At 39.5% G+C, this 72,089-nt stretch overlaps 2 protein-coding genes and 1 long non-coding RNA gene across 8 annotated transcripts; 1 reads left to right on the top strand and 2 right to left on the bottom strand.

Moving 5' to 3' along the window:
* Positions 1 to 9,002: 9,002 nt before the first annotated feature.
* LOC109367576 lies at positions 9,003 to 13,346 on the bottom strand. Its single transcript, XR_002114773.1, has 3 exons — positions 13,042 to 13,346; positions 12,668 to 12,808; positions 9,003 to 9,766 (listed from the first exon to the last, which is right to left on the bottom strand). It is a non-coding gene; the product is annotated as an uncharacterized LOC109367576 (long non-coding RNA).
* A 4,789-nt stretch (positions 13,347 to 18,135) lies between these two features.
* Positions 18,136 to 19,906, top strand: SOD3 (superoxide dismutase 3). 2 transcript variants are annotated; one of them, XM_010710329.3, is made up of 2 exons: positions 18,136 to 18,560; positions 19,004 to 19,906. In XM_010710329.3, the coding sequence occupies exons 1-2, from the start codon at positions 18,151 to 18,153 to the stop codon at positions 19,743 to 19,745; spliced, it is 1,152 nt and encodes a 383-aa protein (XP_010708631.2). In that variant the 5' UTR covers positions 18,136 to 18,150; the 3' UTR covers positions 19,746 to 19,906. The 2 variants fall into 2 exon arrangements, with proteins under 2 accessions (XP_010708631.2, XP_019470472.1); XM_019614927.2 differs by having other exon boundaries at positions 18,476 to 18,556.
* Positions 19,907 to 20,769: 863 nt separating this feature from the next.
* Positions 20,770 to 67,919, bottom strand: CCDC149 (coiled-coil domain containing 149). Of its 5 annotated transcripts, XM_031553167.1 has the most exons (13): positions 67,691 to 67,912; positions 63,712 to 63,873; positions 63,157 to 63,195; positions 52,283 to 52,390; positions 46,762 to 46,878; positions 45,124 to 45,296; positions 43,572 to 43,644; positions 41,884 to 41,968; positions 40,589 to 40,733; positions 34,012 to 34,088; positions 28,876 to 28,983; positions 24,221 to 24,814; positions 20,770 to 23,641 (listed from the first exon to the last, which is right to left on the bottom strand). In XM_031553167.1, the coding sequence occupies exons 2-12, from the start codon at positions 63,769 to 63,771 to the stop codon at positions 24,222 to 24,224; spliced, it is 1,578 nt and encodes a 525-aa protein (XP_031409027.1). In that variant the 5' UTR covers positions 63,772 to 63,873; positions 67,691 to 67,912; the 3' UTR covers positions 20,770 to 23,641; position 24,221. The 5 variants fall into 5 exon arrangements, with proteins under 5 accessions (XP_031409027.1, XP_019470469.1, XP_031409029.1 ...); XM_019614924.2 differs by having other exon boundaries at positions 20,770 to 24,811; positions 67,691 to 67,916; XM_031553169.1 differs by lacking the exon at positions 28,876 to 28,983 and having other exon boundaries at positions 20,770 to 24,814; positions 67,691 to 67,919.
* Between the last annotated feature and the right edge of the window lie 4,170 nt (positions 67,920 to 72,089).

The raw sequence follows: 72,089 nt of genomic DNA, 5'->3' as shown, positions 1-72,089 counted from the left end.
GAGAAACTCGGACCTTTATAGCAAAGTCAGCCATTCCATTTTAGCAACCATATTTTACTTTATACAGTGTAGGTCAGCAAAGAAAGCCTCTCTTACCCTGTTTAAATTAATAGATAAGCCTTTCTGAAGATGAGGAGTGAGTAGCATCAATGTTGTACAAAAGGATGCATTTTTTTTACACAGCCTCTGTCCTTATCTAGTTCATCTAATGTCGATGATGATTATCCACAGAAAAAGCCACAGTGCACTGTCAATTAAAGGAACTGTTTCCATGTCTGCAAACAATGCTTTTCAGTCTTGTTGCTGTCTCCTGAAACCTACCTGGCTAATGTACCCATGAGTATTTCGTGATACTGTATTACATATTCATACCCATGGGAGAGGGATCCCATTTGGGGGAATACAGAGCTGGGAGCTGTGCTTCTCTCAGAACTTACCCAGAGAATGGCCCTCTTGCCAGTTGTCTCTGCCATGCTGGGGACCTTCCCGAAGGCCACAGCTCTCCCTTCCTCCTGCAGGACATGTTGGCCCTACCTACTGCTCTGGTGGGCCTGCAGGTAGAAGTCCTGCAGAAGGAAAAGAGAGGCACAGAGGCAAGTTTTTGAGACAACAAGAACTCAAGAACATCATTAAGGCCCAAATATGGTGTCACTGGTGGAAGTACTGGAGGGACCTCACAACCCTCTTCCTGAGGGACATGGCAGATGTCCTTCTGTCCCTTCCCAAGTCTTTGGAATCAGTAGGTATCAGGTGCACCCTATGGACAAGTGGAAAATGTCTGGTACAGCTCTTCCCTCCCTCAGATGTGTGCTCTGTCTCTGTCAGTATTAACAAAATACTGAGCCTATGAGCTTCTGAACTGATTGACTGCTTCTGTTTTCCAAGGTATTTTGTCATGATATTGTATCAGGACTCTCTGTGCTGGCTTTTATAGGGCCATTCAAACAACAGCAAATTAAATCTCAGCATTTTCCTCACATTCGGGACTTCTGTTTGCAGTTTGGCAGCTGGAGACCTTCCTGCACTCATCCTGCCTCTCTCCTGGAAATCAGCAGCAATGGCAGAACAGATCTTGTGTCTGCTCTTAGGGGCTGCAGCAAATGGGCTGATGTATTCATTTCAGCCACCAATGCTTTAGTACCTGTTGTAGATCACTGCTTCATGCTGAGTGCAAGCCATGGGAGCAGATAACCTATTCTGTCTTTCTTGTGATGCGAAATGATAACTTATCTCAGGTGGTGTAGCAGTCAGTGTGGGTGATGATCTTATATCTACCTGTGCAGGACTAGAGGATCAGAACCCTTGCATGTAAGTGGGAATGAGCGATTGCCTCTTTGGTTAGTTCACCATTGAATTCCACTCTGTCTGCTTATATACCTCTAGACGGCTTTCAGACAATTGACTTAGCTAGTACCTGCAAGATTTCATGCTTTACATAGGTTTGATGGAAATGCTTTCAATTTTAGAGCTGTGGCCATTCTGGTTGAAAGCCTTTGGGACAAACCTGCTTTGCAGTGAAGGGAAAAGAGGTTTCACTTGACCTCTTCCTTAGTAGTCAGTACTCCATCTTCATCTAAGCAGTCTCCATGGGGTTTTGAGCTGCCATCTGCACTTAGAAAATCTGGGCTAGATTTCAGGTGCTGTGGATTATTGCTGTGGAGGTCAAATATCTATAAGAGAGAAGCATCTATAGCAGGAATGCTCTAAAGGTATACACGTACATCACATACAGTGCTGCCTTTGCTACATCTTGATAAAATATTTGCCACTTTTACTTTAGGCAGTATCTGATATGAACTTAACTTGTCCTAAGACAGTTCTCGAAGTTGGTTCTATATACATAGATATATAACTCATTTGTTACCATTAACACAAAAGAGCATACTTACGTGTTCAAATTCCAAACCTGGGTTTTACTTTCTACAGTTGCTGGTTATCATTCTCAAATCACCCCAGCATTACTAATAGCACTCCTCAGAAACCAGCCTACAAAATTCTGATTCTTGTTAACTCCCCATTGATGTTATAGGAGGTACAGAGGAGAGCAACAAAAAAAAGATTGATTCTGATGGCCTACCAAGTCAATGACTCTAATGGTTTCTTGGTGGAATGGCATCTAGCTTCAGATGCTGGCTCAGAGAGATATGCCTTCCTTGCAACTCCAGTTCTCTGCAGAGAGAGATGCTGAACACCTAGTTCTTAGTTTGGTCATCACAGTGGTTCATAAGAAGCAAGAAAGCAAGGCTGAAGAAGCCAGTTAAAGAACTGAGCAAGACCATGGTGTGAGGTCTATTTCTTTCTCAAGTTCCTCTTTCTTGCTTAGTCCAGTTTTACCGTGGAAAGCAACAACAGTTATGTACCTATGGTTAAAGCAAGTGTAAGTGGTTAATTCAGTATATAGACTCTAGGCCATCCAGATACTTGAATATAAACAAATATCATTTGTTTATGACAAATGAAATGACAACAAAAACTAACATCCCTGATGGATATTTAGTACCCTTCCCTTCTTGCCTCATAAGCCTGCGGAGCGTATATAAACACACTATTATCTGTGCATAGTCATTGTAAACTTGTACGTGTGTTAGAGAACAGAAGGTATATTTGGTTACATTTTTTTGTGGTGGATATGTTAAAAATTTGCACTGGTTTCATTCACTACAGTATCAAGAACTAGTGGCTGCTGCTTCTCTTCCTAAACAAGAAACACAGCTCTAAGCTAAAGGGAGTCAGTCAGTGCTCTTTAGGAAGATTAGATAAATGATTAACACTTGGCAGCTGGTTTCCTTGTTTTGTGGTGACTTTTTCTAACATTATGCCTCCTATTTAGAGCTCAAATATGAAAGAGGAGGAAAACTTTGAATAACATCTTGAAGCAGTCACAAGTCTAAGGTGCAATGGGTACATGTATTGATGGCTGATGCTAACTATTCAAGAAAGGGCACATTCAGTGGAAGTTGACTCTGGTGAAGCAGAAGATGGCAGTGTCCCTAGCTTCATGGTAGTTTGCTCCTGTTTTGCAACAGCTCTTTCCAGATGGAGAATCAGCTACAGCCATGATAAGTCAGTAATAAAATAACCAGCAGAGGAGGGGTACTTTTGAGTCTGCCAGATCCCAAAAAGCTAGTTTGTGCCAAGATGTTACATCAGGAACATCTTGGTTCAGAACAAAACACTGCAGAGCTGTTCACCTTTATATTGCCCTCTTCCAAAAGGAAAGGATATAACACAGGCTGAAATGCCATACTCCATATTTGCAGTCTGTAAGTTGGTTTGCTCTACCTATATACTGATGCAAAACATCTTATGCGTTCTTATATTTGCGTTGTTCTTCTCAGCCCTTTCTTGTTAATGATGTCAGTCTTTTCCACGACCTTCTGATTCTGGGATTTAGTGTCCAAATTCCTTTCCTTCTCTGAGGGCATATACTCTGTAATTTGTTATTGTGTTCTGGTTTAAAAACCATAAAAACAGCTCCAAAAGAAAAAGCTTTTTTTTGTTCTTACATTTACTTTCCATATTTATATGCACATCATTTTGCCACAGCATAGATGGGCTTATACTTCAAAATGATGTGTTTTATGGATACTTACTTCTTGTGTCTGAAAGAATCCACAATTCCTTATTTTTAATTTCCATGCTCACAAAATCAGGCTGTTTGGTAAATAGCCTTTTTGTTGAGCAACATTTTCTGCAGGTGACAGCTCTGCATGCATGGGTACCAAATTCCTCAGCTTCTTATTTAAAGCATTATTTTAAGCATGTCAATATTATCTTCAACAGAACCAACAGGTATTCTCCCCTTGGAAGAGAGTACCTGTTATTGTGTTCTTCTGATAAATATTTAAACACGGGACTACCAACTTACAACTCTGTATTTCTTAGAGTAAGTGCTTTCTGGCAGTGCACCTGAGATTACCCATTTTTAATTCTCTTCACAAACTAAATAGCATTAATAATCCCAAACCACTATTTATTTCCAGTGCAAAGGAAGAAACCCATGCAGCCTTACACCTTAGGCTAATCTTACAGTTCCTGGAACTGTCCCCCCAGGTTTTTCACTCAGCTATTTTTGATTGACTGATTGATTGATTTGAAGCGTCCAATGATATTTCTTTCCTGTTAAGGTCATCCCTACATAGCACAGTTCTGAACTACAGTCTAGATTTTTCCATAGGTAACCTCTAGAGCAGACACAGTATTTTGAGCTTCAAGGATTTAGGAACAACCAGTTTATTCCATTCCAACACAATTATTACAGGCATGGCGTGTATGTTGTGTAGAACAATCAGTGCTGACAGCCAGCATTACTTTTCTTACAATCATGGAATTGCAAAATGACTTGGGCTGGAGGGGACCCTAAAGACCACGCAGTTCCAAACCCTGCCATCATCAGAGACATCTTCTGCTAGATCAGGCTGTCCAGGGTCCAAACAACCTGGCTTTGAACACTTCCAGGGATGTGGCACCCACAGCTTCTCTGGACAACTTTCTTTTTGCAAGACTCATTATATTGTGGCTCCTGCAATCACCTTCTCTTAAACACTGAAAATCTCTTGACCACTTATTGTATAGGAAAGGCTGTCCTAAGCCAGGCAACAAGTCAAACTATTCCGCCTTCTGTGGACTGTAGCATATGAGTGGAATTGCAAGAACAGGGTAAATGGAGCAGCAAACATTGCTAAGAATGCTCTTAAAGCCTTCCCCAGCGTCTTGAGCCAGCCATGGAGTTTGTGTTTTCCACATTTCATTTTACCATGTATTACTGGAACCATACTCACTACATAATCTGATATAATTTCACATAGCTCCTCCCAGTTTACATTTTGCAGGCTTTTTCTTTGTAGTGCCTATTTTTGCCCAGATATTGCATGTGACTGTCTGATAGTATCTACTGTGGCAGTCACATTTCTCTTGAAAACTCACAGCCAGTCTGAGCACACATCTTGCTAGCTTTCATATGCTTTGGTTTTCAGATGGGTGGAGGCAAAGGCCTTGGAAGCAAATTTGCAAGGTGTGTTTCTGGCAAGATCCAATCTCTTTTTCTTACAGGCACAGTTTAAGACAAATGAATCTGGATCTTGATGCTGCAGTCTGGATCACATATCTTTGAGGGCTGTGCATCCTCCCTGATTGCTTTCTGCCTTTCACATCATGTACTAATAAACAAGAACGGGAAAAATATTGAGGAAGATGTATTACATCTCAGACTACTCTGTAATCTGCCATCTCCAAACATCTCTAATGCTGGTCCCTGCCAGCAGCATTAGCTAACACATCAGTATTCCTATGCAAAAATAGGAACAGCAGCTCAGTATTGTGATGCAGATGTCAGCAGATGTTTCTTTAAAAAACTGAGAGTGGATCAGGAAGAAAAAACATTGTGTAACCTTTGTGTGGCTTCAGATTCTCATTCTGCAAAATGTGAATTGCAAAACTGAGCTCCGCTTGAAAGAAAAATTATAAGCTTAAGTAATTCATGCAGTGTAATTCATCAATATCAGTATGAAGAAGGGAAATTGGGTACCAGTGCTACAAGCTCTGGATTGTTATTAAAATTAGATTTCTATTCTCGTATTAATTGTTGTGCTTATTCACAGAACTCCTTTGGTAGGAGAGCACCCCTGTCCCACTGGTCAGGCTGTAAACGCACAACAAAAGCTGCTCCAAGTTTTTCCAGAGCTGCTGCTCAGAGTTAGTTGGAGCAGAGTGGTTCTCCTGGGTCTTCTCTGCCACTAACACTACAGACTAGGATGACAGGTTTCCCATGGAATTCCTTCCTTCTTTCCCCCTCCTCTACACTAATGACAGCTCTCAATATATTTTACTGTTACTACAGTTATTCAAAAGACCCATCGTTAAGCTTCCCATGACCCAGTTCTTATGGTAAGGTGAATGTGCAAGACCACCACTGAGCAATCAATCTGAAGGATGCAAACATTTGCGTTGAATAGGACTCTACACTGATAAGGGGAAATGGTTTTAAGTTGAAGGAGGGAAGATTTACGTTGAATATTAGGGGGAAGTTCTTTACTATGAGAATGGTGAGGTGCTGGAATATGTTGCCCAGAGAGGCTGTGGATGCCCCATCCCTGGAGGTGTTCAAGGCCAGGTTGGATGGGGCCCTGAGCAGTCTAGACTAGTATGAAATGCAGAGGTTGGTGGCCCTGCATGTAGTGGGGGGTTGGTGAGTCATGATCCTTGAGGTCCCTTCCAACCCTGGCCATTCTGTGATACACTGGCACAGTTTGAAGCTGCTAAGGCAGAAGCAAACTCCCTTTATTCTTTATTCTGATATGGAAAAGTTCAGAGAGAGAGAGTGATACACAGGAGAGAGCTATGATAAATTATCTTTAAGTTTGCACTTTCACTCTGCATGCTGCATAGCCCTCAGGAGCATAAGTTAATGTTCCAGTAAGATGAAAAAGAGATAGAGTTTTGGGAGCTGGTGCCACCTATATACACACTGAATATCAATGTCATTTATTTCACCTGACATGCTTACACAAATATGTTAAACTTCAAGAAAATTAGCTTTTCATCTTACTCTAGAAAGTTGAATTTGAGCTTTGGAAAGAAACCACAGAGCAATTCTTTATTTGTTAGAAAGCTTTAGCTGCCTTCTGAAATAAGGTGCTGCTGAGAATAGATGCACTGATCAAAGCTGCTCTGATCAGAGGGGCCAAGGGCTTTGTTATTGGAGTGGGTTTTCTGTTTATGTTTGTTCTTTTGTTTGTGTCAGCTTGTTTCCCTGACTCCTTTACCCTCCCCTCTCTCCCACACAGGTTTTTCCTTTTTTCCTGATGAGAGCTCACAGATATCAGCAGTGAATGACCTGCAGCTGTGGGGGTAGTACTGTTAAACGTAGTGCTGAGGATTTGCCATGCAGTGCCTCAGTCTTGGACCACGTTTTTAAGCAGAAGGATCTGGCCCACACTTCTTTTGGGTCTGGACTATTGTCTCTGCTCTGATTTAACACGGTCCATAAGAGCCAGCAAAAGCTGGCTGCCTTCATTCCTCACAAGCCTCCATTATGTGGCTTACAAAAACCAGATGCCTTGCAGCTTCGTTCTCAGTCCCCAGCCACCCAGTCCCCATCCAGTTGGTATTTTTCAATTCAAGCATTTTTGTTCTCAGAAGCAGGTGAGATGCAAGATTAAACAATCATTTTACAACCACCTTTCAAATACCTGCCAGAGATTTCTCCAATTAAGTTAATCCTCCTCTCTCTCCTTCTCACACAAACATTTTGTATGGAAGTAAGTTCTGTAATTAGTCACCCAAATCCTCTAATCCCACCTGTCTGGCTCTGAATCCTGGCAGCTGGTTCAGTGGGCACAGGATTGGGTGAGCCCAGATCCTCAGGGCTCTGGGACTGCTGCTTTCCACAGCAAGGGGGATGCTGTAAAGATGCAGCTCATCCTGGGACTGGCCAAGTGGCCCCGCAGCCTCTAAGGGGGGAGAAACTCTGCCATTGGGAAGCATGTGCTTCGGTCCCCAGGTCTACATTCTGTCCAAAAATCCCCTTTCCCAGTAACAGAAATAAAAGCATTGAATCGTTTGAGGTGGAAAGGATCCTTAAAAGTCATTTAGTCCAACTGCCCTGCAGTGATCAGGAACACCTATAGCTTCATCAGGTGCTCGGAGACCCTGACCTTGAGTGTCTCCAGAGATGGAGCATCCACCACAGCTCTGGGCAACACGTACCAGTGCCATCAGTGATGAAAGCTGCTAGCTGGATGTGGTTTGACACAGCCCACATACAATATCAGGATGTGTAACTGTCCAGAAAATCAAAGCAGACCTTTCCTGTATATGATGGAGTGGTGTTGATCAGGTAGCTGTCTTCAGACGTGAAGCAGTTAACACAAAGTGTTCATAATTAGACTTCATATTAGCTCTCAATTAAGGTGAGCAGGGGAATGTTCACACCTCTCTCAGTGCTATTATTTCAGCCTTCCTGGCTGGCAGGCTCAACAAGACAGCAATGTATCCTTGTCATGGGGACCAGCTGTCCCTGCTTAGGTGAAACAGTCCCTTTTTTGTCATTCTGTCCCATTAAAATAATTCATCAACTCCAATGCATTTTAGTAGGGGCTAATGGTGCGACCCTTTTTTCCCTTCAAATGTCCCTACTAATTACTTCTACATATTGCTGTCTTTGTTATATGTTAAAATATTTTGCAAGTTCTCTTTTTTTCTCAAAAGAAAAAAAATGCAATAAACAACAACCTGTTTCCAATACAAACCTTTCTGGGAGGTGATAAGTCACTACTGGATTATTTTGTCCTTTCAAACACATTGCAGTTAATTGCTTTTTGGGCAAATGTCTGTCAACACCCTCTGCTGGACGGAATCCAAATGCTCCAATTGTAAATCACAGACTGTGGTGTGGGCAGCTGGCCTCCATTTTGTGGGACTGCAGGTAAAGAAGCAAATAGGAAGAGTGGAAATCAGTAACTTTAAAAACTTGTCTGTTGCATATCCGGGAATGGGGAAAGGGAAGAGAAAAGTTGAAAGGGGACTACAAAGATCAAGTCCAACCATCTGACCACTTCTGAGCTAAGCAAAAGTTAAAGCATGCTATTGAGGGCATTATCCAAAAGCCTCTTGAAGGCTGACAGGCATGGGGTATTGACTATCTCTCTAGGAAACCTATTCCAGTGTTTGGCCACACTCATGACAAATTTGTTTTAATGTCCAGCCTGCACCTCACCTGGTGCAGCTTTCTGCCATTCCCACATATTCTAAATATGTATCTTAAGCTATAGACTCGAGCCATATAGGAAAGTGATATAGGTAATTTGTGGAAGGTTAGACCATCTTCAGATCATTGAACTTGTTTTTAGAAGTCAGCAAGCTACATTTGAAAGGACAACTTCATTTCTGCACCCATCTAAGGGAGGTCCTCAGCAAAGAGAAATCTCTCCTGGTTGCTTTAAAGACCACCTATGCTGTTTTTGAGGCTCACTTATGCAGTGGCTACCACTGCAGAGCAGAAATGTTTGAGCTTGCCTCGACTTCAGAGCAAGACGTGAGCAGAATCCTACATGTCGCCAAGGCTGATGCTGAGGATGGCAGCTGCTAGGGGCTTTGCCCACAGAGGTGGCTCGGTTCTGAACACACAGTGAAGTTACTGATGTTGAGCAGAATGAAAGAAAGGTCAACAAAATCAATATTAAGATGTGTCATGGTAAGATATTTCCCTCATATCTCCTCTCCTCTCTTGAAAAATGCCTTTCTCAAACACAAGGATCTGAAAGATATGACTGGTGGGGCATTTCCACAAGGTCAGAAGTTCCAGGATGATGCACACCAAAACAAAGAAGTGGAACTGACTTCCATAGACCAGCCAGCATTAATCACTGTTGGATGAGCATCTCAGCTTTCTGTGGTATTCCCATTGATAACTGATACAAGAGGAACAAATGTCAAGAGGTAGAAGACTCAATAGGACTGAATTTGCTTTGACTGAATACCCAGGTTTCCCTCAAACCATCCTTTCTCATAAGGTACCACCTTCCTTCTTCTAGCAGAGGGGATGTTAAACGAGAGCTGTGGCTGGGTTTCCAGCTGGTTTCCTCACATCCCATATGTTTCTCAGCAAGAGGGAAGAGTGGGCTCATTATTCAGACAATTGAAAGACGCCCTGATTCATCAGTCAGTTTCTCATGGAAGGCTTCATCATCTCTGCTGTAACGGATTTCAGCTCCAGCATTCTTATACTCATTTCAAGGGGCTTCTTCTCTCATTCTTCCTTTATTTCCTTTAATTTCAAATGAGTTAGTTCAATCAGCTTGATGACAGTAAGATAACAGATTCACACCTATGAGAGTATTCAGAAATTTACCTTTCATATGACCTTGTGCCATGCCATTAAGAGAGACTAACACTGAGAAAATTTGGTGTGAAACTATGCAAATAAGTCGTGCTCAGTGAACAAGAACCTGGTTTTCACCTAGATAAAAGTTCACTAAAGCTCACATCAAGCTAAGGCTCTATCAAGTAAAATAGCTTAAATATCTGAAGTATCCTAAGTGGTACAAAATCATTGTGATTATTCAAAAGAATCTGAAGTTTGGGGAAGACTTCCTCACGTGAATCACACGTGTACAAACTGTGGTAAGAAACATTGCCCGGCATCATTACTTGCAGTTTGTCTCCCAACCATTCCTCTCAGAAACTACGTGCGGAATTAGGTGCGAATGTGCTTATCTAGTTATATGAGTATAGACACATGCAAATATGTATTACGTGGACATGTTCTTCCTTACCACAGTATGTGCTAATGATGAGAATTAAGTATTTTTCTATTCTTTATAATCTCAGGATTCCAAAAGACTTTCCAAGACCAACGTTGATCCCAGGAATGCTAACCTACTCCCACTAAAGAAAGAGAACATTCCCCATTGTTCCTATGTATAAAAACAAAACAAAACGAAGCAGGATAGCTAGTTTGCCTTTAGCTTAAATATTATATATTAATAATATATATTAAAAGAAAGATTAGAATAGCCAATGCTATATATGAGTTTGTTTGTTTGTTTTTGTTTTTTACACAGGAAAAGTATTACTACCAGAGACTGAAGATTTTCTGTTTTTAGTGAAATGCCATGGAGCCTTTACCTTCCACCTGGACAGCCACCAAACTGAAAGGACCTTGGGTTTAATGTCTCATCTCAAGGATATTATAATGTGTTGGCCTCATTATTCACAGCAGAAAAGGCCTTTGTCATGGTCAGATGGCTTTAATGTGTTTCGTATGCTACATAAATTCAAACTTGATGGCTCATTTATTTGTTGGATTGCAGCGTTATTCAACCTAAATGAAGCCTTGGTATTTACTAATAATTTGGGCTCTGGCTCTTGTTTATTTAAGCAAGTAGTGCCCACTGTCTCCTCTGTTGTCTGTATTAAGTTGGGGCTCTACTGATTCAAGGAATATTACAGGGGGGGACAAAAAATGCAGAGAAAATAGCTTTTCATTTGTGGACAATTATTTATCCAAGCCTTGAAAGATCAGTATTCCAATATTGCAATTTCTGACATCAATTTTCTCAGGGTCAGAAACAACTTCTCGGGCTTCAACTAAGCCCCAAAATACCCCCGTGAGGAAGTGAGTCATCATTATCGTCACTTTGAAGAAGGGCTAACTGGATGTGGTAGGGCGTTAGGTGGCTTATTCCACGCCAAATAAATTTAAAGAGACGCTGGCTGAAATGCATCCAGAATCCAAATCGGTCTTTTAATGTCAGGACCATTTCCTGTTGTGATGTGACAACATTCTTTGATGAAACCACATGTAGCAATTATCTAAATAAATAAACAAGCCAAAATAAAAATTTTCAGAACACAGATTCTCTTCTGTTGTCTGAAAAATAAGAATATATTGCTGTAATAAGGAATGTGTACTACGCACTTACATATGATGTACATCCTCCATTCTATCTTATATAAAGACTTCTAATGTGATGGCTTTTAAATCTGTTTGTTGGTTTTTTTTTGTTTTTTTTTTTTTTTAATTATGAAATTCTGGATGAACCCCTCAAAAGCTGATTTTAAAATCCACACCCATAAGGATACAGTGGGAGCAACCTTAAAATTAGTTATCCATTAGATCAAAACAAGAATCTATCCTTTATCTAGACAGAACTGAGTAAATATCCACGGCCACAGCAAAAGATACTCATCCTGTCTGCAGAAACATACAATGGGATTTTTAATAAACTAAATAACTGCAAGAACCCAAATTAGTGAATAGATTCAGAGTGGGACAGGGTCTAGTATGACTATCCCACCTATAAGTGAAAATACATAGACATTCATATAAATACCAAGCATTCATTTATGTCACTAATTATACCTTAAAATTTATGGATCTCATTTTTTTTTCCTTTTCCCTGTTGATACAAAAAGGGAAGAACTTGAACACTTATAAAAATCACTGTTCTGGCACTGAGCACTGGTACCTTGGGCCAGTTCTCCCAGTCCAGTTTCTGGTACCAAGCAGCTGTTGCTCGCTGTTGCTCCAGCCAGTTAATAATTTTCCACTCTACCAAATAACTCTTTGAGTGATTTATTAAGCGATTAGGGGCCTGCTCGGACAAATCAAATGGACTTTATTATCACAGCAGTGGTAATTCAGCCCTGTAGCAGAAGGGAAGGTGCACATGGAAGTACAACACAAGGTCCTTATTCAATGCTTTCCTCTTTCCTCTTGGAATTGCAAACTGCATTAGCTGCAACTTAACAATCTGTTTTCTCTTCCTTTCCAGGACAGGCCTGTGTGAGCATCCAGCTTTGCAGGTGTATGGGGCCTGGCTGGGATGGAGTTGCTTCTCTCCATAGCAGCCCATATGGTGCTGTGTTTTGGGTCTGTGTCCAGAACTGTGCTGGTAACACAGCAGTTGGGCTGTTGCTGAGCAGTACTCTCATATAGTGATAAGACTTTTGGCTTCCCTAACTTGGGCCAGCCCCTCCCTCACTCCCAAAACACACAGCACATTGACATTAGGAGTATCAGTTGCATGGTCATTATAACTTCATGCTTTATAAGAAGAACATTTTTTTGATGGCCTAGCACCACGTAGGGACACGCGAGTTAGAGCAAGCTACAAGAAGTGCTAGATATTTTCAGTATATTTAAAACCTATGTTGAAGCACATACCTTATGCACAGCCCAGCTCCACAGACCATGAGCACAAAGCACGGCTGGGGCCTGGCTAAGGGGCAGCTCTGTAGCTGTTTGGGATCAGATGCTCCTTAACCAGCACGGCAGAACTTCCTGCAGAGTTGTTCAGGCTCACCCCTGTTAACAAAGTTTGGTAATCCTCTAATAAAAAACATCTAATCTGTCTCCAGCTTCTGCAACACACTTCATAACCTTATAATCCTCAGTTTTAATAACATCTGCAGGCTCTGAGAATAAAGCCCTGCAAGTGACACAGCAGATGACAGCTCAGGGGAGGGAACCCTGGAAACTGGAGATGGAAAGTAAAACAAAGGAGAAAAAGGATAGCTTCAGAGAAAATTGATCTTTACCTTTGCTTTTCTTTCTTGTCTCTGTTAGAGAAGTTTCTAATGCAGCTGAAGGATTGCTTTTCCTACAGCAAGGCCACAGTGAAATATACACCATGTTTTCATTCATGTATTACAAGCATCCTAACACTGAGAAGAAGAACGGCACCAATCCAAGGATTTCTCCGTCTGCTCTGGAAAACAGCTGGTTACCCAATTTAATCAGGGCTGAAGGCCTCCACATTCATAAAGCAGCCCAGCAGGAGCCTCCTTTTGTACAAATGGGACCATCTTCCTGGGGGAGGGCTGCACCAGTGTTCCTCATTACAGCTAATGGAATGCTATCAAAGCTCCATGCCCCATGAGCTGAAAACCTTCCTGTAAGCAGGTGGCAATCTCAGTCTTGCTTATTAACGCATGCACTGGAGCTGGTAAATGTATTCCCATCATGTGTTTTGCCTCATGCTAGTTCTCTGTTTTTCTAGACCAAACACACAGCTTTGGAGATGCTGGGGTCCTTTGTACTGCTGGGCTGGAACAGGCAGGACTGCCCTAGGCTGAAATCAGAGCCAGCAGAATGACTTTGAATCTCTACAGAGATCCCCAAATCCCACAGCGTTTGGGAAACTCTAGGTTTGGCAGTTGGGATCCTCCGCTCAGTTCACAGAAAAGAAAAAAGATAATACAGATATAACCAACCCTGAGTGAATCTTCAGGTGGAGGTGATCATTCTGGTGTGCTCCACCCCAGGATGGCCCTGGCTTTAAATATTTGCCAGGCTGGGAAGTTATTTGTCCAAGGGAAGAATTCAGGTGCAAATATTTATTCTATTTAAGATAGAAACTTCCGAGGGGAGTTGGACTAGAGGATCTTTAAAGGTCTCTCCCAACTCTAAGGATTCTATGATTCTGTGACTCAGAATTGGAAAAGATTTATGTTAAAATCCTTCAGGTTGGACACTGAAAACTTAAAGCGGTTTTCTTTGGCTTTCCTTAAAATTAAACCCGCACTGTGCTCCAAGAAAACAATCTTAATGACTTACACTGAAATGTCAGAATGATTTTAAGCAAAGTAAGGAAACTGTTGTGTTGCTAATCCCCAACCAGCTGATCTCAACAAACATGCACCACAGGAGAACTGAGATATGTGCCCAGGCTTAGGAAAGCTGCATGGAACCGAGAGATGCTAAGGTCAGGTGGGGGACCTGGAACCTCAGAACTTTCAGAACAAAAATAGGATTTAGGACCTCATGTTTTCACCGAGACAACAAAAGTGGATGTAATTAACACACACTGTTAAACTTCGTTAGTCTCCCAGGGCCTCGGCTATGCTTACAAGATCAATCCACTAGAATAAGTTTGGCTAAAAAGGTGGGGAACCACTTGACCACAAAATCATTTACAGAAAAATGCATACTTTTGTTTCCTACTAGCGTGACAGCAACTGATACAGTGGTGTTACCACAAACTGCCCCAAAAACACTGAAGTGTTCAGGCCCTGGTCCACTCACTGTGATTCACAAAGGAGAAGGGTAACTCAGCAGCAAACCATGCCTTATTTTTGACCTTTCCTTTAACCAAAAGATACCGCTAGGTCTGTGGTGAAACACTTGGTTGAAAGAAGCCTATCCTGCACACAGCACAACCAGCCAGGGTCCATCTCCACAAGGTGCACCTGCTCTCCTTTATGTGAAGTGGAGGCTCTGGCCCCTTTGGGAGCGTGGGTTTATAAAGCTGGTGGAGGCCCGTTTGTGGTGTGGGGTTGTGCTTTGTTAGCAGTTATAATGAAGGTGGTGAGGAACATGAGCAAGCTGGGAGGCCTTTGCTCACAGGTACTGCTTATGGGAAGTAAGAAGAATAGAGATGTGACCTTTGGAATTGTGCTCAGTCCCAGTCACTGTGAGTTAACCTTGTCTTTCCTTCTGCAGCTGATGTAACCTTAAAATGCAATGTGACAGATGGACTGTTCTGGCAGAAGAGAGGCAGCAATGTGGGTTTGGGAATGCAAAAGTTTAAGTTTGGAGTGCCCAGGACTTCAAACAGCACTTGGTATGGGGAAACACGTAATGGTTCTGCAGGAGGAGAATAACAGTAGTGCAAATATGTTGTGATAGGGACAGAAAATTATCTTGGTTCCTGTGAGCTCTGAAGATTCAGGGGGGACATAGCAGGGAAGGTGCAGTCGAGGAGACACAGGTACAGGAAAAGCATTAAAAGAGACAAATTCTTGGCATTCACCTGGCAGCCGGGAAGGGAATTAAATAAGAGATAGCTGGGACTTTCAGTTTTTCCTCTATAAGAGAACAACAATCTTTGCACGCAGAGAAGACGTAGATGTAAATCTTAACTTCAAATACTGTCCCATGTGTAACCCTTGTGTGCAAGCTTGGGGGAAAGGCCTCTGCTCTGAGGTACAAGGGTGGTGGGAGCTCTGCTCCTGGGAAGCAGTGCGTTCCCAGCAGGAGGACGGCCCGCCCTGCGTGCATGAGCCTGTCTGTGGTTCAGTTGCATCCAGCCCTTCTGTTTGTAGCTTGGATGACAGAACAAGAAAGGGAACTGATTAAATTCACAGCTGATACCATGCTGGAAGGGCTGTAAATGCACTGTAGGGAAGGATTAGAATTCAAAACGTTCATGACGAGCTGGAGAAACAGTAAGGGGTGGGGAAATGAAATAAAAAGGAGGTAACTCAAGACAAAGGTAAAATCCCATACTTGGCAAGAACAGCAACTGAAGTGATAAAAATGGAAGTGATTGCACGGGCAGCAGTTCTGCGGGAAAGGAGTGGCAAAGAGCACATCACAATACAGACGGTAGCAGAGCCCACACAGCTCCAGAGCAGTGCGAGTGTCCAGAGTGCTGTGCTATGTGTGCTTTGATGGAGGATTTTGACATCTTCCCGTAAGTGCTGGTGGTTGAGCAGGAGCACAGTCTGTGCATGGGCCTTCCTCACAACAGCAAAACCTTCTCCAGGTTAATGCTGTGCAGAACCAATCAATGTCTAATAATGGAACAGGGAGTTAATGCAAACACTAATAATAACCTAAATGATCTAATAGTTGGGCTTCACCTCTGCTTTTTAAATTATATATTTATATTTTACATCCACATGTGGAGATGAAATTCTGTTAAATTAGGCTGACAGAACCAGGAGTTACTGAGCACAGCTTTTTCAGGATGCTTCCTCACAGCCCCTCTCTCATAACACGGCTTCTTCTCAAACTATTAAAGAGGAAGCACTTCCATGATTTTTCAAACTGGTAGTTGCAGGCTTGTTTGACAGTTGCATGATTCTTCTCTTTTTTGTGAGAAACTAGTCCCCACAGTAAATAGTTTTGTTTCCCTTTTGTGTATTTATTTAACTTGATTTTTTATGAGTAATGCCCTGAAAAGCACATAGCTCTTTCACAAGGAGATTATAAGTGGATGCTTATCTCAGGCACCAAACATCCCTTTAAAAAGAACCACCAGCTCAAGAAATGGAAATAAACAGGAAGAGAGCCTCGGCCAGCGCCAGGCTCACCGTGCCAGAACAAAGTTTTTCCCCGCTACCTCCTCTGGAAGATAGAAGGCTGCCTCGGCTGGCTGTCACTTTCACGGAGCATCGCCCTGCCATAAACTCACTGAGAGCAGAGCTGGTGCTGGGGAAACAAGCAGGGCTGCTGCTTCCTATGAAGGGATGCTCCTCCACAAACAGCGCTCCTTCATCACGTTTAACTCCGTGTGACACAAATCAAACCGAGTGAAGCTGAGCAGTGCTGTGCTGCAGCAGTGCCACCCCCAGAGCAGCCAGCCCAGAAGGGCACAGCAGGGATGGAAATCCCGGTACACACTGGCAGTTGGTGTTTCTCCGGCCAGAAGCTGTTGGTTGGTTGGGACTACGAGGCCATTATTTGTCACCTCTTCTCAAGCAGGAAACTAAAACATGAGGGTGGGCACCAGTAGGCCTTAAGGACACACCTGCTTAGTGCTCAGCTACTGCCATCCTCCAGACCCAGAGTGAACATCAAACCACCCTGGCACTTGCATTTTTTGTAGAGAGCACATCTTTCTGGCAGCAGCCCACAGCCTCTCTTTCCTCTTGGTTCTGTGCATTTCTGCCCAGCCCCTCCTGTGCAGAGCATTAGAAAAGCCCTGCAGAGTGCAGCCAGGGCCCCCCAGGCTTTAGGGAACAGAATCCCAGCTGGTGTACAACAGCACAAACACTGCTGAACTCAACATTAGTGCACGTAAGCAGCTACAATTCTGACCCCAGTTCCTATTTTAAAATGCCTTCTGTATGGACCTCTCCAGTGCAGAGGCTGCCAGGAATGGACTCAGGGCTGGGTGTGTGCTGTGAAGTCTGAGCACTGGTATCCTGAGGGAAAGACATCAGCTGTCCTGTTACACAGATCAGGATCTGCAGCCCAGGGCTGAGCAGCACATTCAGTACCACAGCGTCCTAAGCAGAACTGAACCTGGTGTTTCCCTGCTGATGATCCCATCCGGAGATGCTCCTTTAGTGATACCCTCCCTCACACAGGAAGACATCAGCTCACAAACAGCTAGGTATCCTGGATCTGAACTAGTGCACAGCACCCATAGGATCAAAGCACATTTTTACCATTCCAGAAGCAGACAGCCACACTCCTCTCCCAGATGGCAGAAGACGTGAACTGGCAAAAGATTTTTCTTCACCTTTTTCTTTACCCTTTTCTTATGCTGAGAACCATTCTGCAGTTTTCCCAGCAGCTCCTCTCTCTCTGTCTCTCTTTAGCTGATCTCCTGATGGCTGAGGCCTCGTTTTGGGCACAGCTCCGTGAGGCACAGTGCAGAGCTATGCGCTGGAGCCCAGCTAATTTCTCAGCTCGGGGATGGTGAAATGCAGCACGATGTGCGCCAGCTGGCTTCTGGGAAACAGCCCTGCTGGGCCCCCACTGACATCTGCTGCATCACCACTGGTTGGAAAACAGGGAGAAAACAGCTTCAGTGGGGCAGGGAACTGGGCAGACTGCAGCCCGTTGGCTTCAGAGACGTGCCTCAACATCTGACAGGCTGAGTCCTGCCTTCCTGGCTTTAAACCCACTGAAACTTTGCTGTACATCCACGTGCTGGGCACTTTATGTTGCTAGAGGACCTGACTCAGTTTTGCCTAATGAAGAAATGGAAATACAAACCACTCTGTGACGTGACGACCAGTACCAGAGCTCCCAGCCCTGCCCTGATGCTGCTCGCTGTGCAGAAGGGCACTCAGTGCCACACTCACATGGACATCGAAGGGAAAGCTGCTTTAACACTCGGTAACTTTTTTTCCTTGTGTTTTGGCCAGTTTCCTCCCCAGGCTCACAGAGCAAGGATAAGCAGCTTAGCCTGCCCAAGACAAACTCTTGGTTCCCTCTGTCCCTCCCACAGCACAGCCGGTGACCCCTCCCCTGTACGCCGTTACCCAACTCACAAACAACGCTCCCGCTCACATCAGCCCCACGCAGCTCCGGTTGTGTCCGATCCCACCTCGCCGCGAGGGAGTGGAGTCGCAGGGCTGCTGCCGAGCAGTGCTGCAGGCAGGTAACCGCTCCTTGGTTGTTACTTTTTGTTTGTCGTGCTGAACTCTTAGCCAGCATGGCAGTAGGTGGACCAAAATGAGCCTCCTGGCAAGCGGTCTTGCTGGACTTTGTAATAGGAGAAAAGCCTCTGTACAAACTCAAAAACAGATTAAGCAATGCTTCGTATTACTTGGTTTCTGCTGGGAAAGAGAGGCAGTTTTTAAGGTTAATATCTAGCATAAAATACAGAATAACTGCTATTTTTTTTTAAGGCATGGCTGTCAACTGTAAACAGTTGACATACAGTTGAATAAGTGTGCGTGTGTTTTGATTTGGTCTCCATTCAATGTGTTGGCTAGATGTAGAAAGTAGCAGCCCACAGGGATTTGCTCAGCTGCTCTACTGTGTCCCAGCATGCTGCCCCCAGGCTGCAAAAAGCCCCTGACTCTTTCTGGCTCCTTGCAGGTTTTGCAGGCTCTCAGTTACCAGGATGCTTCTGCTTCTTTCTCTGGTCACTGGACTGGCCCTGTCTGCCGCTGGTGTCGTGACAGAAACAGGAGCCGATCCAAGCTGTGCATCACTTCATGATGTACAGAGAAAAGTGAATGACCTCTGGCAGAGCTTGCTCTATCCAGTGATGGCTGATAATGAGACTGATGGGCTGACCTACGCCACCTGTGAAATGAAGCCCAGCTCCAAAATAGGTGCTGACAAGCCACAAGTGACTGGACAAGTCTTATTCAGACAGCATTACTCACAAGGAAGATTAGAAGCCATTTTTCACTTGGATGGGTTTCCACTGGATAACAACCAGTCTGGCAGAGCTATACACATCCACGAGCTCGGAGATCTCAGCAACGGCTGTGACTCCACGGGAGGACACTACAACCCCTTCAGAGTGAACCACCCCCGCCACCCGGGGGACTTTGGCAACTTTTCTCCTAAAGATGGCAAAATCAGAAAATACAAATCCAATCTCTTCGCCACAATGTTTGGTCCGTACTCCATCCTGGGCAGAGCCATTGTGATCCACGAGCAGGAAGATGACATGGGCAAGGGCAATAACAAGGCCAGTCTGGAAAATGGAAATGCTGGCAAACGTCTGGCGTGCTGCGTGATTGGGATCTGCAACAAGAACTTGTGGGAGGAGAAACAGTTTGAGGCTACGGACAAGAAGAAGAGATGGCTCCGAACCAGGCTCAGCTGAGGACCTGCAGTCGAGCTGCCACCTGGGCAGCATCAAGTACCTTAGGGTGCACTGTTGGCAAAGGGGTTCCCATTTCCATTCTCTTGCTTCTCTGAGAAATGCATATCACTTTGTAGAGCCACCTTTCTGTAATCTGATCAATAAAAACAGCATCAACTGAACACTGTGATATATTTTCTTGAAGATAGAAGGTTCCCTTTTATGCAGTTTGGGAGTTGAATGCACGTAAGTAAGAGTGCTAAGATGAATGGCCAAGAAAGAGGCTGCGCATCGCAAGGGGCTCTTAAGGGACCATAAGTTAGATACAAAAGACAAAAATAAATATGAATAAGGGGAAAAATTGTCTCTGATTAGATGCTGTCCCTTATTTAGCTGCAAACCTGAGGGTAAAGACATTTCTGCTTTCAACAGCTTTGGATATTATGCTGTAAGACTTTGGTAATGGACTTCCTTGGGGAAAGTACGGACATTTCTATGTTAAGCTTTGGGTCCACGATGTTATCCTACTTGGATTTCCAAGTTTTACTCTCAAACATATCTAAGCTTCTTAAATGGTTTGGACTGTTTACACACAACCATAGTTGAGTCACAGTATTTACATCAGAAAGCAGACTGAAATATTCCAACTTTCCATTACAGCAAAAAGTCCTGAAAGCCTCCAGTTTGTGACTAGAGGCAATGCAACCCAATAATGGGTTACATTCAAGTTTTAAAACTACTTAGATGATGACAATAAAAATGATGATAAAATAAGAACAGCAGAAATTAGTACTATTTCTTTCAAAACCAAAAAATACCGAGTGCATATCTTCATACAAAAAATTGGGAAGTTAATCAGCCAAGTGAGACTGGGAGACTTCACAGTGAAAACATGCAAGTCAGATAATGTTCAACAAACTTAGCAGTCTCACTCAATAAAGCTTTACTTTTCTCATTTTAAGCAGCTGAAAATACTACGATACTAATTCATGACTATTGTTCATCTGATACTGAGAGAAGGAAATAAGTAGGTAGAACAAACATATCAGGAAATGTATGCTTTTATTCAAGATGACAAAATATATTAATAGAGTTGAACTATGTTGCGCAGTTAATCAGGCAGCGACAAAAGAGAGGTTTGCAAACAAATTATACCATGTCATTTAAGAACTACAAAACAGAGGCTGGTAAACAAAACCCTATCTTTTGGAAACGTAGCAGACTTTCAACTTCATCTCAGTTAAGATTCCAAAATACATTCCTGAGCTCATATGGATTAAACAAATTCTGCTGTCTTTATTATACAAATTATGCTTAAAAATAGTCTCACTTAGAAAAGAGGCAACATTCCAAATGATGCCTCTTAACCTGCCGTTTTCACACAATTATTTTACAAATTCACTGAGCGCTCTTTTTCAAATAACCACAACAGTTCTTTCAAATGAAATCCTTCTCATAGATAATACATGAATTTGCTCACAGGTGAGGCAATGTGCTTCAAATCAATTTATGGAATGCATCCTCTTCATTTCCTTGCCACAACGCTCCCCTTTGCAGTTTACTTCCCCAGAGCTCAACAGCAAAAGGTTTTACACCTGAATGCGATTTCTCCATTTCTGAAGTCCTAGAAAGAGGGAACAAGCCTAAAAGAAACTCAACAAAATAGTGCTGATTCCACAGCAAAACAGGAATGGATTTAAAACAAAACCAAACCAACAAAAACAAACAAACAAAAAAGCCCCACATAATTCTAACAGCACAAGAGCATCACTTGAAACAATATCTAAGACAGTTACTGACAAAACTATTCAATGTGAGATCACAGAGAGCAATCTTGCTCTTACAGCTGCCCCAGTATTGAAGCCTTGTGTTCCTGGGAGCAGGCTAAAAGCACAGCCAGAGAACCCATTCACTGGGCAGGATGGATGGGAGCAGCATTGCAGCAGTGATATGGCACTCTAAATGAGCTCTCCAGAATCCAGATCTCTCGCTGCAGTTTAACGACTGAGGGCTAATGAAGTGAGGATCGTTACCAAGATGACCTAATTGCAGGGTTGTACACCAGTTTTCTTCTCTCAGGAAAACCACACTAAAAGAATCAATGAGAGAGGCTCTGAAAAGCTGCTGCTGGTCCACAGCTACTTCCACCTGCTCTGATTTCTGCACTAAGCCTTTCACCAATTAATAGCATTAACTGGCTGTTGAGGGACAAGGAGCGAGTGTCAGCTCACACAGTTGTGGGTCAGAAGAGATACAGGACAAGGAAACAAAGGCCAAAACCAATCCTGAAAATTTCAGAGCTCAGCTATGTGAAATCCTGCCCTTTTTACTGGCTTGCATCTGTTCTGACCGCATTGATATTTAGCTCTGCATAGGATTAATCTGTGAAAGATGGAAAAGAATGCATCTCAAATAAAGTGATACCCAATGTAACATTCAAGCATTAAAGGAAAAAAAATCTGCCACATTCTCCTGGAGATCTCAGTTTCTGCAGCTATTTCTCTTCTGACTTGTCAGTACTGCCATATAAATGAGTCAATAGCGCAGTCAGTTCCAATTAATGGGAACAGCAAAACAATCTTTCAAATGCTTAAACTCTTCTTGGTTTTCAGGTGATGAGGAACTTAAATTGTCATCAGGATAATGAAAGAAAAACTTTTTACTGCTTCATGTTCCTAACACACTTAAATATACAGCTGTTTTTTCCCTAAGGGCTGCTGCTTAGCATCAGCAAAATGCTGCAATGTCAAATTACCTTTAAAGAGAAAGGAAACCTATTTGAGGAGCACTGTGACTACGGCTTTATTGCCTGCACAGACACTGAAAGAGTTACCCGGGTGCACCTGGTAGGGAAAGCACAGGACAACAGCGACAAGCCACATTTTTCACCTTCTCTATCATTCCTTATATTTGTATGTAATCATTTACATATAGCCCTTCTTCTGCTGAATACAAATTGCTCGTGGACTGTGCCACCTTGATTATAGCAGCACCTGCTAGCTCAGTTTCCATATACAGAAGAGTTTGTCAGTATCGCTAATATAAACTCTGTTTATTCAGTAGCTGACAAGTGGGCTGTAAAAATTTGCAGCTGGCAGTTATTTGTCAAAGGAGAACTCAATCTGGGAGGGATTTTCCTTTTTATTAGTAGTATTTTATTAAATTTGGTTTAATTCTCTCTGATTGGTTTCAAGTTCTAGGAGTGAGAGATGAATGTTTACAGACAATTAGGTCCCAAGCCAGCAGAAAAATTGCCTTGACGGCTGCTGGCCCATAGAAGCTCCACAGCTGCAGAGACTGTTCCTTATGCTACAAGCAGGAGAGGAAGGACGTGCCTCCCCTTCTCCAACAGCTGCTAACTTCACTGTTAAGTATTCCCTTGTTGCTGCCCTCCTTGGAGCAGAGTGGCACAGCTCCAGCATCAGGAGTGTGCTGGGGAATGACACAGCAGCCTCCCTCTCCCACAGTTATTACAGGAATGTTTTCTTATGACTGAAGTTCAACACAGACAGAAGTTAAAGACAGCAACAACACAAACCTACTACTACGCCAAAGACTGGTGAAGTGAGGAGGAAACAAACATTCGAAAAAACGAATTTCTAAAACATTAGAAAACAAACAGATTTGGAAAGGAGGGCATGTAAGGAGGAGGCTACAATCTACCACCCGCTTCTCCAAGGACTGTGCAAGCTCCTGAGGGCTGAGGGATGCAATTCTGGAAACGTAGAGCGTGAAGGAGGAGGATGAGGCATCCCTGGTTCTTTTCTTGCTGCTCCCTCAGCTTTGGAACAGTACTGCTGTTTCTCACTGAAAGACTTCTGAAAGACTTCTTCCTCAGATGATACTTCCTTCAGAGCATCATTAATTCACATTTGTAGTATCTGGTGAAATAACTCTGTATGTTTTCATGAGATGAGCTGGGAAAAGGAGGGCAAAAATTTGTACAATTGAGAAGATAGAAAGGTTTGAAATGAGATAATGATGTACACGCAGGGATGGTTTTCAGATAGGATTCTGCTTCCTTATAAAGCAAGGGTAATTTTATTCTAAGTATGTACTTGCAAAGGGAAACAAAATGCAGTCTGAAAAACAAGCAAAAGCCAGCAACCTTAAGATACTTCTCAATTTATCACTCCAAATTCTCCATCCTTGGAAGACACTTCTAAGCATTAAGATATGGTCCAGCACTAAGACCATACACCTCACATGTACATGGTACATCATTATCACTGGTCTCTGCTACACTGTTGTAAATTATATCAATCATTACACAGACTCGGAATGATTATACCTCATTAGCTTCAAGTTCTTCCCCTCAGACAACTTACATTTTTGGTATACTGCAGTCAAAACTAACAATACTGTTATCAGACCAATATTAACAGACTGATGTAAAAAAATCAGCTCTCTGACAGACTTTCACTGTTCATAGTCACAGTAGCATACGCACTTGCAAGAGGATTACAGTGAGAAGCTTGAGGGCTTGGATTTCATACCTCAAGCCAAGCTGTTATCCAAATATTCACAGTTTTCAGAAGGATCAGATGGTTCCTTGTTTTCAGTTTCAGGGAGCTCCTCAAAGCTGATATTTGTGCGTGCAGTTGTAGCACTGAGACTCCCATGCCTTTCGGGGTCCTCAGTGGGCATCACATCCACGGTGCTGCCATTCTGATTCTCTCCTTCATGTGTAATTTCACAGTCACTCTCTGAGGCTTCATCACTGCCTTTCAGGCCCTCAGTTTCAGCTGTCTGCTCATTTTCTGAGGCTGAGGGGTCTGTAGGGTCAGACGGGACTAGGCTGAGTAATGGGAAGCCTTTCTCAGATGAACCATTAAGCTCTGCTCTAACCACAGTCTTCTGCTCTTCAGATGAATTTTCTGTTTTTTTCCCTTCCAGTTCTGCAACTGCCTGTTTTGTCAGTTCAATTATTTGACTTCCAAGCTTGTTTATTTCTGCTTCCTCAGAATGTAACTGGGGTAATGAAGGATAAAAGCGTTTATTTTGGTTTCTGTTATTCAAGTTTCTTTCCTCTGAAGCCATGGAATCACGTGCAACACCATTAGTTTCTTCACGCTCCCTCATCTGTTCTACTGAAAGAGAAACAGAACAGCAACATGTGTCACATATTCACATATCTGACCCAGAGACCGTTATAATAGCATCAGAGCACAGAGATGTTTACCTCAGTGAGGAATTTCCAGTAAATCTCTATCTTGTCCCAGATCCATTTCTTAGATTATAATCAATCAGCACAAGCATCTGGCTGGATCAGGAGCTGTTTTCCCCTAACACTGACAACTTCCAAAGTTATAGTTGATACCATACTGCAGAACAGCACAGGCAAACCTTTTCAGAGGAGTATCAACTCTTAATCCAGGTGCTCAGCTGCAGAAAGTTTTTGGCACAGTCTAACATGAATCTCCAAACCAGAACCACTTTTATGGGTTAACACAAACTTCATTTCTCTTTTTGCAAGCTCTCATCCACTAAAAAGTTCTGTTATTGATCCCACATTTCTCCTAACATAAAAGATTATTCTAATTTGAGTAACATCATAAAACAAAGCAGCAGTAGGAGAATATGAAATATACAGAAAGCCAAACACTAAATAACATGTCAGAATAGAGACAACAGCAACGTGCAAACAAACAGCTTTGTAAAGGAGAAAGAATTTGTCCTCGTCTCTGCTAAGTACAAAAAGCCTCACTGAAAATAAGCTTGTGAAGTCAAGTAAGAAAAATTAGGAAATGCCAGAAGTATGGCACCACTGACAGCTTCAAATGACTCTTGCAGTGCATATGCATTACCTTTTAGTATATGAGCATTTACTCTATTTCTCCCACAGGAATCCCTCCTTGCTCGATGTAAGACCAGCTGCAGGGAGGGATATGAGCTATACAATAAAGAAGCCTACTGTCTCTATCAGACCTGCCTCATTTATAATTTGGAGTGAGAGAGACAAGGTTGGCAGGATGGGGACATTCTAACTACCATTAAGGAAGATGGGATTTAGGCCTGTGGAAAAGGCAGGGATAAATTAAATTTCAAAAGGTGATCACCCACTGGATCTAATCCTCATTATCTGAGCGCTCAGCTGGAAACAAGGAGCTTGACTTGCAGCACTGCTGTGCTCACTTATATATGAACACATACACTTGAAGTGCTTGAACAACAGTCAAAACTTAGCTACCCCAAGTTGGCACTCAAAATTAGTAGGGATGCTAAATTACTCTCTGTGCACCTCAGTTTCTTCCCACACCATTCCGCCACTCTGCTGCAATTTTGTAAAGACAACTGTTTCAAAGCACTACAACACCAGAGAAAAATTCATAGCAAAACAGCACTTTTGTCTTCAGAGAATGCTTGAGATGGTGCACAGCCAATGCAACAGAAATAAAGTGTGCAACAATGACAACAGAAGGGAAACTGTTCATTAACAGCTCCAGCATTCAAATACAGCATATCACACAACACTGGATATTGGGCTGATTAGATTTAGTGAGACTGTGTCAAAAGACAGACTTTAATTCCTATGCTTGTACTATGTCATAGGCACTTTCTCGCAGGAATTGCACAGTACATCCTACAGGCTTCTACCACTCATCCTAACTACAACGATGATAACAAGTACAGACTACAGCAGGGCTTGATGAAATCAGGGAAAGCAGACAGATTAGATCAAAAAAGCCTGGGAAAAAAAAAAAACCCTCTGATTATCTGTATATATAGCTAAAGTAACATCAGACATATATTCCTCATCAGAAATTTCTACTATATGTTAACTCGAAGGCTGAAAAGGTTTCCTGGGACAAACACACACCAAATAGCAATGGTAGCATTTAAAGGAGCTCAGTGTGCTGACAGGACATCGGGCCTGGTATTTAATGATATGCAAGAATTTCACTTCCATCACACCTATCTGCTGTCACTTAACTGATTGTTCAGCTGATAGTAAAATAAGGGCGTTTTTTGTTTCTATTTCTGAAATACTTCTAAATAAAAGGCCCTGCTTGTTTGGTAAGCAAAGGCTGATGAACACATTCCCGTGTTTTTCCTAGTCACCCCATTCCTCCTCACTTCGGAAACACGCTGTAGGGATTAAAAACTGCAATGCACACCAAACTCCTAAAACTCAACAACAGGCAGTCATCCTCTGTGCAGAACACAACTGAAATGTTGTCCTCATTTATTTAATCTGTCAGAGAGGTGGGTTTTGAGTTCCCACTTCAGGTTATCAGGTATACTGTGCAGCATGCAAATTAAAAACAAGCTGTATGTGCAGGCAGAGCAGTAAGTTCTTAATTCACTGCAGTTTAAACACAGGATTTTTCTGTGATTCTACTATAGTCATGAAATGAGGAGGGGTAAAGAGGGTGACAAACTGGAAGCTAGTTCTTCTGATGATTGTCACAGTCCTAATCCTTGGCTATGTTCTCTCCATGGCTGTTTTCTTTTCATATTCTCTTCCTTTGTCTAGAGCTTTGCTCCTGCCTGACATCCTGTTGTTCACCCACTCCCTCCACATACTCTGAACATTTCTCATCCTCCTTTCAGTGTTTATCACATCTTACTTTCACTGTAAGAATTTGCATTCCTCACTCCTGTGCTCTGAGCTAGATGGAGGTTCCTCCTCATGGAGAATTTATCTTTTTCAACTCCTATCTATTCTAGCCTTCCCATCACTTTAAAGCCTTCCTTTCCTCCCTGCTCCAAGTTTTGTTCCTCCAAGCTTACATTATCTAGAAGGAACAGCATGTGCAGTTTTTACCTATGCTGGTAGCATAAAGAAAGCTCAACAGAATCACTGTTCTTTTTTTGTTGTTTTTAGCAGACAAGAATGATTTAGAATGGGGTGGGAACTCCGACTTAACTTCTCATAAGTAGAAACCTTTTCTCCAACTTGCAATTTCCTTGTCTATTAATTGTAGGTATACAAATTCTTGAATGTTTACTTAAAACACAACAACAGTCATCAAAACTAAACATGAAAAAGTTATGTGGTTGATATAAAAGCTGCAGTAGAAAAGACAGCATGGTAAGCTTCAGCCTAGAGGTAAAGCTTGGCAGGGTAACAAAGCAACAGAAACAGGGTTTGATGAGAACTGACAGGCAGCTTTAATCAAAGCTGTAATACTAACTTTACCTAGACAAATACGTAAAGGAAATAACATACCACCACCAAGTAAATACTTTCAGTAACTGCAGATTTAATTAAAAATCAATGATTAAGCTGGCAAAAAAAAAAAAAGAATACTTATGAGCTGTTATTACTAGCTGGAGATCTATTTGCTGTAGTTTCACTTCAATTTTAGCAAAAATATCAGCTGATCAAGATTATAAAAACGACAGTCTGACTGTCAGGTTTTATCAGATAATAATATGGATAATAAAGTCAAAATTAGGCCACATTCTATTTAGTTTCAGGACTAACGAATAAATTGTTTATGATGCTTCATGGTTTGCTGAGCAAGATCTGGGCATACCAAAATATTATGCTGTTAAAGAGCTTACCCAAATGCTGAAAGGCAAGTATAATAATCCATCTCCCATCTATTATGAAAAACTCAGGAAAAAGTTGAGGTTATCAGAAAAACACTATCTTTTTAGCTACTGTCACATAAAGCTTGAATTTGGAGAGATGTAAAAGCTTGCTATTGGGGAAGGTTTTGAACAAAACACATGCAAGACTATAAAAAACAGTCAATTTCTCCAGGAAAATGAGGGGGATATTTCAATTTAACAGGCGCAATCAGGAAGCCTTTCATCTAGATATCAGCTATAATGTAGCAGAGTGCTATGCCAGTCCCACAGACTGCTTTCCTACTGTGCATTTTAACAGAGGGAAAAAGAGCAGGAGGCTAACATAGATGGCACAAATAACTTCTCACAGTATCAAGTTATCTGGCATGAAAATTCTTTGAAGTGTATGACCTGATGTCTAGCACTGTGCAATCTCTTCAACAGTCATTTTCCAGTGGCTCCTTTGCTGTATGTACTGGGACCAGCTATCCCTTTCCCTTGTGGATGATTTACTCAGTCTCCATCGGCACCAAAAGTTTGCCTTCTGCTATCCCAGCATGAAAATTTATTTTTACTTGGAAAGAAATGCGTGCCCAGCTTTCATCAAGTTCCTTATGCTCCACGTGCTCACCTTGTACTTCAGCTTGCTGTGGCTTATCAGTAAATGCTAACAAGGGTGACCTAGACCGCTGTATAACAGGCAAAGATGCATCACTGAACGTTATAGTATCCTTTCCACCTGAAACAAGGAATGTGATAAAACCATTAATTCACCAATTACATTCATTGTTCACTAATTATACGCAAACATATCCTACCATTTAACTTTTTTTTTCCTGCAGTGTTATGAAAAGAAGTACAGAACAGAAAAAGCATCTCAAATGATCCTTTTATAGTACTGAAAAAAGTACTCTATCCTGGAACTGGAATATGCAAATTAAACACTGAAAAAGACTTTTTTTTTTTTTTTTAAACTCTTAATACCAAGTAGAGGACAACCTTTGAAAGAAGAGTGGGTGCTGTATACAGCTAGTTGTATTAGCTATATAATTCAGAATATTACAAATCAAATCATACCAAAAATACTGGAAAAATTAATTTTGAGTAAAGCTAGGTACCAAAACATGGATCATTTGCATGCTATTGCTAGGGTTGTTCAGCACTAACTCTTCACTTTCTCACCACTTCATGGACATACCATACCACCTGATGTCACATATGTAATTTTACACTACAGGCTAGCACATATTGACCTATAACATTTCCTTAAAATAAATAGGTAAATAAATAAAAACTAAAGATTAGCTTAACTAAGAGACAGGACAGAACAGAGGGAGCATACATTGCTGGGGAACAGGAGGGATTTTAATCTGAAAATTCCCCAAATATTTCTGAACATTTTTGTTTCAAGCCAAATGCGAGAGGGCAATTTTCCAGCTCTTTTGCAGAGAAAATTGTGCAAGAAACTCTTCAGCTAAGGACTCTGCTGTATATGCCTAGTCTTTACATATTTTAGCAATACAGAAAGCAACACCTGCAGACCCTTTAGGAAGTCCTCCACTATTCAGGATACTCATGTCTGTAATGACTGACGCTACCTTAAACCTAGAGGGGAGATGGCAGGAAATTTGCAAGATCAGCTAAGCATGGTGCTTGAGTGGCCTCCAGAACAACTGTCAACTGATAACTGATGGCTGGGAAGGTGGCAAGCTACTGCTCTATTTATCTCCATAACAATGGACATTTATGTAACAACCACTTCTCTCCTCTAAATCTGTTTGTACATTTCACCTTAAGGCAACATCCTAAATCTAACCACCCATCCAAGACAAAGTCTTTCAAAAGAGCACCAGGTCAGGAGATTCCCCGAATAAATCCTTCACTAAGAAAGTTCTGGAATCTCCCAAGAATGAGTGAAAGTCAAGCTGTTCTCACAGAGTCAAACTGGGCTGCGCCATCTCTAACAGCTCTTGAAAGCACTGCTTGTTACTAGCTTGATACTGAAGGTATTAATGACTTTTTAATATCCTTATAATGTTGGGGTATATACTGCAGTGATATGAATGTAATTAATGGTTTAAAAACAATGACCTTGTCAAGCTTTGATCCCACTATCAAGTATGCATCAGAATTCTGCCTTCACTATAGCAAGTAATAAAAAACTAACAAAGTAGAGCCCTTGCATCTAAGTGTAAAGCAAAATTAATTAAAAGGAAAAAAAAAGCCAAAAGAAATCTGATGGCTGCAGAAACAAACCCTAGAAAAATGCACTTCAAAGTAACATTCAAGAAATTCTGTGTACATAGTCAAAAGCCAAATGGACCAAAAACGTCCAACAGAGGTGATCAAACTCTAACAGATTATGAATAAAGAAATTTGGGAGATGCATTATTAACTGTTAAGTGGAAAGCAGAGAGGTTTTTTTGGTAGTAGTTGTTAGATTTAAATAGTAAAGCCCGAGATAGAAGATTGCAACATAAGCTTCAGAAAAGAAACAACTTGACTTCCAGCCAAAATTTACACAGGAAACACATTCACTTTCACATTTTTTCTCTAAAAACCAACCCAGTTACAGAAAATAGAGCCAAGCTCAGTATCCACACAGCTCAGCAACAAATGTGGCCCAAAAAGTCCAACGCATATTATTTATTATCAGTGACTCACATCCATTCATGAAGGAGGGACATGGCTGTTGCTGTAGCATGTTCTGTGAATCATTATTTGAAGTTGGATTGCACATTAGGACTTTCAATTAGCTGCCATGTAAGCTCAATTTTATAACCTATACTGCTTTGTGCAGAGCTCCCCTATTTAAAGGATTTTAAAAGGACTCTGGTGAAAAATATAGAGATCTCAAAATAAGGGGACAATTAAGTTATCAAAAGGAATAAATCAATTTGCTTTCTTCTCCAGGAGGACCACACATCTCTACAAGATTCTCAGGCTTGAGGATCCACTCATAACCTCTGCTCCATGTGAACTGCCCTATACCACAGCAGCTGCTGAGCTCATTAATTTGACCTCGTCACTGCTTCATGCTGATTACTGCAGAGGAAGAGGCAGCACAGGAACTTTCCGATCATCCCAGACAGAAAAAGGCTGAGTCACAGCTGAATCTTTTCTTAGTCTTTTCTTTAGTGAATATCTGCAATTTTTACGAACTGATTTATAAAAATAGAGAATTACTGATCTGGGTACCTAGTGACATCTTTTTGTAAGAGTAATAAGCCGTGTTTCCTCTGTATTAATGCTGAACATACTAAACATATTATGCATGCATATTTGAACCACCCATGATGGATTTAATACAAGGCAAAGAATTAAACGCTTCTGCAAACATCACTTTCTCTACTTATTTCTCAAAACAAGCGGTCTCAAAATGAAAATCAGAGATATATCTATGCCCAAGATTACTTTCTATTTAGCAGTGAACCTCACAATAGATTAATTCAATTACAGCCTATTTTTCCAAGACAGGGGAGCTGAGAAGTTTGTGATAGGCAGAACTTTTACAGAAACTGAACCTACACAAAGCATTTCACCATTTCAGAAATGAAATACACATTTCCTCTTCATTTAGCTTTGCTGTCGTTCATTCACGCATTTCATAAAAACAGGATGACAAATACATCACCTAACAAAAATAATTAGAGGCAGTCAAGCTCTTTCTTACTAATATCATTTATTAACACAGTTTGGAAGATATTAATACCACGGTATCAGTGGATGTTATAAATGTTATATGGACAGTGATGCCTAAGTAGGAACATTAACTTCAAATTAAAACTCTGCGATTTGTAATGTGTGTTTCTTTCAGTGGTAGACTAGACATCAGCTTTTATCTGCATATTTTTCCAGTGACAAGAAGTTCAACTCACAACCAAATAAAGCTTTTTCCTCTTTGAAGTTGAGACTGTCTAGATAACTTCCCTGAGATATCCTCCATGTTCTGCTCTTTGCCCAACCTAGCATTCAACTGCTTCCTACACTTTGACTTCCTACACTGTTTCATACTGTCTTTTCATGGAGCAGTAGCTTTCCACACTCTGAAAAGTGTTTACAAGGCTCTCTGTGACCACCTTGGAACTACACAGCACTTGGAAACAAAACTACACTCTTGATCGAAAAGCGAGGCAGCAAATCAACAAACCAAACTTGGTGCTCAACAGGACACACAGTCCAGTGTAAAATTCCAAGATGATCTATTCTTACTATTTCCCTCACTTTAAACAAATTGCTTTGTAGAGCAGCCTCTATTTCTCTTGTGGTCATCTTAATTCACTTGACTAAACAACTTAATCTGACAGATAGAAAAATGTTTAGATAACATTTCTATTTATTTACATGCAGAGATAATATTTAATGTACTGCTAAAATAAGTTACTAAAAATATACATGTCAAGCAGAACCTACTCCCAAATCCCACTGAGACATTGTAGCTCAGGCCTTCAGGCAGCAAAAGAAAGGAAGGAAAGAAACAGTTGTTAATGTATAAATATTAAATTGATGTCTTACCTCCACAGATAAACAATGGAGCCATTTGTTCCCACTGTTCCTTTTTGTTGTTGTTGTTGTTGTTTTTTTTTAATACATTTTATAAAGATTAGAAACACTGTTTTTGTCAGTGTACTAATTTCATGGTTCTGTTTCTGACCAAATCCCTCCAGTACATTAATTCGGTAGGCTTATGATACATTATTTTTACTAATGTACAGAACTACATTAGCAGGGTCTTGGCAAACATGACACCTGCCCCTCTAGGACAAAGGCATTCAGCACTCCATGCATATTAGGTGACTACCTGAAGAGTAAGCCATGGGAAGAAATTTGGGACCTTCAGTTCTGGAAAGCACCAATTAGAGAGAGAGAGCCAGTTCCAGAAGATGATTCAGAATGCCTACAATATTAGGCCAGAAAGCTGAACCACACTAGTTTTTCACCACATCTCTTCAGGTTTGTCAAATGTTTCCTTCTAGATGGAATGTTTAAGTACAAAAATAGAGAGCCAAATAAGTTTAAGTCTAACCCATGCTAGTTCCCACCCCAAGATAGGAAGCTGTAAAAAAACAATGCCTAATGGTGCAAACACCAACAATGGAACAATATAATTTACAGTGGTTAAGAAAGATACAATTAAGTGTAATGGGGAGAAGAGAAGCAAGAAGTAAATGTAAATTAAATATTGCTCATTTTCCTAAGAGAAAGGTCTATTAGGAAGCAGATTAATCTCCCATTACTTGTGTAATTCAAAACCAAGTACAATACTTAAGATGCTACAGGGAATAATCCTGTTCTGGAGAGACAGACTACAAAATTTCAGATCATTTACATTTCCAGTTTCTCTGAGATTAACATTCTACAGAAAAATATTACAAAACACAGCAATAAAATTCCTGGAAGTAATAAGACGTACAAATTTAATATATAAATCTGTTGAAAAACGTCATGGTTAATATCCTATGTGTATCATCTTATACAACGATTTAAATAAAATAGTTCCAATTTTGTTTTTTAACCTGCAAACTACGGAGAAAATTTTGTTATTTCCAGTATTTAATTTATTTGTAGTATCCATATTTGAAAGAAGGCTTAAAGAGCCTTGAGAGTTTTGGCTTCAACTTAACATTTATTAAAGGCCTCAAATTTTGCAAGCGTGCTGAACAGCACATTCACAAAATAACTGTCATTAAAACACTATAGCCAAGCTTTTCTTAAGTGCAAATATACCCTTGAAAACTAAATAACACAAGCTGATCTTTTCACTGACCTGGAAGACTCCACAAGCCAGCAATTTCCAAGGTTCTTAATTTCTTTTCTAGTTCCGCCACTCGATTACCTAGAATTCTTTGAAAAAAGAAAAAAAAGAAAACAAGAACAGAAGTCAGGGACATTCAGTTGAAATGAGATTCCCTGTTATATTAAGGTAACCAGAGCTTAATTGTTTGTGTGACTGCAATTGAATCTTGTACTTGTTACTTAATTACTGCAGTAAACCCATTAACAATTTTACTGATTTTTACTAATGGCGTTGGACAGCCTCCCCCAGAGTTCAGAGAGAGCAAAATATACTTGCCTAATTTATATCATAATTAAAAATTAAAACAAACAAAAAAGAACAAGAAAGATTAAAAAAATAATCTTGGATGAATTGGACATTCAATCTTTTCATAACGCTAATGACTAAGAATAGCAACTCCCAGCATTTCTATTTTCTCACTTGCAACTATTTCTTCCCGGTTACTTTCACTTTCTCAGCAGCTAAAATCAGAAGATAACAGCTATGCAATCAAAATGTGCAAAACTCAAGACAACATCTGGATTGATTCAGCAATCCCGAGGCACAGCTTTGGCCTACTCTTATTTACAAGGGTTTGTCTGTCAGTAAAACTGCTTAATACAGCAAATAACAGCCTTTTTAGGTGCTGAACTGTTGCCTTATTTACTAAAAAGCTTCAAGCTCTTTAGTGCTTTTATCACTCAGCCGCTCAGTTTTCACTGCATTTCTTGGGTCATCTCTTCTTTTATATCTGATTCCTAAATAAATACTATTTGTAGTTAGCTCTCCTGCTGGATTTAACTTTTAGACTTAATTCTCTCCTGAGATCAAATGAGAGATTCGTATCTTGCAAGGCTCTTTTTTTTCTAATGAATTTTTGAAAATGTTTCTCTCACAGGCACAGCAAGTCTCCTAGAGTCAAAAGTCTTTAAATAAATCCCAAACAATACTCAACAGAGTGAAAAAGCTAGACGAGACAGCAATTCTAAACATGACAGTAGAGATAATGGACAGCAAGCTTAACTCATCAAATTACAGCAACAGGATAAGTCAGTTAAATTTGAACTGAATGCTGAGAAGCAGTATATTGCAACACAGCAAGGCAACAATATCCTCCCAAGCTCACCAGAGCTGTGTAATACTGCACTGCATGCTCTCCACCTAGGGCTTTATGCTGCAAACATTTGAGCATACTGGGAATGTCATTACTGACAGAATGACAGAATCTGGGTCATGAAGGACAGCAAAACCAGCAAATATTAAATGGACTAGAGAAATCTATTAACAAGGACTATGTATTTTTGAAATCTCCAACGTGAGGGCTCTGCAATGATATAATAAAAGCTTCTAAGTAATTTTAAAGACTACAAAAATAACAGTTTGAGAGGGAGACTGTAAAAGAGAAAGCTTAGAATGAACATCAAAGCAAGCACAGGGCGGTATAGGGATATATAACAATTAGAAAGCAAACAGCCCATCACGTTTACAAGCAGAGGAGAAAAGACATGTGGCAGCAGTTATTTCTTCAGTGAAAGTCTGCAACCAAACAGGCCACCAAGGCTATGATAGATCTATTACTGCCTTTTCCAATAACTGCTGAAGACTAGATTTCGCTTTCAGAACGCTTCCTTCTGGTACAAGGGACTCAGTCCTATTAACTTTGTTTTCATAGCCCTGTGCATTGTGCTGGCCTGAGGGCCCACTGAAGGTCAGCTGAAGGATATGGAACTCCCCTGGCTTGAGGATAGGGAAGAAAGACAAGTTGTGAAATACTCCTTCCAGTACGTTAGCTTTGTGAGGGAGCCAACAAAACAAAGCTGATGTGGCTAATGGTTGTCACTACAAATGTATCTCGATTTTGCACTTTTGCCAGGAAAAAAACCAACTACTGGTTATTTCAATAAGTGTCTCACCAGTAGGCCCAGGACAGAAAAGGGGGAAAAGACGTCAACTAGCTGCATCACAGACCAAAACTAACTTGACCGTCTATATTAAGTTCAGTTACTGCTACTCTCTTGTTATTTAGAGAACAGCAATTCTCTTGCCTCTCTAAAACTTTATAATTCATTTATCTGCTGTACTACAGTAATTCTAAAGATTTTTGTGCAACTCTACCCTGGTAATTCCTACTGAAGCCTCAGAAGAGATCCTGAGCTTTTTTTTTTTTTTTTTAAATCTGTTGCACGTTCTCATGCAAAAGGATCATTCTGCAGCTCTGAATGCTGCTCAGCAGAAAGAGGACAATCCTTAACCACAGTCCTTTCATTCAGGTACAGAACACATACATAGAACATGATTCTAGTTTGCTCCAAACCACATCACTGGAAGAGAAGTATGAAAGTAATTAATCCTACATAAAGCTGTGTGTGCTAATGAATTTACTGAAAATCCTGAAAACAACATGGTTTTTGCCCCCAGTTTCTCCTTTCCTGTGTCCCTCCAAATAATTTGCCACCTTGGTATATGCTGTGGAAAGTCAAAGTTGTGCTGGCCTGGAACAGCAGGTATTTTTGAAGGGGCTGCAAAGGTTGCTAGCATCCAATTCCCAAATCTATTTTCCCCTCTCTAGCAACAACAGACCAGATCCTTCAAAGAAAATAGAAGGATTGTGTCATTGACAAAGATGCCAATAGCTATTCCCACTGCTCTCTGGTTACGTGCTTAATGCAACAAGGGAGTTTGTCCAAACCCCCCTCCAGGATAAGGCTTTAAAGAAATACGTTGTTCAGATGACGACAGCAAGGCTCCCACCTGAACATAGAAGATCCCTTCTGGCAATTCCAACTCTTCCCAACACACACGGGCGTAATCTCAAGGGAGCTGTTCTGATTTACAGTACCTGAGATCCACTCAAACTCATCTTCAACTTAGACTTACTTACAGAAAGCATATACCCTCACATAGACACAATCTTCCAAACACCCATAAATAGGGTCTGTCACAATAACTTACCTAGTTCTACACATCACGTGGAAACAGGTTGAGGCAAGCTTTTTAGTTATTTAGAAATAATAAAATTAGTGTAACACATCTAAGCAGGAGAACAGCTATGAAGCTCATTTGGCTTGCATGAATGCTGGCAATTTCATGAATAAATTGCACTAAAAGAAAAAATCAAAAACAAACGTAATAAGCTGTTTATTGCTGGAAGCCAGAAAGATTTTCATCCACTTCTCAGAAAGGTTAGGACTGTTTATTTTCACATTTACTTCACTATTTAGTCTTGCAATACATTAGTGCATACAGAATTCATTTAAAATTTCTTTTTTCAAATTAAGTTGATGTGCTTGTAAGGAAAACAAAGGATGTTACTTAAAATTAGTGGCAGTAGCACCGATCACACAGGGAAACCAATCCATCTTCTCTCTAAATATCTTATTTATCTTAACTTTTATATAAAGAGGTATAAACTTATATATCTCTTTAATCATGGAATCTTAATACAGTTTGGGTTGGAAAAGACCCTAAAGACCATCTAGTTTCGATCCCTCTGCCATGGGAAGGATTGCCATCCACTAAATCAGGCTACCCAGGACCCTATCCAACCTCACCTTAAATGCCTCCAGGAATGGGGCATCCAGAGCTTCTCTGGGTGGCCCGTGTCAGTGTTTCATCACTCTCACAGTGAAGAATTTCTTCATTATATCTAATCTTAATGTACCCTCTAGTTCAAATCCGTCACCCTTTGTCCTATCACTAACACTCCCTCATAAAGACTCCATCTCCAGCTTTCTTGTAAAAAAGAAGCTAAAAAAATTACAGGCTAGACTAAGCCCTTTCAATTGTAGGCACTTAGTCCCACACTTCCTTTTACCATACCAGATATTTAGAAAAACAGTAATTTGATTAATAATAATCAAAGTGCGTCTGTTTCAAGAGCAAGTGAAAACAGATATTTGTTTTAAACTGGCTAACAGCATAAAGTTAACTTCAACAGTACACTCAAATTACAATCCATCTAGAAAAAAACCTACTGTCTTGTTATTATTTCCATTAATCAAAACACTAATTTAGTGTACTGTTATTGTGAAGTTAAATAGCCTTGTTTCAATAGTCAAGCAAGAAAACAGGTTATGACTTTGGAGTAGGCCAACTTGTGGGAGGGAAATAACAGTCTTGAAGAGTTCTGTTTACTGGTAACAGAATCACTAACAGATGAAATACTTATCATGAACCAAACGTATAACTTTTTTCCCTGAATAAAATAACCACTCCAAAATCTCATGTTCTTTAACCGATTTCATCTTCTTCACACAATAATCTGTACGATTAACTGGGTTCTCGGAACACTGTACAATAAAAGCTTGACAAACACAGTAAAAGGGTTGAAGGAAAATAGTTCAATATTCTGATTTACGAAAGCACTTTTGTCATTATATTTCTCTCTAGTTCCACTTCCTTCTCAACTTCCTACTTTGAATACAGCAACATTTTTCAGCAAAAGAATGGATCTGCTGCTAGTGCCAAGGTTGTGGACTTGCCTATTCACTTGTGCTGCAACCTAAATCTCACATCTAACCTGCACCAATTAATTGAGCAGTTCTCTACTAAATTTCAGAAGATATCAGACTTCACTCCTAACTTTTAAAATAGTAATTAAGTGTCTTCAGCAACCAGCTAATGCACCTGAAACAAAGGATGCTTTTTTCCTGATGTCCTACTTGCATTGCCCTCTTTCACTTTAACCCTTTTGTGACTCAGGTGCTTTTACATGAAGTTGTTCCCATTCCTCCCAGTTACTTAAAAGCTTCCTTAATGAAACTAAAAGCCAAAGGTGGAAAAACAAACAAACAAACAAACAAGCATACTGTACAAGAATGTTCCTGAGGCCTTTCACTCAACTTGCCCAGTATTCACCATTCTGTTTTTTTGAGGCATCCAAAGCACACTAAAGTTCTAAGCATGCTCCTTCCTTGGGATAGAGATGGACTATCACCACTATCGCCTGTTGGTCACAAAATCCAACTCCAAGTGTGTTTTTGTGCACACATTCAATCTCTACTCCAATGGCTATAGCAGCTGAGCACACAGATAAAATAATTGTATCTCTTGGTGAAGACTTGTCTTAAAAAACTGTGCAGTTTTATGCATTTATGTAGTCAAAAATAGAGATAATATTATCAGAAAGTAAAGCCATCATCCCACCAGTACATTTGAGAGACATAAAGGACTGCATGAGATGTAAAATTAAAAAGGAAGCTTGCTATGGTTATAGTCAGGAGTATGCAAGTTACAGCACCAGGAAATGACACACTATCAGAAAGTAAAAGGCAAAGACTGGAATAACAAAAGTTACTCTCTTACTGTTTTTTCTGATGTTACATTAGCAGCAAGGAGGGAGCAAGCAGACTCCTCATTTATGCTGCTCAGTGCAGGAGCTCACCTTGCTTGCATTTCGCAACAGCCTTAAAAGCATGAATTGACTGAGCAGCCATCAGTTGGAGCTGGGCTACATTCTCACTGCTTTAGTCTCCCTTCAGCTGATTAGGCATTTGCTTTCTCAAGAGTATTCAAGAGTGGCTATAAACTGCTCCTCCACTTCTGCTGCCACATCCCTAAGAACTATGCAGTGAAGTCTGCCTAGTATCATAGTTACAAATTTTCAAAATGAATCATCTATTCTAGCGCAATACAGTTCATTTCAGACCTACTCTTTCCTTTCACGAAAGATAGCTGCCTGTTTCTGACATCTGGTCCTGATGTGCTTTTGAGAAGTCTGAATAATCTCTGATTACCACTAGTGACTCAGTGTTGCAAAAATCCCCCTTAAAAAAAAAAAACCTCAAGAAAAAGTCCTAAAGAAAAAAAACACAAAACCTGAGCATAGAATTGAGGAACACTTCCTAGCTCTGATTTTCATACACTAATTAAGGACAATAACATCAGAATGTGAGAGAATGTGTCAAAAACAATTATATTCTGCCATGTATCTATACATCAAGATACAATAAATTCTACCAATGAGTAGAACAGCTAAAGGTAAACAAATTCTCCTTGAAACATCAGTTCAGATTTTAAGAAATCATATGGTAGCAATATAACTGTGTTTATCTCCTAAAACTTTTGGCAAATAACTATAGGAGCAACAGCCATCATCAACAACACGTAGGCTACCAGCCTGTAACAAATGTCACACTAAAAACTTTTCATACACCTCTCCTAGGTGTAACATTTGCTATTTCCACCAATATTTAACAGTTCATCTATCGTATCTTCTCCATTTCAAGGGTGTCTTCCTGGCTGCTTTTCTTTATCCCTCTCTACAGATTACTAGCAAGAAATGCCAATTCATTACAAGAAGCCAAATGATTTACTATGGTTTGTCTTTAACCTGAGCTGTAAATCGGTCCTTGCCTAGCAGTGACAGTCAGGTCTCTTTAAACTGTATTATTTTCTCCAAACACATAGTTTATTTTCGGTTCTAAAATCCACAGTACCCACCCACCTGTTAGCAATGACAACAAATTTTCTGTGAAAACTCCTTCCCATTTCCCTGAAACTCCTCCCAACACTATGACTTTTTCATAGCTTTGTAAGTTCTGTGTTACTTAAAAGTTATGCTACTTACTTGTTGGTTTGCCTTTGGTGTTGTATAACCATGTTTTTTTCATGGATTGTTTCCAACAACGCAGTGGCCAGTGATTTGAGATCTGAAATGGACTGTGGTGTGGCTGGTAGGCTACATCCATGATCCTCAGACAATAACTCTTGGACTGTAACATTAAAAACACAAAAGAGTTTTGGTTTCTCAAGCACAGAGACATTACACAAACATTTACTTAGCATTAAAGGACTACTGTCATGACTTAAATGAACATATATGATTTCCTTCAAATAACAAACCAAAAAGACCAGAAACATAATACAGAGCTGGCATAAAGATGGTGGCTTTCTGAACTGACTGTTCAGAATCCACACCAACTGCCAGAGTAAGAATAGGCAGAAATACTTTCGATCTGGATCACAGGCCTTATGAGGAGCAGCTGAGGGAGTTGGGATTGTTCAGTCTGGAGAAGAGGATGCTCAGTGGCTGCATACTTTAGGTTATCTCCTTTTGATTTGAAAACAGCCATCCAAGAATTTCCTTCGCAGTACAGATCCTATTTACCTCTCAATCACATTACAAAGTTCACCAGTGTCATCAACTTCTATAACTAGAACGTGGCTCTGTTTATATTTGTGCAGGTCAACAAGTACATGGAGAAGATCAGAAGAATTAAAAAAAAAGAAAAAAAGGAAAAATGAGTTTTAACTATCACAACAAAAAATACTCATCTTACCTGTTTGTGTATGAACATATTAACAAGGTATACTGTTTGGCACTGAGAATTTTCTCTAGTATTTAGCTCACTATTTTTGTTTGTTTCACCCTTTTGCTTCCCACAAAGAAACACGGGAAAACTTCTTGCAAACTATCTGAATGTAAAACCTCCTCAAAATAGGAGTAAAAACCTAATTTAGCCCTCCCCCTCTATCCATCAATAGATTTTTCATTGGAGTATGAATTGGGATTGCCATTGTTATCAGAGGAAAGAGACTGAATAGAAAAGTGAGGTCAAAGAAAAGTCATGGTTAAAGTTGCAAACAGGCTTAGAGATAAGAAAAAATGCATTTGATCCAATTGATGGGTTGAGGGGTGAGGGGGGGGAAATAAATGGCAAAAGAATAACGAAAGGGAAAGTAATACTCAAAAGACAATTTTTTTAATCAAGTCAAATGAGAAAATTATGAAAAATTAGCACTTTATAATAAATACAAAATAAATATTTTTATTTGGTTGGTAAGGAAAGTGTTAATGAAACTGAGAAAAAAGAAGGGATGAATTCAATGAGACACGCAACACCACGCTGTATTTATTAATACCTTGTTTTGCAGACAGGACTCCAGTCAGAGCACTGCTACTGGATCTACTATGAGTCTTCGAATTTTTTCGTCTCTCCAATGCATTCTAAGGAAACAACAAATAGCTGTAAAACAACAGGTCAAAAGTTCTACTTTGTTCCTTCTATTAGGAGTAAAAATCTGAAACTTTGGATTTTGGATTTGGGTCTCAGAACTTCAGAGGGCCTGAAGCTACACTAACAGTATCCTACTGGAGTGTGATCTTCCCGGAATATTACAGAAAAAAATCTCCGCAACGTTAAAAGACTCATTCTGTCACATTGAAATCACAGTGCTTCAGTCTCCCCATCCCTCCCCTATGCTCGTGCGTTTTTCAAACAAGCACGTTTTTGAATTCATGAGTGCCAGTGAAGATACTGTAGTATTCCGTAGAGAGTATTAGTTGGGAACAAAATCAGTCTTTCCCCAGAATTTCTTCGGATAGGCTTCAAAGGAAAAACCTCAAATCCTCATTACCAGAGCTTCTAGTAGCCTTATAGGAGGACATACTGGCTTTCAGGACTTAACAGTAGAACGATCCAGAAACAAGAGTCTAGTTTGCCCTGTGACATAATACCAGATGTTTACACTCTGAGATACCCATGTCATAAGCATGAACAGACACTGACACAAACTTGGCAGCACTCTCAGGAATTTTGCTCATGCACAAAAAGCACACTGTTTCACATTGACCCACATGGTTAAGCAGCCCTACTAATAGGATTGGGTATCTAGGACTGCCCCATGACAAGTAGATCTCTCCTGCTGTGCACCAAAATCACATCAGAAAGTGATATAACGCTTGACTGCAGGAAAGAGCAAGAATATTTTGCCCTTGGAGTTCAGTCCTGAAGGGTTAATACAAAAGAATATGTAACTTAACTCAGGAACAAAGTAATAATGAAGACACACCACTCATTAGGGTACGTGAAGAAACAGTGATGCTGTTAAGGAATAGAAAGACAAGACCTGCTTTAGATGGGAGCACAGACACTCATTCCCCATACACTCCACAACCTGATACTTTTCACCTACAGCAGGCTAGAAGGCTCATCACCCTCCTGCACGACTAACAAATGTACAGTTAGAAGAGTGGCGTGGTTAGGATGGTATTTTACTGGGTTATAGTTAGAAAGATTATCACGATGAAAAGAAACAATCAAAAATGAAACGCTCACCACATCCTAGGTTGTAGTAGAAAACTTCAAAGGAAGGGATCTCTACAAAGAGATCCTTCCCTCATGGCAGTCAGCCCTTAAATGGGGTCTAGGAGAGGTGCAACCAGGCTCCACCCCTTCCAGTCACACAGCTGAACTGCCTTCACCTGTGACCCAGTCCTTGCCTCAGGTGATCAGTGGTTCAGGCTGTGACTCAACAGTTCCCATACACCCTCCCCAAGAGGTGCCACAGAACTTAAAAAGGTCACTTCATTCTCTTTTCCATGTACCCCTAATGGATACCACTTTTGTATTACACTGGTTGAAAAATCTATAAAAGGAAGATTACTGAGCATGTACAATACATACATGCTAATATTGTCAGAATGTTAATGGGGGATTTTTCTTTGGAGGCACAATTTTATTTAAATACATACAAACTTGAGAATGAACAACAATCTCAATGAACACCAAAGCATAGATTAGATGATAGATACATTGAGAGGATTTTACCTTATATTTAGTAATATTAGACTTAAGAAGGTTCACTTCCTCTTGAATTTGCTTTAATCTCTCTTGGAGGTACCTGGAAAAAAAAAAAAAAAGAAAAAAGAGAGATCTTTCATATAACATTACCTTCACTATTGCCTCAAATATTCCTCTTTACTATTTGGAATGACTCCTCCTTTAGCTACTGAGAATGCTTTTCCCTTTACAGCTTTCTGAGGGATAAAATAACAAGACCTTACTACTTTTGACCTCATAACAATTTTGACAAGGAAACAAATTGCATCAGAAAAGTGGGCTGCCCTTCTCTAACATTAGTCCAGCATCCTGCACAACCATTTTTTTGTGGGATATAAAATTTTGGGAATTTGGGAAGGGAAGCTGGAATGATATATTTATATCTAGACAAAACAGTGAGAAAACCTTTACTCATCTTCTCCGAACTTGAAAGTCGGCAAGATGAACACCTAACATTCATATGTATGTCAAAACAAGACTCAACTATGCAGAGCTTTTGCATTGCACTATCACTCAATTCACACGGTACTTCCCATTAGTAGTCACAGAATATAAAATTTAACAGCTGAAAGATGATGTACATAAACTAAAACAATACTGTTCTTCCTCGCAAGGTTTAGGCACTTTATGGTTAGATAGCAGTTTCCACACAAGAAGAAATACTTTTTAATGCATAAAAAGTTTACATAATATCCTTTCTCTCAGTTCAACTACCCCTGCATTAGGGTCTGTAACAATTTAACTATCTTAGCAGAAAAAAAAAAATGGGATCAACACCCAGAGGAAGAGGCTAAAACTGATACAGAACTAATAGACTACATAAAACAAAACAAAATGAAAATGCTGGGAGGAAGCATTTGGTTTTACACTTTCCTACCTGAAGTACAAGTAAAAGAAAAGTACCTTACAAGCCATGGTTTGCTTAAGGTAATTGCTGACATTAAGGGAGGTACCTGCCACGCCTTCCCAGTGCCTCCTCTATTGACCTTAGTGGAAACCATAAAACCTTTTTTTCTTCCCTATGGAAGTGGCAAGAATATCTACATGGGTGACTTCACAAGTACAGCGTTGTTGGAAAATCACACCTTGTTGACAATCACTTCTTATGGTGAGAAGTATGTCCAAAAATGGTAACTCAGTGTACTTGAAATACAATTCAGGATTATCCCACTTCACCTCACTACAAGTTCCTTAAGACACTGATTTTTAATGCTCTTGGTTTTAGTGCCATACAGTGACAGGAATAAAAGGCCTGCACTTCTCTTCCTTGCCCAACACAAGACATATTAGGGAATATCACTTACATTTTTGTAGCCAAATAAAACAGCATTACTAATTTTCTGCAGCATAACTTTCCCAATATTTTTTGATGGTTAGTTACAGCAGAAACAAAACAGTCAAAACAAATGACCAAATCTCTCAGCTGTAATTCTTGGTAGTGTTTTCTTTAGGGTTTTGTTGTGACTCACTTCCTGGTGCTCCTATTGAAGCAATATGCTACAAGTTCTAAGGAAAACAGTGAGCTGTGCCATGTACTCACCTGTTCTCCATACAGAGAGCATCTATGTCAATGATACGGTTTTCGTGTCCTCCTAAAACATGATTGAGTTCTTGGTTTAATCTATCAGACTTATCTTGATAAAAAGAGCGTTCTTCTTTAACATCCTGTAACTCATCTAGTGCAGATTGAAGATCATGTCTCAGAGCCTCAATCTGAAAAGAAAGGAGAGTCATATGACTGTTTTGAAGTCTAGAAAAGAGTGCACAGTGACCAAACTGAAAGCACCTACAATCAAGTACTACATCTCTGATCAGGATGGATTTTTGTACAGTCTTCCCAAAGCTCATAACTCCAGTACTTTTACCCTATTTTGTTATTATTATATTCATTTGAATTTAAATAACCTTAGCAGTTATACTTGTTTTACAAAATTTCTACAAAATGACTAACATATAACAGCAAAAGAAATATTAATTCATACTATAATCTTGCTACAAACATACTAAGCTAGTTTTAGAACATAACATCTAGGTCTCTGAGAATGAACTGAAACAAATTATAACGAGGCAAATTTGGAAGATTAGATAGTCTGTAAGTGGGAATTTGTACTACTTATAGGATTTTCAAATATAAATCTCCATACAGTAAGAGGAACTGAAAGAAGTAAAAAAAAAACAAAGCCAGCATGGAACTGACAGGATGAGCCCTGCTATTAAGCAAAAAGGTAAAAGAAATTAAAAGAACACTCAGGGACACAGAGCTTCAAATTTCTAAGGAGAGGAAACAAAAAATTGTTGAATAAAGTCTGCAATGAGTTGAGAACTCTCCATGGGCAGATCAAAAAACTCTGATGAACTAGAAAAAGACAACAGAAAAACGGGTAACGAGGCTACATGCTGAACAGACATAGAACCTAGGGACAGAGATCACAGAGGAATCATACTGGAAGAAGAGTAAGAGCAGGCAAAAGTCCTCCTGGTAAACTAAGGCAGTAATGCACTTGATGTGTAGACTCAAGAATAATGAGAAATTTGTACTTTTTCCTGGACCACAGAATGGCTGATTGAGGGTGGAACTGCCATTGGTAGGAATGAGCACAGGATCAATAGAAAACAAAAATCCAGAACTGCTCAGAAAGCTATGTATCACTTTTAGGGAAAGCGCCTGATGGGCTGGATAATGCATAGTACATGATATTGATACAGACTTGATGTAGAAAGAAGAAAGCTGATGAAATATTTTATCAAAATGGAGGCAGAAATGGCTAAGATATAGGAGGAAAAGGAAACCTTACATCTTCTACAGAAAATTTGATTCATAGGACATACATCAGCCATCATATACCGTTTTGAATACTGCATTTTTAATTGCTTTCACTAAAAAGTCTTTTTCATTGACAATACTCAATTGTCACAAGCTGTTGATGCTGCACATGACAAAAAAGAGCATTTATAATCTCGAGAAAGAATTGCTGAGATCAGAAAACTCACTCTTAACATGTATACAAGCTTAAATTAGTGCTCAGTAAGAAATGCCTCAGTAAAAATCCCAACACCTTTACCACTATTTGCAGTAGTAGATAGTGGTACCAGCCTCAGAACACAGGGGAAACTGCCATTTACTTGCAATAAGGCAAGCTCTATAAAACACAACAGTATGTGCCCATTTTGTTATTACTTGTTCTCGAGCCTTCTCCAGTTGTTGAACAAGATCCTCACGTTCATGTGCTGCAAAGTGGCGAGCTCCAACTTCATCATCTCCAAGTCTTTGCTTTGCTATTGTCATTCGAAGGAGCTGTGATGACAAAGACATATTCCGTAAGCAAGAGATAACAGACTGTAGCATCTAGGTTAGAAAGTAAGGCTCTTAGATTTCATCTCTTCCAAGCCAAATAGCTGGTATTATTTAAACCAGATGAAATTTTCTAGCTGAGGGCTTAATTCTGTTCTCAGGAAAAATTCCTGTCAAACTCTCTGAGCATAAAAGGTGCTGCATTACATCCTGCAACACCAGTCAGCAGGGTATACAAATGTCTAAATGCTGAAAGACCAAATAAACACAAAAATGTGGTCAATGATTTTTAGAAGTGACAGGAATTAATGCTAGACAATTCTCATAAAGCTATTTTCATATTCAGATCATAAAATTATCTGCAGCAGAAAGCAGGTTTCCTAGCTAAGGGAAAAAAAGATACCAAGTTGTTCATTCAGCATCACTTTACCTATGCCACTTAAAATCCCATTGTGCTACACTAGTGCAAAATTTGCATTAACAACTGCTTATAAATTTTACTGCTCTTTTTTTTTTAATTTCAAAAAAGTTAATTCATGCTAAAAACTAACAAAGAAATGGGCCAACAGCAAACAACTTGGCCAAGATATGCAAGAAGCTAATGAACTCATCAGCTTTGCGCTCGCTGAACATAGCCTGTCTTGAATTAATACACAGCTGTATTAAATATCTGAGGCAGATAGGAACTACCTTTGAGAATTATCAAGTATTAAAATAAGACTCTATAAGGCATTCAGCATTTGTAGTTGCTTATACTGTGCACAACCAGGCAAAAGCATGGCCTCCCTAGGGCCTAACTTGTAGAAGCTCCAGAGACTGCAGAAGCTCACTATGATAACCAGCCTGAGTTTCCCTGTATTTGACTGTACCAAGGAATTAATGTACATCATTATAGTGCAAAGTTAGGGAAAAAATAAAAATAAAAAAATCAATCTTCTGAAGTAGAAGATGGTACATTAAAATTTGTCTTTGGTATTTATGGGATGCCAGTCACTGTAGCTGCAACATGCCAATTAAAATCCTGCTGATACAAGACAGGTTAGCAAAATCACCTTCCTCGCTTATTTCAGCTACAGTTTAGTGCAGTCCAGTGGAGTTTGTATGACTCTATTCGATAGGCAGCTCACTTGTTCAGGAGAAGCAGTGCCCCCAAAAGTAATGCTGGGGAATACATTTCCTTCTCTCCGCCAAAAAACTACTGCACAGTCAGGAAGGCTGAATGGATCGTAGAAGATACAATTCCTGTTAATTTCTTTACCAAAAAAAAGCAAACTATTAAGTCAAGAATGCAACTAGCAAATTCTGTAATGATCTCAAAGCTATGGAATTATTTTTTAAAGACTAAAAGGTCAATAAGCAAAAGGTATGATAACGTGATTTAATGCAGTTAGATTAATTACATTTCTATAACCTTTCTCTGAGATAATCAGGGAGAAAGGCAGTAAGAAACAAATGCAGTAACATTTTAAGACTCAACCTTGTTCAAAACAACTGGAAATGGGAAGGGGATGGCAGTTTACCGAGGCCTCGATGCCTGCAGCACTGCAGCACCAGGCTGGGAACGTATCAGGGCTGCGACTGTGTGCTAAGAGCAGCCCTCCTCCTGCACAGGAGGGGTATCATCAGATGCAATTATATCCGTGAGCAATTAGTACTTGCAAGGTCAAACAGTCTGCCAGTAAAACGAAAACTATTTACTAAGAAGTCTGAGATAAAGAAAAAAAAAAGCACGAAGTCTTACAAAAAGAATGCTTCAGAGCCCCAAATTCCATCAGTAAGAGTACAACAAACATAGATAAAACAAAGTAAAACACCAATCCCTAAAACACCGGAGTGCTTCTCCCAGGCAGCCGGCCAAGTGGGGAGCTGGCAGGGCACAACAGGCCAAGTCCTTCAATTCTGCACTGCAAAAGCCTCACGAGGCAGCACCACCCGCTGTAAAATTCCCACTTCAAACTCTGTGACCCCAGCAGATACTAAGTGTTATGCCAGAGGGTTAAGAGTTTATTTCATATTTTAGTGCTTTACTGTAATTTTTATACACTTGTCCTCTGGCTGCTGTATTTTTATTTCTATCATTCAGAAATCACCGAGTAAAGAATCACTCAAGTTCATTTTGCAGACCCAGAACAGGTTAATGCTGCCCCTCAGGAACCTGCAAACAGCATTCACAGCAGAGCAGAATGGAATTAACAGCACCTCACCAGAGATAGCTCCTGTTTGTCAACAACCAATGTATTGTTAACCAAACACTCTGATGCTGCAAGCCACCAGTCTGTACTGCTTATATATTACACTTCTCTCCTGATCAGTGTCAGCTAAAATAGTTACTCATAAAGTAGCAGCACTAACACAATGCCTCAGAGAGGTTTCACTGCAAGTGCTGCTGTGCCAGCTAGAGACAAAAGATAATGTCTGTGCCAAAGTTCTATGTCCCTGGTTATCTACAAAACATGCAAAGGAAAAAGGGAAAATAAGCTCAGACAGTAAGTTCTTCATGGAAGGCAGAAACCATCATGCTTAGCTACATCACTGATAGCTATTATCTTTCCTAAGTTGCCTACAAAATCTTAAGAAGTAGATGAGGACTAAGCAAAATTGCAACATTAAGTCCCATTTCTGCCAAAACATATGCACCACATTTAACATTCTGCACTGTTGCTGCCTTACAATAACAAACTGTCAGTAATACCACAGGTATTGTTTCCCATGCAGCTTCCTTTCACTTAGCTCTGCCCTCCACAGCCTACATTTCTTTGCGTAGGTAGGAATTCAAGTGAAGACAACTGAGTCATCTAGTCTTCCAGAAGTCTCCAGTTTCTCTTGTGCCTTCCATTTTCCTCTACTTATGAGAAAGAATGAGATCTCCTAACTACCCTCACTCCAAGTTTCAGTAATTGTTCTCCAAGTATTGCTGTTAGAATGTTAGAAAGGAAAAGGACTTACAAAGAAGTGTATCATAAACATGGAATAGTTTTCATGTGTCAGAGCTGATAAGAGATTGTGATCAATCATAAAAATAAATAGTCTTAGATATCTGCTGCTGGAGTGCTGCAGTCTGCCTGCTGCTGTATTTCTGAAACTGCAGCAACAAGCCCTTCCAGAGATGGACTAAAGAAGTTTTATTTCTGCCTATTTGATTCTGGTTGAAACTAAATGGAAAAAAACTAGCCCACTTAAGTCAAATTCAAGTACTTTGTCATTGCCTATTAACATACTTAACATGATTTGAAAAAAAGGTAAAATGCAATCACTGTAAGGTCTTCTTGCTAATCCCAGTAACTGTACCCAACTAGCAGCAAACATGAAAGCAGTTAAAAACAAATCAAGCCATCAAAACATTTCTTTATCAATAGAGCTAATGTGCGATATTTAAAGATTTTTCTTTCTTTTTTAGCCCTACAAAGCTCCTGCCATTCAGTGACAAAGCCTGCATGAGTCACCCCTGCTCAGACATAGGCAGAATTGTTCATCCATAAGCAGCTTCACTTGCTGCAAAAGCAGCTGCTTGTTCATCTCTTGCCAGAAGTAAGGTTGACGTAGACCAGCTGGGCAGGATGCCCTCCCTCACTTTGGAAAAAGCAGAGAGAAGAACGCAGAGGAAGAATGTAAGAACAAGCAAATTATTATAGTTCTTTGTTTTTTTATATACCATGTATTATTTGGACTTCAGTGCCTGAAGTAACCCAACTGCCAGTACAGGAGAACTGATGAGCAAAACGGAATGGCTTCAGGAACAAGTGTAGAATTTTATCACCAAAGTTGGAAGAGAGAAAAATCTGACACAGGAGGGAAGCATTAAACCCCTAAGAAAGATGGCAATGGTTTTTTTTAGGCACTTCAAAATGTGTAACCTGCCTTCAAAATATCTCCGTTTCTCATTTACTAGTAAGGTAAAAAATGTGTTCCAAAAATGAAAATCCCAGTCTAAATTAATCCCTGTCTGATGTAATTCCTGACCACCACTCCCCACCTGCCTTTATTTAGTGATGCACTATTTTGCACATTTTGAACAGGGGCACAGTGGGCAGAATGACCCTTTTTGTGTTCCATTTCTTATGAGAGTCATGAATTTAAATTCACTCTGACAATACAGATATCAGAACGACAACCAGCTACTACCAAATTAATTTGTAAGGCAGGTTTGAACAAAGCCTCTTCAAGCACAAAGAAGTAGATTCTGTATTACCAACATCATGCATTTAGAAGGAGTTGGAATAAGTACATAACCTTGATATTTAAGTACGCTTTAATTGTACTACCTTTGTGTTCTGTCTGGATTAACAAACACTTGTTACCAATTCAGGACTGGCGTGGCAAAGGCTGCATCGGTTCTGCAGAACTGATACTGCCTTTAATGCTGCAGTGTAGTTCAAACAATAGATGAACAAAAGATACCTGGGGAATCCTTTGAAGACTTGAGCAAGTTACACTGATTGTTATACACATGACAAATTCAGGCCTCATATGGCCATTTCAACAACTCTATTCACATTTCTAAAGATCTTTGTGACAAACAATGCATAAAACTACTTTATCACAAAATACTTAAGTTTGAAGTAATATAAAATGGAAAGAACAAAACTAACCTGATCAATTGAAAGAAAACAGGTTTTTTTTAATTCAATTTTTTTATATCCTGTGACTTTAAAGTGATAGTTGAAGAGATAGCTATCATTCCATGTTTCACTTTTTACTTTGCAAACTGACTCAACTGGTCTCAAATTCAACCTTTCACTAGTTTGATCTCTGAAGGTACTTCTGCATATGCTCCAGCTGTGAATGTTACACACATTTGGCATGAGTTTAAATATTTCAATTAACAGAGACAACAGGAGTTTGATTAATACCAAATGGCAGATTTTGAGCAATGTTCCACATAACTTGCTAAATTTAGCAATAAAATAAATCGGTTATGTAACAGGATGAGAGTGTTGTACTAAGCTAAATATACTTTTTTTTTTTATAATGACCTGCTCCATATTTTTGTAGAGAAAAGTATGCCTTCCTGGTTTTATCATCTACTAATATCTTCCATTTTCACTGCAGTGAAAAATATCACATGCTGAAGATGAAATGCTTATGCATGTAAGAGGAAATATCACTAATACAATATATTAAAAAAACCCTGAGATTATTAAAGCAAGGCTGGGTGCAATATTTATAATTAAGGACAAGTGAGTAAAAGCAGTAAATCAAAATAGCTAATGAGCTGCATTTACTGCTCTCTTATACAGGCTTCTTTTGTTTGACAGTACTGAGCATTTATTATAATCCAAATATTCTCGAATTTCTAGAAGTAACCCATTGTTTTGATTTAGTTCTTTGTTTCCCTAAGAAGCAATGCAAAACTCCAGCCCTGTTTACATATTCCAGTCTATTTAGTGATAAATTAAGTTTATAATACCTTATTGTCCCCTTGTACTTCCCCGAGTCTCTGCTGAAGCTCCCTAATTTCTTCTCCAAGATGTTTATTTTGATCTTGAGCCTCACTCAGTAGTTGAGTAAGATTTGCCTAGAAAAGAAGCAAGTATCAGTCAAAAGTTAGTGCCTATGGAGAGAAGTGCAAGTGGTAATTGCAAAGAAACACTAGGTTTAGCCCTTATCTGCCAACAATCTTTACTTTTATAGTTATTGGTATTCAGACTTCATGCTTCATTGGAGAGTCACAGGGTTCCTTCATCTTTAATAGCAGAAAAGACATACAGCATGCACGCATACGCTTTTCGAGAACAGCACACAAAACCCAAACAAAATAAAATGAAAATATTTACACTAGTTCTGGCATCTTGGCTGGCACCAAGAGAAAAACATAGAGTACTTTGACAGTATTTATAAAGTTGCCAAAATTATAGTTTTAAACTTACATGCAATTAGACAAATGGCATAGCTGAGAAATAATTATGATCTAATTATGTTCTTTAATAGTCTTTAAAGCAGATTCCTATTCAATAAAGCAGATGCCATTCAGAGTCACAGCCCCTGTATGGAGCTGCACCACAGATATCTAATGGCACAAAACTTCAGACATGGCCTGATTCGTGGTCTTAGCATAGAGACTTCGTGAAGAGCAGAAATGAAAGCTAGAGATGAATTCACCTGGAGGCAGGGAAGCTTCCCAAATAAGTCAGAAGTCATCATGCATGTTATCTTACAAAGTCTATCAGGTGAGCAACCTGGTGTATAATTTCACAATTCCATCCACTTGATCACTAACAAAAAACAAGCAATATCCTCCTTTCCTAAGATATCTGAAAAGGAGCAAATACTACTAACAAATTTACTGTATTTTTTCCCTAAAAATAACGCAGAAACACACAAATATTGACTTCACACAGGGAAAGTCTATCAAAATGACATCTCTTCTAAGAGCATTATAATCGTAGCAGCTAATATGCAGCCTTTAAAACATCCCCTATGCCAGCTACGTATCTATTGTCATCTACTGTCATAAATCTGAAGGATATAAAAAGAAATGGAATGAGAATTTTCAGCTTTTTTGAGGCAACATTTCTAAATTAGCCCTATACAGAGCCTCTGGATTTGAGGCCAGTGCATCAAATGACTGTTCCTTGTTCTCTCTGAATATTTAAGTTCAATTTTAGCGTCCTTTCTTGTCGCTCTTTTTCTTCCCTCATTTCTCTATTATTATCTCTCTTTATTTTTCGATCCTGCTTTTTTACCTTGTCAGTTTCATTATTAGGCAGTTTCATAGGAAGTCTATTGGTCTTTTCCTTTAAAACCTATACTCTATTGAACCAACACAGTTGCCACCCCTGCAATCTCTCTGTTTACTAAATGCTATTTCCATACCTCCTGTTTTATATTTAAGTCAACTATTAACACGAATATAGCTATGTATGCATCTGATATTTCCAGGATTAGACTACTGAACTGGAACTTTTGTACAATGGTATACAAGGAAGCTGGCTCCAAACTCCAGCTGGCCTAAAATAGCAATACCTTCTAACTTTTAAACAGGAAAAATAACTCAAGATAGTAATACCTCCTACTAGATTCAATGATTCAAGCCTGATTCACTACTATAATTTCGACCCTTCTGTTGCTCTGAGACTAAAGGTTCAGAAGAAAGTAATTTTTCTACAATTCTGGAATAGATTAAAGCATTTTTAAAATTACTGATAAACCTAAAGACTGCAAATAAAATCATGTGAGAAAAGAGCGTAATTGTAAAAACTGTAAATATACATCTGCAGGGCCAATATTACCCAATCATCATTTTATTTTCAGGACAACAATCACTTAAGGAATATAAATGGCTCCTCAAATATGCTTTGGTAGTTGTTTTTTTTTTCCTATGTATTAAACAGATGAGTAAAAGTCGTTTATGTACTCAGTGGACCAAGGAGCTTCAGAACACATTCAGTCAATGGTTCTGATAGGTACTTCTTAATGGCTGCTTAGAAGAAATAAAACAAAAACCCTACGCTTACACGAAATTGTACTTAATCTGAAGTACCCACAGCTTATGCTCAGATGCTTTTCTTTTTTATTAAGAAAGCTGATTTTCAGTCAACTCAATCCAATCAGTAGAGCGAACCAGTTGAAAGGAACACTATTTGCACAAACCTCTCTGAAAAAAAAATAATTCTATTTATAAAGTCCCTTTTTATTGCGAATCTGAACAACTCCTAACACTGCTACAGCTATTTCTACACCAGGGAAGACCTCAGTCTCACTAATCTGTCCTTACGGCTACAGCACCAGGATTCCAGCAGTCAGTAGTCAGGACCCAGCTTCCAATAAGTCCAGGAAATGCATTGCCATGCTTATACTAAATCTTCCTACTCAGATTTATTTTCCCTAAAACCATTTCTCTTGCAGTGTGACTCTATGCTAAATTTTATTTTTCAATCATATAAATGACTTAACGGGATAAAAACCTTTCTACTTGAGACAGGTATTTTAGAAGAAACTTAAAACTAGAATTTTAGACACCAAAATAAAACAGCTTCATTTAAACATACTAAGAGCATTACAATGAGCTAAGTATAGACCTGTTCCTTAATGCAAAGCTTCTATTATACTGGTGTTAGACTAAAACAACTGAGCTGTGTCACAGGAGCAGTCTCTAGCAATTACTCATTTCCCTGGCTTAGAGGTACCATACAACATGTAATTTAGATTGTTCCCTGTTTTAAAGGTTTTGGCAAGAACTCATTAAAGCTCCGTTAAATGTGGGTAGAAGGAGAATTATTTGATTTTCAGGTGCTCTGCTGGGCTTCAAGAGAGCCAGCCAAGAAGATACTTTGAACAACACCTGTACTTGGTACCAGTACTTTGGCACACAGAAGAGAACATACCATATGGTTGAAAGATGATAAAATTAGCAATGGAGGACCTCTAAGAATATATTTTATGAAGAAAAGGGAGAAATAGTAATCCAAGGAAGGAGAAAGGTGATTCATTTTTCCAACTGGCAACTTCTTCTCAATATTCATAGAACACATACAGAATTCACTTAGAAATTCAAGACAAGTTTCTTTAGCAGGGAAGCTAAAGTTTGTTTCATTTACCTGCATAACAGAACTCTCAGAAAATTAGTCAAATTCAGTTTCCCTACTGTCAGTTTCTTCAACAGTTTGATGCTAAGTGAAACCTTAAAAAGAATCCTGTAACTGACAGAAATTTCACTTCTTTCACTCACGCTATTCAAAGCTGTATCTTTGAATGATGTAGATAGATTTATAAGCTGTGGTTAAAGGAAGAGAATCGTGGAATGATTTGTGTGGAAGGGACTTGCATGGAATGGCTTGTGTGGAAGGATCATCAAATTCCAATCCCCCTGCCACAGACTGCTAGATGAGATTGCCCAGGGCCCCATCCAACCCGGCCTTAAACCCCTCCAGGGACGGGGCATTCACAGCCTCTCTGGACAGCCTGTTCCAGCACCTCACCACTCTCTCAGTAAAAAACTTCCCCCTGACTTCTAATCTAAACCTCTCTTCCTTTAGTTCAAAGCCATTCCCCTTGTAATATTACTACCTACTCATGTAAGAAGTTGATTTTCCTCAAGTTTATAAACTCCTTTTAAATACTGGAAGGCTGCAGCCTTCTCTTTTCCAGACTGAACAAGCCCAGTCCCTTCAGCCTATCTTCTTAGGAGAAATGCTCCAGCCCTTGAATCATCTTCATGGCCCTCTTCTGGACCCCCTCCAAAGGCTCCACTTCTTTCCTGTGTTGAGTGTCCTAGACTTGGACAAAGGACCCCAACTGAGGCCTCATGAGGGCAGAATAGAGGGGGACAATCACCTCCCTCACCCAGGGAAAGGGAAAGACGCAGAGGTCTATATCCTTCTGCAGCCTCATCTTCTCTTGCCTCTGCAACAACCCAGAACAGAGGAAACTGTGCGCCTCCTGTCCTCTCTCAATGCAGCCATTTGTTTTTCTAATTAACAAAGAGTATTTCTTTCAAGTATATCAGAAAATCTCTCCAAAGCCCAGTCCACCCCTAGTTTCAGCTTGGAGTATTCTTAACCCTCCGCAGCATTCTTCTACATGTCTGCTACAGGAAGCATGCCTGTATATTTCAGCACAGTTCAACCCCACATTATAGTACTAGACAGAACAATCTATGCCAAAATTCCTTTTTTCTGCTAACCAAAAGCAAGTGCAACATATGGCAAAGATCCCACTGGAAGCTGAGAGAAAAAGTGTGATGTGGGAGTGCCCACTGGGAAGTGCCTACTTTTTTTAGCTAGGAAAAAAAAAAGCAACACAGAGCAGACAAAAGAAAAAAAGATTCAGTGGGATGGGATCGTGAAGCTTTTCCACTTAGATTTCTGCTAAAAGTCTCAAGAATATTTTGAGGATAGAAGGTTGAAGAGAGCCTTACTTTCAGCTATGGACAAACATCTGAAACTACTGACAAAAATACCTATAAATATGAATTTACTAATGCAAGTCAGCTGTCAGACAGCAAGAGATCTTTGCTCATTACTGACCCACAGAATTTGAACTGATGACCTCAAAGAAAAACTATAAATAACATGGAACTCTAAACAGTCATCTCTGGCATTACACACTACCCTTGAATTTGGATTCTTCAACAATTTTGCAAATCTAGCTACACATTCACAGTGTTATTTTTCTTCACATCACTTTAAAAAATGATGGATAGTAACACTGGCTTTAATATACCTCTCAATCCTCTTGCACATAAATCTTATCTGACATTTAAAAAAAAAACAAAAGACTTTCTGCCTTTAGATGCTGTCTGAAAAAGTAATTTGTTAAAGGGGGAACCTTTACAGTTAAAAAATATTTTAAAATACAAACATATTATTTCTATACCACAGCTTACAGTCTTTTGCTTTTTTCAGCCACACCTTCAAACAAAGAACACTGAGTTCTTTGAGTTCTTAGGACAGGTGGAAAAAAAGTGTGATGAAACATTAAGCACACCTGATTGGTATGACTGATAGCAAATTTAATTGCAGTTTCTCCTGCAGTGCTTTTATATGATTGCAGTGGCTGCATTAATACAGAAAAACCTGTTTTGCTTACCAACTACTACTGTTCACCTACAGTTTCCTTACAATAAAGCAGCAAAAATCATCTTTCTTTTTAAGTAGAAAGATTATGCACAGAAGACTTCTACATTTATACATCCTAGGCACATTAAATACATAAAATGGGTCATATTTCCCCAGGAAAAACAACAGCAAAAGTCAAAGCCTTGCCAAGCAGTCGAATAAAAGAGAAGGAACACCCCTCTTCTTCTGACTATATGCACTTTGAGAACCAGGAAGGAATCCCACCACAGAAACAAACCAGTCAAAACTTGACAGGGCTTTGCTGAACAAGAAAAACTTGCTAACATTCATATACTTACAAGATACTCAGCACTCTTGCTTATAAAACTGTTTTTATTGAGTTGTTTAATAAAACCAGAAAGCCATTCTATCGCTAGGCATATAAGCCAAATACTCCTACCCTCCTTTACAATGAGTTTTCTGTGTGTTAGCTTAGCACAGTGTTACACAGGATCAAACAGCACATAGCCAAACCTAAGGCACACACTGAAGACTGACAAAGAAAGAAATGTTACCATCAACTACAGACTACAGAGGACAGTTTTTGCAAAGCAACTTGCTAACATACATCATAAGCAGCAGGTGTTAGTATTAACTTGTAAAGCCTTTCTTGTTGCCCTTGGCATCCCTGGGCAGATTCAATTCCATGTAGGATTTATAACTTTCCCAATTCCATCCCAGCTATTCATACAATGCACCTGTACTCCTCCCAGGCTACCTGTCCATGCTGTAACTTTCTGTAGGCTTTCCTTTTGTGTTTGAGTTTGTCCAGGAGCAACTTCTTCATCCATGAAGGCCTTCTGGCATTTTTGTCCGACTTCCTTTGTGTTAGGATGCATCATGGGACATTACCAATCAGATCCTTGAAGATGCCAAAGTCTGCTTTCCCAAAACCTCACCTCTCAAATATCACGAGAAGTTAATTGGCAGAGATTTCTTCAGTGTGACGTTTCAAGTAGCTTGCTTCAGTTCCCTCATACTTCATACAGGCAAGAATAGGGCATCAGAATTTTGTTGATAGAAGATGAACGTATTCAAAGAGAAATGATTAATTTTACTTATACAAAGACTGCCATACTAGGGCAGAAGATTGTTTCGTTGATTTAACAAAAATGGCTGCTTTGAGACTCTAGAGACAACCTAAACATTATTATAATGCAGACAAAGAAAGAATCAAAATCTCTTAAACACATTGAGTGCCCTGACTAATTAACAGAATATTTATCAAGAGTATTCAGGTGCAGGGGTGTGACAAGTATCTCTATTCCATCAAGGTAAGACACAGCAATCAGAAGAGCAGAGCACGTGATAAACATCAGATCTGAACAACACTCAAAATTTTAAAGAGCGACAGTCACATCTGTTAGAATCAGCATTTTGTCTCTCCAAGCCTCATGCTCACTGCAAAAATCTACAGGTGGAAGAAACAACAGTGTCATTTCAAGAAACATAATTCACAGCATGTTCAGGAAATTCTTGACTTTGCATACATGCAGAATACAGAATCTCTTCCCTGACTATACTCCCACATTTTGAAATCCATGGGAATATTGTTCTCTCAACTGTCACAAAGGCAAGTGATCTCACTGTTGTGCACCTGCTGCCTCACGCTGTGGCAGTCAAACATGCACCTACAAACCACAGCAAAGCACACAGGTCTCAATTTGGCACATGCATAATGTTTTTCATCTTCAAACCCTCTGAACAAAGGAGGAAATCACATTAATCTTCACAGCACTCGTGAGAGATAAATACAAAATGATTGCTTACCCCGTACAGTGCTTTATCTGAAGATTTTATCTCACAGGACTCTGAACGCAGCTTTTGTGCCTTAGCACAAGGCTAGCAAAACTTCCTGAATTCATTAATGAACAAATAGTCACAGTAATCATTTTTTAACAACGACGTCAAAAACGGTCATAAGGCAATCCCTGAAGTTTGTTTTGAAACTGCATTGACAGTTGAGTACATTAAGCTGGAAGCAGAAGTGAAAAGGACCAAAATGGGTCCATTTGCAGCATGTCACAACATATTTCTGTCTGGATCCTCCAGCGTTTCTGATGTTCTGCTTGGCTCTAAATGTCACACTCATGAATTTATACATTAACAAAAGTCAAGCTGTCTAAACAAAGTCTCATTGAGTGGCTAATGTGCTTCCATGACAATCAAGCAGTAAGAGTTTTGGCTTGAATGAATCACATTGGGACATCGATACCTAAAACAGGGTCAAATACCATGACTTTCAGGGAAGAGGCACACACGTTCTTGATGAGCTTCCTCCTCTGGCAAAGAGATTAACTAGAAAGCTGTGCTTTGTAGTATGATTATGTCACCATTAAGTTATGAGACTCCTAATAGCAAGGGTGTTGTTAGCATAGGACTCTCATCAAGGCTTGGAAAGCACTGGACCTGCTTGACTAAAAGAGAACTGATAGAGGAGAGAGAATGAGTACTCAACAAACATGCAAGGAAGATGCACTAGGATGATTAAGGAGTTGGAGCATCTTTTATGTTTGTGCGAGAAAAGGATGAGAGACCTGGAACTATTCAGCCTGGAGGAGGCTCAAGCAGGATCCCATCAATGTATATAAATACACGACAGAGGAAATGAAGAAAAAGGAACACAATTTAAAATGTGAATTTCTACCCAAACACAAAACCTGTGAGACACTGGAATAGGGTGCCCAAGGAGTCTGTAGAATGTCAGTCCCTTGAAGATGTTCAAAACCCAGCTGGACAGGGCCCTGGGCAACCTGCTTTAGCTGACCCTGTCTGAGCAGTGGGTTGAAGCAGACGATCAAGGGGTGACTTCCCACCTCAACCGTTCTGATTCTGAGACGTTTAGTCCAATTTAATTTGAGACTTCACACATTTAAAATACAAACATAAGACCTCACCAGGGAACACATGCATTGCAGCTTTACTCTTGACACACAACAAAGCTTCTCTCAGACTAAAGTTATACCAAAAATTTAAACAATGTGGAAGACAACAGTAATCACTATAAATCAAGCTAGAAATCCCACTGATCTTTTTTTCTTTAACTTTTCCAGCAGTGCTACGCTGCCCAACAGATTCCTAGTATTTGTCATAAAACGTCAATGTCATCAAAGTGTTCTGTATCACAGCAAATGCATATAAATGCATATAAAATGCATATCACTGCAGAATGGGAGATTTTCAACTTATATAGGATGCACAACAGAAGCTCTGCAGGCAGACCAATATTTTAACATGCCTTTCAAAATAGGAAATGTCTATTGCTTACTATCTCTGGTGAATTGCAACATCAAAAATCAACTCTTCATTATTCCTACCTTCCTGAAACATTTCATCACGCCATTATTTATCCAAAAATTACACCTGACATCATACGACATGACAAAACAACACTACCTTCAGCAGCAGCACTTAATTCTGAATGTTTGGTATAAAGAGGGGCCAAGAACACATTTATAGCTCATAGACTGTGATAGCACTACTAGTGGAAAAACACCTACAGTGAGAGAAGAGACTACAGCAACACAATTTCTTGTTCCCACTTCGCTGCTTGGCAGAACGGTACACATCCAGATTATGTCAGAGATGTGTACCATCACACACATGGCCTCAGGAGGAAAAATACTGCGGAGTGTTGCGTGTAATGATACCTTTTAAATGAAACCAGTAAATATGTGCCTGCTGATTGAAATTGCCCAGTTACATGAGATCTCCATTCAAGAGAACTCTGTGCTGTGACAAATGAGAAAAAGAATGCAATTGAAAAAAAGATGTTTTAAGAAGTCTCAAAGCATAATAAAGGTGAAACATGAAGAAATGGAGAAGAAAGTAGCAAATCCAACCCAACTATTACATTTAGGATTGCAGACTGAAGTTTTCAACAATAATTTTTCATTTGCAATACAGAAACGTAACAGGAAGCAAATTGTTCAGCATGTCATATTTTTATCTCACTCCTGACCACAAGAACAGCATGTACTGTTGTGTCACACAAAATTCATTACAGGATCAGGATCTTTTATAAAGTGACTGCAGTAACAAACTTCTCCCAGCACGTAGCTAGATTTTCTGAGTAAAAAGGGGTTAGAAAAGTCCAAAAGAGCACAGAGAACATAACTCTTTCTTGAGTAAGACAAGGTACTCAAATAAATGCATTTACAGTAACAGTGGAAAAAATACAACTTTCTTTTATTATGCTTTGGTGCATTTCTCAAAGTAAAAGTATTCTCTTCCTGAGTTGCCCTGACTATTCCAGATCAAACACCTTGTATGTTATAGACACACTTCCTGAGAAAACAAAAACTCAAGAAGGGTGCTAACAGCCTATTAATATACAGGTCATAATACATATTGTCCTTCAGGGAAACCTCTAAAATGACCGCATCTGAGAACAAGATTTTCTTTCTTTCTCTCTTATCTAGCATGAATACATCATTTCCTCACAGAAAAAGACTCCTGGCTAGATAAAATGACTTTCCAAGCACCATGATGAAATTTGCCAAAACTTAATATAGTCACAGCATCCGAATTCAGAATAAATTCGACCGGTATTTTAGAAACAAGCGTCAGCTTTATTTGTTTTGAAAAAATGTAAGAGGAATTAGAACAGCGTCTATGGGATGCTGCCAAGTCTCCCTTCCTATTCATCTCTGTAATGACCCATATACTATATTGCTGATTTTATTTTTTTCGTTTTATTGTATATTCTTCAATCCCAATTTGAGTAGTGACAATGCTCAAACCCACATCTGGTCATAAACTTTCATTAGAACTGTGTTAATAGAATTTAAATGAATTATGAAAAGCAACAAGCATGTTAAATGGTTGTGCACTGAGACACTAACTTCTCAGCAGCTATTTGTTTAAGTGCATAAAGGAGTAATTACATTGCCTCTGAAAGTTTAGTTTAGAACCACCAAAACTCTATGACCCTAAAATTTTAATAAAACAGCAAGAAATACATTCAAACTCCAAGGGAAAGAATGATCAATAAAAAATCTGCCACTGATACCCATGCAATATCCATGGTTTAAGCAGTCCAAGTCTGAGACTTTCAGGACTAGCAATTACAGGAACAACTTTTGTCCTTTTGGATACTCTTATCTTCTCACGTATTTTCCTATGGGCGTCATTTTTTTTTCTAAAAGTTAAGATAATAGCAGGGTGTGACAGACAACATCCTGCAATAGGGACTCTGTTTAAAGATTTCTGGGGGGAAAAAAAAAGAAAAAAAAAAGTAGGCATTAAGATTTTCAAGGGAACCATAAAATCCAATTACTGTTGTTCTTACCACTTATAACCCATAGAACTCAAATGACTTGGGAGAGTATCTAAAGGAAAACAGTTCCCACAACAATAAAGTAACAATTATGGGATGCAGACAACACATTCCCAATCTGCTTCAGAAGTATGAAAAGTTCAGTCATGAACCCATTTTAGAGCTCAGTGCAAGAAGGACAAACAAGAGCGATCTCACATTTCTGTACACTGTCCAGATTCAATCTCTGGTGAACATAAAAGCAATAACCATATATTCTAATAATGATAGTTCAGATATTTCAGGATTAAATGTTTAGAACAAAGCAAAAGATGTCTGAATTTGTAACCTGACTGTTCAGTTTGCAGAAATGTTTGCTTTTTACCAGATTCCATAGCTAGCATTTTCACACTTTTGCAAAAAATTTTCAAAGCAGATAAGCAACGTCGAACAAAAAATCAATCCTACCTGTTTCCTCTTTTCAGGGGGAAGGGATGGATCTCCATCCTACAAATAAACAGATATATGTTATTGGCAAATTACTTCTTAAGCTTTGAGTATCACTTTTAAAAACATAATTTTAAGTAATTTTTTCTTAATTGTTTCAAAAATACTGCATCTTGATTAACATCAGTAATGTTCATTTCACCTTACATTTTTTTCTAAGGCTGAAGATTTTTTTGTCTTTCTAAAACAGCAGGTCATTACAAATTTATTTTGCATTGTTTTTCATAACGGTACATTAAGTTGCTGTGGAATAATAATACTGCAGTCAGTTTTTAAATGGAATTATGACTGAAACTAATTTTCTCCAAGCACAAACTGTCTTACTGTGTCTTATATAACAGCCACTACCTCATCAGTGCGGAACAAATGAGTAATAATATGATCAGGACTGTACAACTGCAGGGCTACTATAAACAAGTACCTAAACGCTTTCTACAGCACTCATTATAGAATGCTTTTGATATTCAAGTTGCTTCTTGTCCCCTACTCATGCAGTATACAATAAAAACAACCTACAATCAGCTCCCGATACTTCTTTTTCAGAGACTGGTGTCGTTCTCGAAGCTGGTTGGCCATGAGCTTATACTGGTCTCTTTCCTGTTGACAAGTATCCAGCTCTTTGGAGAGGATCAGCAATGCCTCCTTTTTACTTTCAAGCTTCCTCTTGCACACCAGGTACTGCAGAGGAGAAAAAACAACATGAATGTTACCAGCCACTCCTACCCCAGCCCCTACTAGATTCAACAGTCTCCAGTTTTTCACTGAGAAGATGGAAGACAACTCACTGCACAGAATGAAACTCTGTTACAAATCTTCTTAGCTTATTGTTACTCACTGAAAAGAAATTTGTTATTTCAGAATCACGAAAATCCATTCGCAAGGCCACATGCTCTCCTGATTACCGTGAGTTACAAAATTTAGCAATTCATATTTCCACTCTTTTCCCTCAATATAATAGAATGAGAATTTTGGCCTGAAAGCCCAGGAAGGTTGCTGGAAGAAGCAGCCTTTGCAAATGCCCTTTTCTACTTGCTTCCGCAAGAGCCAGCTCTGGTAGCACCAGCACTTCCCACCTCATTCTCTCTGCACTCCCTCTTTTCCCCACTACCAGCGATGTCCTCTGGACTCATACTTCTTCCAAGCAGTGAAAGAGGGCCCTGTTATGGCCAAAAGAGCAGTACGAGCGCCTACCAAAAAGTACCTGAATCAATTTTAGTGTGTACCCTATAAGCACTGACAAAGGAAATTATTTCACTGTCTCAGTGTGCTGCAATACTACACAAGAATGTGAAATAATGCAGGAATATTGCAAGCATTTGAAAGGAGAGGGAAGACACAAGTGAGACTTTCTCTCCTTTCATCACCTCTTACGTGTAGGGCTCATACACAAAGAGAAGCAGAGCTTACAAATCTCATTTCTTTTACATTTATCTGATCTATTTCACTGCCTTTCCCTGTGGAGAGGAAAAGAGATCAACATCTACAGCAGCTGAATTTTACCTATCAGAAGCTTCAGGCAACTTCTTCCATTTAACACAATGGTCAGTCAGCAGATTCTTCTCACCCATCTCCTGACACTACTCATTCTATGTAATATTTCTAATTCTGATGTTACTCACATGAAATGTGGCACTAAATACACTCTGACTGTGCTCTGCAAGAGACCAAATATCACAGCATTCATGAAAACAATTTATAGTTTCATTACATACTCTGACAAGAATACTTTGTCATTACGGGCTCTTGCACAAAGCAAGAGCATCAGCACTTCCACACTCTTCAAGTCAGTGCTGCTCTTTGGGATAAAAATCATCACCCATATGTAGTACTTACTTGGAACTGACTTCGTTAACCTCAATTTCAAGGAAATGAGAGAGGGAAAGGAGAGTTTAGCATAGTACTAGAGACAACATTTTCCAAAAACGGTAAATGCTTAGTTGCAAAAAAGTTGAAAGGGAATGAGAAAAGCAATTCCAAGAAGGGTTTGAACTCTCAAAAAGGACACTTCTACCTTGGATTAATTTTATTTCTGGCACTACTGAAGTTGAAATCCTGCCATAAATTTTCTGGATTATGATGCCTTCGCATCAACTTTACAAAGGCAACTGTAACTCTGTACTTATGTCCTTACTGATACCTTACACAAATGTCAAGTCCCCTGATAAAACATGGAAAGGCATCAGAAGCTAAACTTTAATATTGTCAGCAAAAGATTATAGTGACGTGGTAAACTGCCCTAAACCTGATAAAATCATTCTTTCACTTACAGTGAAATACTTGTCTTTGACAATCTATTTTCTCTTTTTCCAGCTTCATCTCATGCCTTAGTCAGTTCAAAAATATGCCTTCACTGAACTCTTTGTAAATAAGTACAATCTGACGCAGTAATTACAAATTACTCCCCCAGTCACTTAAAAAACACAGAACAAAGCAAAAACCCCAAATCCTGAACCAGCCCCATTCCTGCAAATGGCCATTCATGGGGTGCTGTGTGAAAGTCAGAAGCTGATCTGGACTATGAGCTAGGCCCACAGAATCCTTACCAGGCAGGAAACATAGTGGCAAACAAAACCTGCTTCTGCCACTACTTCAAGGCACACCAGTGGGGCTTCATCTTTTACAGCAGCATTGGTGAGAATAAGGAAACTCTCCATTATCTGTTATGCCAGCAGTGGCCGAACCCTAAGCAGGATGCAGAAACAGGAGTTCAGGGCCTACATGAAAAGCAAAAATCCTCTCCTCCTTGTGTAGAATAAGTTTAACTTGATTAATTAAATGCTGATGATAGACCTTATGGAAGAAAGTGGGCTGGCTGGATTTTACCATAAAAATCTGCATCTAGTGTGCTTTTTGAAGCAATTTTTGTCTTCTGCATATATTGAGTTTCCCAAATAAATGGCATAAAAATAGCAATAATATATAGTAATTTGTTTCCATGGGTTTATGGTAGGGTCAATAAAATCACAGCATTCTTGTGGAATTTGATTATTTGGCAGAGCTATGTTTCCAATTCCAGTTACCATTTTTGAAAGAAAAATAAATTATACAAAGAAAGACCTCAAGGAAGTTATTCAATATAGATATGCTTCAGAATATATATTAAAAAAAAAAAGACGAAAGAAAGAAAAAATGTACTAATGACCATAAGTTGACTTAACCAGTGTATAACAGATAAGAACTATACTTGCAGAAATAACTGAGTCCCATCAGCAGTCTTCTACACATAAGCAAAGGCGTGCAGCCAAGCTGGTATGCTTTCAAAAAGAACATAGGACTTTAAAAGTCTTTATGGAGCAATGCAAGCACTAAGAAAAAATTTCCAACACAGTCTGAGAAAAGGAATTCAACAGATGCTTCTGTCATTTGTACAAAGATTTCTTCCACTGCACTTGACAAAAGAAGGCAATGTCTCACGTACAGCCTATCCTGTGAGACAAACAAGTGCATTCTGTTATCTATTGTAAAAATATGGTATATTCTTGTTATTTTTTGTTTCCTTTTAATTGACATTTCAAAAGAATCTTTGAATTTAAAAAACAAAGTTAAGCAAGAACCAGCTACTGTGTACAACTTCTCATATCTGCCTAGTGACTTTTATCTATATTTGCTGTTATCTGTAATAAAGCAAATTATAATTGCTACAAGGAAGATCATAATAATTAAGGGAATATATATGACATCCTACATTACTGCCCGAACTGCTTTACAGCCAGATAACTACTTTAGAGAAATTGAGTAAAAAAAGACTGACATTACAGGAGAGTGGAGCTGCTCCAAGGTGACTCTACATCAAACACTTACTATTTGTCCACTGCTATTTTTAGTGATAGATCCGGACACATCTCATTAATGGCACCACAGACATGGTCTAATAATCAAATGAACCTGGGACACGTCAAGGTTTTCAACCTTCTTTTTTTAAACAAACAAACACACCAAATTCCTATCATAAAATAAATTTGTACAAATTACTTGGCTATTTCATGGCAATTGCTGCCAAGAAGGAAAATACCTGAGGCTAAAAGCAAAGATATTTTCTCCAAGTTCTGCTTTGAAATCAGTGTGGCTCGTACTTCACATTCTCTTAACACTTCAGGATTTTGTGTCCTCCTACACGCACGGGCCACCATGAGGTATGTGGGCCTGGAAATCCATCATTCACCACACTCTCAGAGAAACTGTAACCTCTATTCAACATCCTTTGGATAATTGATCCAACTACTAATTAACTGCCTTTAGTCTTATCAGATTTCACTTCACTTTGCTCTTGCAGGCAAGTTTGTTGCTCAAGTTACAAGTTGCAGAGCCCCAAAATGCACTGCAACATTACTCTCTGGGGTGTTTGCTGGCCAGGTTTCAGTAATTTTGCTTCCCTGAAGTTGGAAGAGTTTAACCTGAAGTTATCTGGAAGAGCCAAACACTCAAACTCAAAGCAATGTGCAATTACTAGCCATTTGCCTCCCACCTCCAATAAAATCCAAAACAATGTACTTACCTTGGGTGTAACACACAATACCAACTCCTGACCAGCACTTCCTCCTCTAGCTACCTCCTAACTTCTGGAGTTTGACACAAGTTTGTATCATTCACTGTAATGTAAGCAGCTTGCTCAGAACACCAGATCTTGTCCTGGTGACAGTATTACACCAAATCATCTTCGCTGATCCTTTAAGAATTAACATCAAGTCATCTCATTTGGTAACTCAGAACCCCCTCACAGTGTGACCCAGCCCTGTGTTTGCATACTAATATTTGCATTACGAACTTCACCATGTTTGTTCCCCAGTGCCTTTGTGACTAGGATTCTATGATTCTATGGTTCTATGACTATCTTAGTCCAACCTGGAACATGGAGACATGAGAAGCAGATACTTCTTTGCTACCTGAAATCCCAGCAGGCAGGTCTTTAGCACCTCTCACAATTACCAAGAACTATGGAAAAAAGTAAGTCACAGTGTAAGAACCTTCAGCATTTCCACTCCCTTTCCCAAAGGAAGTCATTAATTACGGTGCCAACTCAATTACCCAGGGACCTCAGAGCATCCATTTCCCTCACTCTGTCCTTGTCTACAGTTCCTGGCATTTGCCCTTATTCTGAAAACCTCTAAGACGAGTGATTCCAAACCCTGCACAATCCCCTCAGATAGGTTTGGTTAACTACACTTCACACCCTCTTTGAGAAGTCAGAAAATCAAAGATACATTGTAGTTATGAAAATCTCACTAATTTTCCTTCCTCTTCTCTTCAGTTCATTGTGCAGCAATAAGGGCTAAGTTACAAGCAGGTTAAGTTTCTCACTCTTATTCAGAATTCACATCAGGAACATACAGCTATTTCAACTAGAACTACTGCTCAGTAGTTGTAGTTTAGATAAATCATTCCCCAAAACTATTCCTCCAAGTTTTAATCTGGCAATTATTAGGGAAGGAAGCTCAAGAGCACATTCCCTGTGCAGTGCCAAAGATCATACACAGTTAATAATCAAGAAATAGCCTTTTGGGAATGACAAATTAAATGGAACCTAAATTTTTTCCAACTAATTTTAGGAAGCACAGTCATGCATAAGTAGCTGTAAATAGCACAAAGTAGATGCTACAATATGCGGGAGGTGACAAGGAAAGAGTACCAATTTGACGTTGGATTTAATTCTGAAAACTGGCAAGTGTAAGAGGGGAGCCATCAGAAAGAAGGGAGGAGAGCCACTCTAACCTATGAGTATCCTAGGAAACCTTCTTGCTTTCAGTGGAAAACACCACCAAAAGTACACGTCCTCCAAGCAGTATGATGTCAGAACCAGTGCCGAGTCTCAGGAAAGTTACTGGCGGAGCAATCACTGACCTCAGTAGAAAGCACTGTAAAGACTGTACTGACAGAAGTAAGCAAAGACAGAGGTGGTCTTGCACACTATGCAAAAGTGGTTTTTCCCCATCACAAATGATCTCCTGATACTGTTCAACTCATCTAAGCACCCAATGATCACGCTAATACTTATTTCCTAATCACTATTTCTGTCATCATCTCTAGATCACATGAATTCCAAGGCAGATAACATGAAAGTCAGGCAAAAACTGAAATCACTCTTCTCTGTAGCAGAACATTCAGAGTCAGAAGCTTCTACAACCTCTCAAAACTATCTCACCTATCCTCAAACAGCATCAATACACCACAGCTTTCACTCCCATTAATAACATTTAGTTATGCTTCATCTCATCCATACAGGGAAGAAAACTGAGGCAGTAAGGAATTGACTTACATGAGTTGTCTAAATTGGTAACTTAGCTTATCCATAAGTCAGACTGGGAAGTAAATATGGACATTTAAAAATACTTAATAGCAAACTCCACAATGAAGATTTAGGTGATCAAAATTATTTTCACAAACTCTTTTCAGTGAAGAGCCCTGTATAACATCTTACCGTAACAGCTTTCTAGCAGTGCACTTAACCAAACAATATCAGTCATACTGCCCTTTTTTCATCCTCTTCCCGGTGAGACAGATATCTTGTTTGCATCATGGATTTTGGTGTGTTTTTTTGTTTTGTTTGTTTGTTTCCAAAATAAAGAGACATTCAAAAACACGTTCAAAGAAATGAGCCCTCCTCTTGAGATAGTATTTTGAGATTAAAATCACATAGTTTTGAGTATTTAGGTCAACATCTCAACTCAGTCCAGCCAGCAGGAAAGTTCTTGCTGTGACATTTGTGTCAAACAAACTATTATTAACTAGATATTAATTCTACAGCTTTACACTGTCTTTTAAATATCTCAAACATGGGCTACGCAGTAATGCAAATGGAAGACAAAAATCCAGACTTCAGATAAAAATTATCTTGTATAATATAATAGAGTGCTTCACCTTTATATATATTCACCCATGAAGGATTCTTGAACTCTGCTCAGGAGTGGGCAAAAATTACGTAGATTCTCACTCCTGTAGCTTGCTCTTTTGTATTTAGTTTGCAAGATGGAAAGAATGACTCCTTCTGTTCCTTCAGTATTTGCAAAGTTGGCTTTAACCCAGCATGCCTTTCTATGTCAACCTATTCAAAGTTAATGACTATTCAAGGTACATATGGCACAAAGACTGCTGAACCAGGTGCACACTACGCCTGAAAGGCTGTAGCACAAGTGAAACCACTTGTATGCATGGAGGCCAAACACATGCCAGAAGCTGGTGATGAGCATTATAAAAGCAGCGAAAGAGATGTGAAAGAGCACAGTGCAAAAGGCGCTAGAGTGGAACGAGAGAAAAAAAGACAAAAATAGTAAACACAAAAAAAGAAAACATTGAAATAAGCAAGTACTCCTTTTTCTAATGAAGAACGAAGAGCCAAACTACAGAGATATACAGCTGTGTGTACAAGTATTTGTCTACACACCTATCTGTAAGGATCAAAACTGCAAAACTGAACACTACCACTTTTCCTAACACCTGCAACACCAGACTTAAAAATCTTACAGTTGCTTTGACAAGTATTTCAACAGAAGTGCCTTACAGCTTTCAAATTTGGAGGACCAAGTGTGTGGAAATGAACAAATATGTCACATTGATTTGAACCTACTGGCTTCTGGCCTTTTAGGTCAAGATTTTAAATCCCACTCCACGTTTTAACTGTCCATCAGCTATGTGAGTGTGTTTCTTCAGAGCTACCAAGTCTCCTCCTGTCAATGTTAAACCTTATGCTTTGACAGTGCCTCAAAATGCTTGTGTAATGTGTAGGGAACAAATTTTAAATTACCTAACTGAAACTAAGAGCTCTGGAAACTAAGCTCTATATCTTACCCTGAAATTGCATGTTGAGAAATTGAGTAAATCAGAAAAACAAATTACAATTTACTTAATAAGCCAGAGCCACTTTCTCGCAGACCCCCTAGCAGGTAAATGGGTAGATCACACAAAGTTAATCACAATAGTCAAAGAACTAGGAAGGCAGAAGAGAAACTGCATCAATGTCACTGTGTTCTACACACTTCACGTAGAAACAAAGCTTACAGCTTGCTGTAGGAACAGAGAGAAGGAATGTCACTATGTCTCTAACTGTTTCTGAAAAACAAAAACAAAAAAAACAACAGGAATTATATGAATACTACAGTATTTGCAAGAACGTAGCTTAGCACAGCCCTTAAACTTTGCTGCAATCAAGAAACCTTTAAAACAGAAGTAAATGTTCAATTTCTGGATTGAGTTTTTAGGTTAAATCATAACAGAAGTCAGAAAGTTCTACAGTAACTCTAGAGGGTATTCAGAGCTGAGAACAGAGCTGTTTACTTTGAAAACACCTTGTGAACTGTCAGTAGTTCTTACCCTTCCCTGACATGCAACAGTATTCCTGCCCACAAACAAAACTCCCATTTGGGAAGGGAGATGTCAGATGCAGTGCTGCACAACCACGTATCGAAAGCATGGCTTTCATCTTCTTATGGGTTATCTTGTGTGTTTGAAAGTATGGTGTGTATGGAAAGACTTCAGTTCTGAATGCAGTGCACAGTTCCAGCACTCATGAATTCTGAATTCACTGGGACACGTCAGGTTTGGCACTGAACACATGTACCTTTGACAGAGCCTTAGGCCATGTTTAAAGGCATAACATAGGCAAAGCCCTCCGGAAAGAGGAATTCCCTTCTGCGGATGGTACTCTACAACAGTTAGGGTCTCGTTTAGACACGAGCCTGTTGTGAAGGCAAAACAAAGTTTTGCTTGTTACCTGTAAACGTAAAATGGTATTTTGATGTTCTATAGCAATTCAATAAATCAGAATGCCAAACTACTCAGAACAGCATGGTATTGCCTACTGAACTGGCTTAACATTGATGATACTCCTTTAAATGATCCTAGTGTCACGTTGGTTTGAGTCTGGTAACATATCTCAGATGAACTTGGAGACATCGAAGAAC

Source organism: Meleagris gallopavo, chromosome 4, assembly GCF_000146605.3.
Source record: "Meleagris gallopavo isolate NT-WF06-2002-E0010 breed Aviagen turkey brand Nicholas breeding stock chromosome 4, Turkey_5.1, whole genome shotgun sequence".
NCBI lineage: Eukaryota > Metazoa > Chordata > Aves > Galliformes > Phasianidae > Meleagris > Meleagris gallopavo.
Note: the sequence above shows the minus strand (reverse complement) of the source record. Positions and strands in the feature narration are given on the sequence as shown.

Coding starts and splice junctions, on each gene's coding strand:
- SOD3 (XM_010710329.3), top strand. CDS start 18,151: ATGAAGAAATGGAAATACAAACCACTCTGTGACGTGACGACCAGTACC. Junction 18,561..19,003: donor CCGAGCAGTGCTGCAGGCAG/GTAACCGCTCCT, acceptor GGCTCCTTGCAG/GTTTTGCAGGCTCTCAGTTA.
- CCDC149 (XM_031553167.1), bottom strand. CDS start 63,771: ATGGCCAACCAGCTTCGAGAACGACACCAGTCTCTGAAAAAGAAGTAT. Junction 43,645..45,123: donor GCTCTCTGTATGGAGAACAG/GTGAGTACATGG, acceptor TTTTTTTTCCAG/GTACCTCCAAGAGAGATTAA. Junction 28,984..34,011: donor TGGCTTGTGGAGTCTTCCAG/GTCAGTGAAAAG, acceptor TCCTTGTTTCAG/GTGGAAAGGATACTATAACG.